Source organism: Ochotona princeps, chromosome X (assembly GCF_030435755.1).
Source record: "Ochotona princeps isolate mOchPri1 chromosome X, mOchPri1.hap1, whole genome shotgun sequence".
Classification (NCBI taxonomy): domain Eukaryota; kingdom Metazoa; phylum Chordata; class Mammalia; order Lagomorpha; family Ochotonidae; genus Ochotona; species Ochotona princeps.
Window position 1 is genome coordinate 105,553,658 of NC_080865.1, and position 66,108 is coordinate 105,619,765.

Below are 66,108 nucleotides of genomic sequence, written 5' to 3' on the forward strand. Positions count from 1 at the left end.
CAATGGAATTCAATGGGGTGTCTTCACTAAGGAGGTTCACATGTCCCTTATGAGGTCCATTCCAATTCCTCATGAGATGAGATAGATAAATTTGGGCCTCACAGGCTTTAACACCCATCTAACTATCAAATCCCTTTTATCAATGTCAATTTGCCTCTCATTGAAAAATGTCCACTGGATTTGGATAACAGTTTCTTAGGTCCTCAAACGACTGTCCTTTGTTTTGGATCATGTGTATTTTATCTGCTGGTTAGATCTGTTTTCTCCAGACTTGAAGCAATGAAATTCTAGGTGGTCATGCACATGAAATCTTGGAGGGAAACAGGTTCTGCTAGCTGGCAATGTCGCTCCCTTGAGAAGCCATGTTCTTTTTTTTTTTTTTTTTTAAGATTTTTTTTAAATTGGAAAGGCAGATATACTGAGAGGAGGAGAGACACAGAGAGGAAAATCTTCCGTCCGATGGTTCACTCCCCAAGCAGCCACAACGGCTGGAGCTGAGCCAATCCGAAGCCAGGAGCCTCCTCTGGGTCTCTAATGTGGGTGTAGGGTCCCAAGGTTCTGGGCCATCCTCGACTGCTTTCCCAGGCCACAGGCAGGGAGCTGGATGGGAAGCAGGGCCGCCAGGATTAGAACTGGCATCCATATGGGATCCCAGCGCGTGCAAGGCGAGGACTTTAACCACTACACTATCGTGCTGGGCCCAGGAGGCCACATTCTACTGGAACCCTGGCTTGACTACAAGTCCTTACTTTGCCGCTATTCAGACAGAAGAAGCCAAAACAATCACCCTAACCCCCTGAGAGCAGCCAAGGTTTTCATAAACAGAAAAAATAAGTGAGGGAACCTGGTACTAGAAGCAGGCTGGACGAGCTATCCTACAGCTCCTTGCCAATATATACACTAAACAAAACAGGAGCATTCTTTCTTTGCTGCAACCAGGCAACATCTGTCTTCCCATTAACTGGACAAGGACTTGATGTTCTTACTTTCCTATTTCCCCTTTGTCCTATACTCTAGACCAATCTCTGCTTCCCAGTCCTCTGATCCACCATGTCAAGAGAGATTTGGGACTCACCCTCTTGCTAATCTAATTAGGTGTCCTGGAAAAAATTAGGGCAGGAGTGGCCAGACCAACAGTTTTGGCAGACAAGGTAAATAGATTCAGAGATTTATCCATTACTCTCAAAAGACAGTTACTGCCAAGGGCAATGTCTATTATTTTTCTTTTATCCTCATAATCATAATGCTTCTATTCCTATCATGTACTGCTAATGAATATCAAGTTCTTATAGGAATGAGTGACTGCTACATCTCAAGCCATAACACAGGAACAATACAGACTGCTCTTTCTCAGTCAGTCCAATCCAGACTATACATAACCGACCCAGTCTGCATCCATGCCCCATACCAGCAGGAAGCAGCCAAAAAGAACCAGCATGCCATCTCCTCCCCTGCCTATACTCTGAGTCCACATTAATGGAAGAGGAATGTAAGGCTCAGGCAGCTTAGTTCTTCAGCCATTGTAGCTCCCAGCCTGTAAACAGACCCAAGTCCCCCAGGGACTCTTTCCCATACATGTCAAAAACCAGCTCAAACTCATGCCATGTATGGCTCCCTACCACACCCCCTGCATTCCTTTCAAACTACCTGACCACAAGAAAGTAAATCTCACTCATTTTGAAAAACCCAAAACAGCTGGCTTAGCTCAACACCCTCTCATAGCCCTCACATGATTACAACTGCATTCTGGCCTCAGTGTTGTGCTTGTTCCATGTACACACTGGCAGTGAGTCACATTTGCAAATTCATTTCCCTTTAATAAATTAATTCTGGCTGTGGGAAAAAATGAAAATGACTTGGTAGTCAGTGTTATGTGTAGTGGGTTAAGCTTCCCCCTACAATGCTGGCATCTGAAATGAGCATGAGTTTCAGTCCAGCTCCTTAGTAATGAATCTGAGAAAACAGCAGAAGATGATCCACCTGCTCAGGCCCCTGTCACTCACACAGAGACTTGGATGGAGTTTTTGGCTCCTGACCTCACCTCGGTCCAGATCTGGCTGCTACAACCATTTGTAGAGTGAACCAGATGAAGATATCTATCTATCTATCTATCTATCTATCTATCTATATCTATCTATCCATCTATATCTATCTATATCTATCTATCCATCTATATCTATCTATATCTATCTATATCCATCTATCTATATCCATCTATCTATATCTATCTATATCTATCTATAGCTATCTATATCTATCTATATCTATCTATATCTATCTATATCTCTCTCTCTCTCCCTGCCTTTCAAATAAATAAGTCCTTGAGATGCATTGTTAGATTATTTGAGATATTTTGATTTTTTGTAAGCACTTGATGTTATACATGTCCCTCTCAATATTGTTTTTGCTACATCTTATGGGTTTCACTGTTTTTATTTTCATTTCTTAAAAAGTTTCTTTCCTATTAATTTCTTCAGTACACACAGGTCATACAGTAGCATTGTTTTCTTAAAGTTTTTGATTTTTTTTCATTTCTTCATCAACACATTGGTCATTCAGTAACACGTTATTTAACTCCAAGTCATTGTCAGTTTTCTATTTTTCTTCCTGTTGTTGATTTTGTTATGACTTTTTAAGACAATGTATAGTAACTGTGTAATAGAGACTATCATATGCAGAAGTAAAGATACAATGCAGTATGCATCTCTACTTTCAAATCAGCAATGAACTCCCAATGAAAGTATTCGATATGTCTTTTTTTTTCATTTTTTTTTTATAATCTATTTTATTGTGTTGTCGTTGACAATCTTTTCATAGTTAATTACAGTTAAAGAAAGAAAAAGAAAAAAAAAAGGTTCAGGGGGATAGGGAAGTGGGCAATACTATTGTGTCCATATTGTTTCCATCTTGTATCTGAGGTAAAGGAGGATATTGAGGGAGAGGCCCCACCCGGTTTCCCGCCCACCCCGAGTCCCGGATGTGGGGCATGCTTTGAGATATGTGCTCGAGTGGTGTTAATAGTTCTCCAGTTATGAATCACTGCCAGTTTCGCTCGATGAGGTCGTCCACTGATTGATATGGTCCATCATAAAGTCTCCGTTTGCCCCATTTTTCGCTGCTAACATGTAGCTGAGATGAATGATTGATCTGCTCTGTCTTCTGTCTTTTCTTGATTAGAGTTCTGAGTCCAGCAGTTCGATTGGGGAGATCTCCAAAGAAACTTTGAGGTATTCCCAGACTAGTTTCTTGCATGTTCTAGCAAGCACAGGGCCCGGCACAGTCCATCACCCCGATCAGCTGGTGGTTGCAATTGCTGGGTTGGTTCTGTTTTCAGTCCCGAGTTGCACTGGAACCAATGGGTGTTGCAGTCCAGTCTGGTTCTGCCCAGCACGTACTCGGCCCTCACACAAACCAGTGGGAGCTGCAGCCTAGTCGGGGCGACCCACAATAACCCCCACCAGGCCCGCCCCCTACCCTGGTTTGCCAGTATGTGTAGCAGAAGACCAGTCTGTCCCCCATCCCATTTGGCTCTGGCACTTGTCAATGGGTATTAAAGCTTAGTTCTATCTAACCAACTCAACCATCCAGCCCTCACGGGTGTTGTTGAGTGCCTATCTAGCCATCCCAGCCCCCGTCCTAGTTTTCATGCCCTCCCACAGGACTAGTGACCCAAGAAGGGGGAACCCACTTTTTCCCTCCCAGGTCTCTCTGTCCCGGTTTATGCACTCTTTAGGTGGTTCTGTGATTTGACTTGACAGAATTAGTCCCCAGTGCCAGCTTCTGCGGCTATGCCCAAACATCCCTCACCCACTCTAATTTATGCTTGCACCAGCAGGAATAATCAGCCCAGCCTGGCTTTTCCCTGATCTATTCCACATGCATGCAGCGCACAGGTGTTGTAGCCTTGCATAGTCTAGTCTGTCTCTATCCCAGCCCACGCTCTCCGGTGGGAGTAGCTGTCCGGCGAGGGAACCAGCCCCTTAATCCCCCCGCCAGTTCTGCCCCTCCCTTCCTTCCTGGATCTCACGTGTGCTGGTTGGGTGCTGCATTCATATCCAGTACAGGCAACCACGCCCTGGCATTCCATAATGTGTACTGGTTTTGTCGCGACCAAACCCGGCTCATCCCACACTCTGATCTGGTGATCGGATTTGCCAGTGGGTGATATGGACCGATTGAGCCTGGTCTGCTCCTGACCCATGTTGAATGTGTGCCAGTGGGAACTTTCCATGGCCTATTCTGGACTGTTTCCTATCATGCTTCTTGCGCTTACCTGCAGGGACTGTGTCCTGCCAGAGGAGTTGCCCAGGCTCCTCCATCAGAACCCCTCCCAATGGCAGGTTTTGCGCATGCCAGGGGGTCCTTGAGCCAACCCAACTCAGTTCATGTCCTGTCCTAGCAGGGACAGTGGCTTTTCCTGGCTGGCTTTCACCCCATTCTGGTTCTTGTTGTTGGATGTTTCAGCCCGGCCATGGTTCGTCCATACCCACATACAGCTCACGCATGGCTCAGTAGGGGGTTGAGACCCAGCCTAGTCAGTCCCACATCTACCCCCTGGTTCTCCATGACACCAGATGGTGTTGGGGTCTGAACTGGCCTGGTGCATCCAATCCCAGCCCACACTAGTGCCTCGGGTGACTGCAACTGTTTCCTAGATAGAACGCAGCCCCAATTCTAGCACATACGCCCCTTGGTGGGAACCTCAACCTAGTTAGGGTGTCCCGTTACCTCCCCGATTGGGCTTGTTCCTAGCTGTAAATCATGCACCTGCCCGTGGTTGCTCTGAGGACCAGTAGGTGCAAGAGCCTAGCTCGGTATGACCTGTGTTCCATGCTGGTTTCTAGTTTTGCTTGTAAACAAAGGTTTGCTCAGTCCTGCCCAGTACATTACGTTCCATTACCAATTTACACATTTTCGAGCTACTATGCCCTGCTTGTCCGACCCCCAGATCTGGACGGCGTGTTCACCAGCGAGAGCTATGACTCGCCAGGGGAACTTCCCAAGTACCTCCACTTGATCCACTCCCAAACCCAGTTTACATACATGCCATTGGTTTTTAGGCCAGTACCCGGTGTACTCTGGCCTCCCATTTGGCCTTGTATGAGCTGGTGAATGTTGCAGCCCGGCCCACCCCACAACCTATTCAGGATGCACATTTGGGTGCTGCTGCCTTGCCCAGTCCAGTCTATGGCGGATCCCTTTACCTGTGATTGATGGCAGGCTCCTTGGTCACACCTAGCTTAGTCCATAACCACCTAAAATTTAGGTTTACCAGTGGGGCCAAACTTTCTACAGGGTGTGGCCCACACATCCTGCACAGAGTCCACCCCAGGATAAGGTTCTAGAGTGCTAGTTAAAATTATGGACCTGCCTAATGTGACCAGTCTCCTGAACCAACATCATGTCAGGCAAAAAAATATCCTGCTAGACAATCTGGGGGTTATCTTCTGCATTATAGGTGTTCAAAGCTCAGCATTATTGAGTGATTAGAAGTTCTCCAAAAGAAGAGCCACTGGCGTTGGGAATCTTTAGGATTGACTCAAAACCCAGAAACAGTGGGGTCACCCTAGAGCTATCTAAGCAGCAATTCGGACATCCATTACCTCAGAGCTTCCCGGCCGGGCGGCCAGCAGGCAAAGCCTGGCAGCACATGGTGCACTGGCCGCCTTGGATGAGGCCGAGGACTCGTTCACTGCCTTGCGGCAGTGTCTTTGGCGTGAGCCCCCAGCATTGGGTCCGACCCGGCAGGGGCACCCCCCACAGCTGCCACACTGTGAGGAGCGGCAGTTGCCCCCGAATCCCAAGGCCCGAACCCCTCCCAAACTCACTTAGCTGCCAGATATTAGCAGCTGGGTGGAGCTAGGAATTTTAAGCCAGTTCCCAAGTTCCCTCATGGCGCACTTACCCGAGGAATGAGCTCTCTTGGGTCCTGGATGAGGCCGAGGACTCGTTCACTGCCTTGCGGCAGTGTCTTTGGCGTGAGCCCCCAGCATTGGGTCCGACCCGGCAGGGGCACCCCCCACAGCCGCCACACTGTGAGGAGCGGCAGTTGCCCCCGAATCCCAAGGCCCGAACCGATATGTCTTGACAATAGGATGCTTGTTGTCTGCCATTGCCCATACCTACAATGTCGAGATACACTTAAATAACAAAATGATGGACTTATGACTGCTTATGAAGGACTATAATATAGTGATAAAACAGAGAAATTTGGTGCAGAGCAGGAAAGAAAATGTCGAGTTAACTAAATATAATATTAAAGTAGAAAAGACAAAAATTTTTCAGAAAATAGAAAATTTTCTGGCCAGGTAGAACTCAATTTGAGGTAGAAATAAAGAAAACTAATGATTAAAAACACAAGGTAATGGAGGTAGTATGTTCTCACCCTGTGTTATATGGTGGTCTTCTAATATAAGATTAGAACTCTGCCCTAGGGCACGTGCAATTGCTCAACTAGCTAATCCTCTCCTTGCAAGTGCCAGCATTCCGTATGGGCACCAGTATGTATCCCAGTCACTTCCCATCCAGCTCCCTGCATGTGGCCTGGGAAAGCAGTAGAGGACGGCCCAAAACCTTGGGACCCTGAACCCACGTAGGAGACCCAGAAGGAGCTCCTGGTTTCAAATCAGCTCAGCTCTGGTCATTTTGGCCATTTGGGAAGTGAACTAGTGGATGAAAGATCTCTCTCACACTCTCTCCTTTAAATCTGTAAGTCTGCCTTTACAATAAAAAGTATTTTTTTAAAAGCATACAAGTTTGTAATCATTAGAAGCCAGTTTGTGGAAATAAGACTGGAAAGAAATCAAGTACAAATACAGGAATAGGAGAGTCCAACGAGTTACATAAGAAAGGAGCCCTTGTCACAAAGGCCACAATATATGACCACAACTTATTGTGCCTGCCACAACTCCAGGAGATAACCATTCACAGTGTGTACAGGAGCACCACTTATCACCATCCTGGGAGCTGGAGTAGCAGTTCCCTATCAGAAGGCCTGCTGAAGGAAGGACAGAGTGGCTAATGACAACTAGGACCCCAGTGTAGAAAGAGATCCATCCGTTCCTTCGTGAACTGAAATGCTCCCTGTACTTGTCCTCTCTGTTTCAAAGTTTTAGAAGAAGGTTCTTTTCACACACATCAGCCTGGTTTGCCTAGATTCAAAGGGAAAATTAGATTCAGTCCTCAATTAAACCAGGAGATCTGATGCCTCCTGGTGATCGGATGTGGTAGTAGCTACAGCCCTTCCAGACCGAGTTAACAGAAACCTTATATAGGACTAACAGAATAAGAATAAGCAAGGGAAAGTTCCAGGACTAAGAAGCTGGGATTGACAGGATTCCCTTTTGTCTACATTTTTCCATTAACAAGTGGATATTACTGTCACTTCCATATTTCATATGACATAACTGAGATTCAGAGGATGAGACATCTGTATAGCCAGTGGTGAGATTCCAATCTAGACCTTCAGATAATCAAATCTCTCTAACTGGGAGAAAATCCCTACATTGAAGGAATCATTCTCTGCCCCACCATGGTAAAAGAGGAAGATATTCTTGAGAGGTACTATATATACCAAAAAGTGCAAATTCCATAGACTTGAGGTGAAAGCTTTGACTTACCTAAATTGCCAATGCCCAGAAAAAGTGAAAGGAAAATATCAACACTCAAAATCAATAAGTCATTTACGACATTTGGTCAAAGTTGTTGGTCACATACTACATGCCACCAATGAAAGCAGGTTCCGTTTTCACTGTAAGCTTTCTGATTGATTTGGATCAGACAACAGAGGAAACTTTCTTGCCCTTGCAATATCCCCTCTTAGAGAAAGGATTAGGGGTTAAATAACAACGCTTGTCCTTCTAGTAGAACAAACACATGAAGGATTTCGAGCCAAACACAGACACTGATGTAACTTCCCATGTGGTACATAAGTTTCTCTATTCCATCCCTAAGAGTAGATCATTCATTCAGTCCTTACATAAACTCATGCAGAAATTTGTTTCTCTTAAAAGACAGTGTATTGCATTTTGAGCTTTGTTACAAATACAAACTCCTGCAGGATTTTAATTCTGGTTAACATTAGGTATCCATACGTGGGTGCTATAGCAAGCTTGAAGATGTAGCAAGACCCTCTGAGGGCCACCGAATTGTTCATTTTATATAGTTTTCTTAAGAAATAGAGTGAAAGTCATGACAGAGTGGGTAAACAGAAATTTTTCCCAAACAATATTTGGTTTCCTTTTCTTATTTGTTACAAAACAACACATACACACTTACAGGTAGCCTTAGAAGTGTTTCAGCTATCATTTCCCGCTCAGAGAATACTCTCTCCTCAGTGGGCCATAAGCCGAAGGGCACATGCTTATAGGACAATGATCTTCCAAACTTTACAACTGAGAAGGGATCCTAGATGTTGTGCTGCTCTAATAAACATTTAATATATTTGCTGAACTAATGAAATACCCTTGTAAAATAACCTTTCATGATTAAATTAAACAAATTAAACAAAACCTTCAAAATTTCTGGGTCAGATTTCCAATCCCAGTGTCTCCTTCCTACCCTAGGTCAGGACCTCTAATTGGACAATTAACATAGGCATCTTTCTTAAATTTTTATTTTTGTGATTTTTAAAGAATTTATTAATACATTAGATTCTCAGGTTCACAGCAAATGTATAACACAATTCTCATGTTAATGTAATATTAATACAAATAGAACAGATTCTATGAAGTTCATAAACACAGTTATTTTTTTAAAGTTTTATTAATTACATTTCATTATGTGACAGTTTCATAGGCTCTGGGGATGCCCCAACCTCTCCCTGTACCCTCCCCCCATGGTGGATTGCTCCACCCCATTGCTGTATTACATTTTTGCATCAACACAGTTTTAAAAGTAATTTTTGCACTGTCACTGTTATGTATCTTGGAGTAGATTTCTTTTTATTTATCCTGCACAGAATGAATTGATCTTTTCATCCGTAAAATTAAAATTTTCAGCCGTCTTCTTTCTTATGTTTCCCTCCTCTCCTTCTGGAACTTCAAAGAAATGTGAAGTCAGCCTCTTCTTTCTGTTCAGATTATGTTTTATCCTTCCTTTTTAATTTTTCCAAATAATTTGTTTCTCCAGGAATAACTTTGGATAATTTTTTTTAATTCATTAATTACATTGCATTATGTGACACAGTGTCATAGGTACTTGGATTCTCCCCACCTCTCCCCAAACCCTCCCACCATGCTGGATTCCTCCACCTTGTTGCATAACCACAGTTCAAGTTCAGTTGAGATTCCCCCATTGCAAGCATATACCAAACATAGAGTCCAGCATCTTGTTGTCCAGTCAAGTTCAACGGCTTCTTAGGTATACCCTCTCTGGTCTGAAGACAGAGCCAGCAGAGTATCATCCCAGTCAATTAAAAGCTCCAACATACCAACAGCAAAAATTTACATCATTATGGAATTAATTGACATAGTAATGAGTAACCAATATGGTAAAAGTGAATGCAAGTTCTTAACCACCTTCTGTGACCACCTCATTGACATTTCAATTTTAGTTTATACACAACATATAACATACATAACATGTTATACATAACATCATATCATCTTAAATTAAGGCAAACATGTGGTACTTAACCTTTTGGGATTTGGCTCATTTCCCTTAGCATTATGGTTTCCAGTTTGGCCCATTTGGCCACAAAGAACTGCATTTTGTTTTTTTTTTAATAGCTGAGTAGTATTCCATGGAGTAGATGAACCATAGCTTTCTTATCCAATCCTCTGCTGATGGGCATTTTGGCTGCTTCCATGTTTTTGCAATTACTGATTGTGCTGCTATGAACATAGGAGTGCATGTTGGTTTCTCATAAAACAAGTGTTCTGGATATATTCCTAGGAGTGCTATTGCTGGATCGTACGGTATGTTGATTTTGAGTTGTTTGAATGTTCTCCATACTGATTTCCATAGAGGCTGTACCAATCTGCATTCCCACCAGCAGTGGAGTAGGGTTCCCTTTTCCCCGCAACCTCGCCAACAAGTGTTGTTGGTGCTTTTATTCATGTGGGCCAGTCTTACTGGAGTTAGGTGGTACCTCATTGATGTTTTAATTTGGATTTCCCTTATTGCCAGGGAACTTGAGCATTTTTCATATGTTTATTTGCCATTTGGGTTTGTTCCTTTGTGAAGTGTCTGCCCATTTCCCGTGCCCATTTCTTGAGTGGCTTGTTTGTTTTGGTGTTTTGGCTGTTTTGTAGTTCTTTGTATATTCTGGAGATTAGCCCTCTTTCTCCTATGTAGTGCGCAAAGATTTTCTCCCATTCTGTGGGTTGCTTTTTTACTTTATTGATTGTTTCCTTTGCTGTACAGAAGCTTCTTAGTTTGATAAGGTCCCATTTGTTTATTCTGGTCTTGATTTCTATTGCTTTTGGAGTCCTTTTTAGGAAGTAGGGACCTACCCCTAGATCTTGCAGAGTATTTCCAACATTTTCTTCCAAAAGTTTAAAGGTTTCTGGATGTAGGTTTAGATCTTATATTAGATAATTTTTTAAAAATATATTTTTATTTGAAAGGCAGATTTAACAGACTGAGAGAGAGACTGAGAGAAAGATCTGCCATCTGTTGGTATCTGAAGCCAGATGCCAGGAGCTTCTTCCAGGTCTCCCACACGGGTGCAGGGTCCCAAGGCTTTGGGTCATCCTCTGTTGCTTTCCCAGGCCACAAGCAGGGAGCTGGATGGGAAATGGAATACCCAAGACACAAATTGGCACCCCTATGGGATGTTGGCGCTGGAGGTGGAGGATTAGCCAGTTAAGCCAATGCACCAGGCCCAAGCTTTTCCTGAAATATGGCTTCTAGTTCAGTGCTTCTCCTTTCAATTTCATTGAACTTGCTGTTAAGTCCATCTATCTGATTCTCAATATTCACTTTTATAGTTTCTAACTGCAGAGATTCTCAATTCTTTTTCAGGTAGACTATACCAGTTTTTGATGACAACATTTCCTTCAAAATTTAGTAAATGCCCTCAGAGTAAAAATTGCTTCTAGTACTGGCCTTCCAAGTCCTAGTACTGGTTCTTGCCTTCTAGATTTCAACCCCATTGCCTATTAGCTCATGATGATGATAATTTTTCTTTCTATGTTTTATGCAAATTATGTGGTTGTCTTCACTTGGGACAGTTGATCCAAATTACACATGCTTCCATTACTAGAAGCAGAGATGTGCACCCAACTCTTTATTGCTCTCCTGCCCCTAATCCCTCTTCCAGTTTCTCCTTCACCAAATAACCAAAGGGTCTTCTGAGGTGCTACTCTGTGTCATTTCCTTGCACAAATTTGTCAAAAGTTGAATATTAAGTCTAAAGTAAAAGTCATAATCCTTGCTTTGGACAGTTAGGTGTCCAACTCTTTGTTGTATCATGTATTCACTAGGCTCCCAGTCACTGTGCAGTGTGTGCTGCTCACTCTGCCAGATTCTGCCTGATCTTTCTCTTTTTACCTCTCTCACCTCTTACATTATCTCCAAACTGATCCTTTTCTGTTGCGTGCTGTGCTCTTTCCCCACGTTATGACCCCACAACCTGGTTTAAGTTCATTCAATCTGGATGTTTACAGATATACTAATAAAACCAGGGCAAAAGTTCAACAAGTATAAATTAGAGCAATATTTGTGTATTGTGTTTTTGGACACAACAGAAATTTCAATGCTGCATTACAGAAAACAGAAGCTGTGTTGGGGGGTGCTCTGGAATGTAAGTTCTGAAAGTGAACTCATCATTACCATCAACTTTCTAACAATCATCATACTCAGAAAAGTGGCTAGGAACAAAACATCAGGCTTCAGACTTGCTTTCCCTGGTAAATGAGTAACTGACCAATTGCCAACATCCTACATCCAAATATACTCCCATCTGCTGGTGGGTGCCCAAACTTCACTGAAAACACTGTTCCGGATGTATGCAAAACTGCAAATAAGCTCTGCCACTGAGTGATTTTGGACCAACTGGGTTTTTTTCGGTGGATCTGTTTCCCCACATTACAATCCATGTGGTTGCGTGTCCTGATCCATGGGGATTCTATTTTTTTCTCTTTACAGTGACCAGCACTATGGCATAACAAGTTTAGATGCTGCCTGCAGTGCCACCATCCTGTGTGGGAACTGGCCAAGTCCCAGCTCCTCCAGTTCCAATCCAACTCCCTGCTAATGTATCTGGAAAAGCTGTGAAGAACAGCCAAAGTCCTTGGATCCCTGCATCCACGTGGGAGACTCAGAAGAAGTTCCTGGCTTCTGGCTTGGGGCTGGCCTAGACCAGCTGTTGCACTTCTCTGAGTTGTAAACCAGCAGATGGAAGATCTCTGTCATCTCCCTCTCTGTCTCTGTAATTCTGAATCTCAAATAAATACATAAATCTTTAAAAATGAAAATGAGGAAGAGTCTCTCTACAAGAGTGTCAGAGTTCAGGGACTATGAAGCTAATAACAATAGGGATGGCTTTGATCTGTCCTTGTACTTGACAGTGACATATGGGCCCCGACCTCCTTATTTTCTTCTGTGCCCACTTGGGAGGGAGAGCATTTGTAATGGCAAAGGGGAAAAAAAGAAGGAAAAAGAAGACATGAGGGTGCTGTGCTCAGCTCTGTTCATTTAACAAAGCAGGAAACCACAGGAAACATTTTTTTCAAGTTTGATTATCAGGTATTTTTGGTTTTGTTTTAAGTAAAAGGTAACAAGGCAAAGCCTTGCCTTGCAAACCAATCCATCAGCCAAGCGAGTGCGGCCTTCCCGGGCACGAGCAGTCCCAACTCACTTCGCCAGGTCCTGAGGGAGAGTGCAAGGGGGGTGTTATCTTTGTGCCTGAAGGTTCCTACTTACCCAAGAGTCATTTTGAAATCCACTTTGATTACCACTGATCTTGAAAGCATGCTTTTGGAGGAGCATTGCTGGTCATCATGACTAAGCTTTGTCTGATGATTACCAGTTTGGTGCCAGAAGCTCTAAGGAGGCCTCCCTCTGAACTTGGTGCCAACCTGGGATGAACAGGACATATGACGGCCCAGCATGGTAGCTTAGTGGCTAAATTCTTACATTGCATGCACCATGGATCCCATACCGGCACCAATTCGTGTCCTGGCAGCTCCACTTCCCATCCAGCTCCCTGCTGGTGCCCTGGGAAAGCAGTCGAGGACGGCCCAAAGCCTTGGGATCTTGTACCCACACGGGAGACCAGAAAGAGGCTCCTGGCTCCTGGCTTTGGATCAGCTCAGCTCCAGCCGTTGTGGCCACTTGGGGAGTGGACCAACAGATGGAAGATCTTTCTCTATGTCTCTCCTCTCTGTAAATTTGACTTTGAGATAAAATAAATAAATATTTTTTTAAAAAAAAAAAAGGAAAGGGGAAGAATAAATCGATCTTTGCCTGCTTTTTGCTTTCTATGGTGTCATTCCTGAACACTTGAACATTGCGTTCCGTGTCTATAGCACAGTCACATCACAGGGAGGCTCTAGCTTGTGAATCATTCCAAAATTGGAAAGAAACTGGGAAATTTAAGCATGCAAGTAACTCATGAACTCTGGTATGCCAGTTTCTGTCCTGATTCCCCTTCCCTCCGCCCAGAGACAAGACAGATGGGGTCACTAGGAGCTTCAGGGTACTTCTTGGTCTGTAAAAATGTGTGGATCTTTAAGAATGCAAATTCAACCATGCCAATTAAATCGCTGCATTCCCTTTACCACAAAACACCATTCTTGGGCACAAGTTTTTCTAAGATGAGTATATACTTTGTCTTTTGCAGTTAACAGGCAACAGAGCAGGTTCCCCCATTCATAGCCCTAGGGCTCTGGCAGTCAGTCACCTCCCTCCCCGCGTGTACGGCCCTGGCCCTGGCAGTGGCAGGAGCTGGACCTGGCAGGACTGCAGAAGCCTGAAGGGGCGGAGGGCCGGTGACGTGCAGACTGCGGGTGGAGACAGAGCGCGCGCCTTTTTGTGTGGCTCCTGGCACCTGCTGGATTGGCCGGGCCAGTGCTGTCGTTGAAATGGGCGGAGCCAGCCGGGCACCACACAGAGCGGCAGCCACTGAGCACTCTTGCAGCTGCTGGGCGCGTCCCAGGGGACGCTGCTTCAGACAGAGCTGCCCTGCGGCTGCTTCTGGGCTTTGGGCTTCGAGGTTCCTTAAGACTTTTTGCTGAAGAGCTGGGGATCCTCTCCCTCGCATCTCACTCACTGCTTCCCGCCTACCTTAGTTCCTCTTCTAGCAGGTCCGCAGCCATCTCCCACACCCTCCTGCCCCCAGAGTATCGCAGCCATGGGTATCCGAGCCATGCTGCGAGCCGCTGTGCTCCTGCTGCTCATCAAGACCTGGCTCGCAGAGAGCAATGGCCCTAGTCCGACAGCGAAATTCCACTCGGAAATCCCCTCCACCATGCCCCAAGTCGTCCTGGACCTCTTCAATTGGTAAGCCAGAACTGGGACAGTGACAGTGGGACAGTGACAGTGGGGAGGGAGCGGGTCGGTGGCGCAGCAGAAGAAGACCCAGACCCAGGCTACCTGAGCGCAAGCTCCTAGTCCCTGCCTGTTTGCCCCCGGAGGGGATGAGGTGAAAGTGGGGGTGGCTAGTTGAGATGGAACCCTGTGATTCTGCCCACCTGTTACTGCGCCGCCTAAATGCGAGGGAGTGGGTGGGGGCGTTGAGGAGACCCCTACCCCAGGATCTGACCAGCCATCTCCAATAACTAAGGCCCTGTGCACCTTTGTCACATAACGTCTTTGGCGCCTGTGAAATGGGGGGTGGGGACGGGTAGATACACAGTGGTGAGCAGTTCACTAAACAGACATGAGAGACACCTGTTTGAGTCCGGATTTTACTCTCTTCCCTAAGGAAGGCCCATGCATGCCTATGTGCCTGTTTGTGTTGACGGGTGAGAGCCTTCCATTGTGGCAAATAGAAATTGTTAACTCAACGTAATCAGAGACCAGACAGTGCAACTGGTGGTCATATTACCCTACACCCTGGGATGGGTACACTTTTGTTGTTATGCCTTTGAAAACACTAGAAGATTCAAGTATTTTGTGGTTTGATTTCAAGTTTGTTTGGGGCTACAAATATCTGGAGAAGTGTCAAACAGCCAGCCTTTACGTACATGTAGATTATACAGACACATGTATTTGTGCTGACCACAGATGCTTTGTGCTGGCACATGGGGACTGTGTGGTCAGAAACAGGTGGGAATGCATTTAATTCAGGAACAATTCATGTGTATGTTATGGAATGTTTAAAAATGAACTGTTATTAAAATAGGAATCATTTTAAATGTAAAATCAGAAATGAGCATGTATTCATATGAAAGAGGTGGTTGCTTGGGAAGGTTCCAGCAGACTGCTCTGCAATGCCTTCAACCTAACATACAGACTGCGCCAGTGAACACACACGAGTGTACACACAGACGAATGCACACATACACATTCCAGGGGCTGCAGGGTCACAATAATGTCAAGGGCCTGTTCTTATTTACAAACCCTTTTAGGGGAAAGAGCCCCACTGAAGGTCCAGGAAAATTGAGTGAGCAGCTCAGAGGCCGCTGGAAAGGCCAGCTCTCTGCAGAACTGATCTAGGTCCACTCACATGTCCACACCTTAGACATGTCCAGACCAAAAGCATATGCTTAGTCAGAGAAATGCCTGATCCCAGAGAGGATGTCTTTTTGAGCTTTAAGTCCCAAGGATCTGAAATGGCTCAATTCGAGGAGGGCTATGAATCTCTGCTACACAAACAAACCCTCCTATGGTGTGTGTCACATACCATTTGCCAAGTCTTAAAAATGAAGACATGCAAAATCAAGGTTGACATAAATGTCACAAGAAACTGTGCAACTCAGGTAGAGGGAATACGACGTTGAGGTGTAGGGCATTGACTCAGGCTGAGAGGACACTGAAAGTAGAAGATGGCTTTTCCTGGGGCGGGCAGATATCCCTGGCAGGAAGAGCCCCACCCACCTGGAAAGCTGTATCCAGACTGATCTCAATGTGGGGTTCTTTAGGTGACTGAAGCCATGCCATGTTCCAAGGGTTCTGACTCGCCACCTCTCTCCCTTCTCCTCTCCTCCTCCTCCACCCCAGTTTTGCCTGGTAACAAGGGTCCAGCCCTGTGTCCTACCCTCTGCGTAAGAGCTGGCAAGAGGGAGGGAAAGAGAAGCCTGCGTCATCGCTGTGCTTCTGGATGACTCACCAGGGGGAAGGGAGAAGGGGGACAGTGTGTATACGTATGACTGGACATGTCTGCATATATGCTGAAGGTAAGGCCCTGGCAAGTGGGCCACTGGTGAATCAGGTATGTGTCAACCAGGATTCACTGGTAACTTCTCTATTTCAGCAAAAATTGTGCAAATGAAGCTGTGGTTCGAAAGATTTTGGACAGAGTGCTGTCAAAATATGATGTCCGTCTGAGACCCAATTTCGGAGGTAAGCCATATCTGGACACTAGAGGCCTTTGTGTTAGGTGGAAAAGAGCCGAGGCACAGCAAAGCAGCCACACGCTGTGCATGGATCTGTGGACCACCTCCAGGTTCAGCACTGCTGCCCTGCACATTGCAACTTGTGGACCCCGTCAAGACCCCAAGGCTCCCATCCCCCATTCTGCTCTACCCCTGGAATTTCAAACCACTTCTGCCCTCTGCATACTTCATTCACTGGCACCACTGCAGAAGAACTAAACACAGGCTGGGGTGTACTGTGCATCTCAGGCTAGAATTATCTGCTCCAACAATGGGGAGGACACTCATGGTTCTCCTTGAAAACGTTCTTGGCACCCTGATCCACTCAACTAGCTCAAAATTAAGGGCATGGCATTTGCCTTTTTTAACCTGCCCATGCCCCAGGCCCTTTCACCTGGGCTCCCACCAAGTTCAGTTCATTCAAATCAATGCATTCAGTGTGATCTTTAGAAAACCCATCTAGATCACTTCAGGAACTCAAATGGCCTTATCTAACTGCCTAGTAAAAATTCAAACTCCTCAGTCCAGCACTAAGCTCTCTAGGGCATGGATACAAAATAACAAGGATACTGGCATACATACCTCCAGGAAGTCCATATGCCAGTTCTATCCCAATTGGAATCAGTGAATGACCTGAATCACACAACGTTTAGTAACAGGCAGCGTACTCCAACCCCACACAACTGGAGTTTTATTCATTGGGTCATGGAATCCCCCACAAATCTAGACCAAGGATTCAAAATAAATGGTATGGTCAGTAGAAATTAGTCAAAGCAAGCTGAATAAACTAAAGAACATAGAGCCTAAACCAAAGCACCCAGTTTCCTGTTGGAGCTTGAGCTAGATACCCACCTTAAGGTGTTAATGAATGCTAATAGTCCACATTTATGCATATGAATATCAGTATTTTGAATATACTTTGACTCCTCTAACTGAGCACAAAGCTGGGAAGATCTAGCCTCCAGTGAGGTCTCCCCAATGAGACAAAGTTGCTGGGCCCTAAGACAGAGAAGTGAATCCCTTAACTGGAGCATGTGCTTCACTTCCTGCTCCCTCTGGAGTGAATGAAAGGGCAGAAGTCACTTTCCAAGGTATCCAAGGTGGATGTGCCCTTAAAAGCTGAAGTAGAGGGCCCAGCGAGGTGGCCTAGTGGCTAATGTCCCCACTAGGGACATATGGGCACTAGTTCTAATCCTGGCAGCCCTGCTTCCCATCCAGCTCCCTGCTTGTGGCCTTGGAAAGCAGTAAAGTACAGCCCAAAGCCTTGGGACCCTGCACCCATGTGGGAGACCTGGAAGAGCTCCTGGCTCCTGGTTTTGGATAGGCTCAGCTCCGATCATTGCAGTCACTTGAGTAGTGAATCATTGGACAGAGGATCTTCCTCTCTGTCTCTCTTCCTCTCTGTATATCTGACTTTGCAATAAAAATGAATGTTTTTTTAAAAAGCCGAAGTAGAAAAAGCAGAATGCAGGTTCATTCAATAACCCTGTACTACAAGGGCAGCAGCAGCTCTGCTTGGCTGGTCTGACTGGGAGAGAGATCTGGATATGTAGGAATCCTGGGGTTAGAGTACAAGGAGCATGCCCTTGCAGACACCGGCTTTAAAATCAGTTGCACTGAGCACTAGTAAGTGATTAGTAGTCACTATATCTTGTTGCCTAGTTCTTCATTTCTCAGCAAACTGGCCAATAACCAATTGAGTAAAACAAGCACATCTTCCTCACTGTTTTCAGGGCCATGTTGCCTTCTTTGCAGGCAATCAGGGCCAGGGAAAGGGAGGAAGGGCAAGAATCAGCCTTTGAGAACTGTCAAGTGTGCTTGATCTAGCATAACTCTGAGGTCCCTAATTACCATCTTGGAGATGGAGGGAGGTGTCTATACTAAGTTTTGTGGACATGAAGATCTGCACTATATGGGAGAGGATGGGCCTCTGGCCTGATTTGGTCAAAGTTAATTCCACTCTGTCTGAGGTGATGCAGTTTCAGGGCTTAACCCTCACCCTACAATACACAGGTACACATCCCATATGCAGATGCCTCGCCTAATTATGGCCCAGTTGGAAACACAGCCTTATTACTTCATAAAGGGAACAGTGCCCTACAAATAGCATTCAGACTCCTTCTCTGTACCTTCGTTCCTCTCCATTGCCCTTAAAGGCATGCAGGATACCATGGCCCACCTCTCATCCTGAGCACTGCTAGCACTCCTTCATTAGGGTGGGTACATTAGGAAAATGCCCCCTTTCCTCTGGGCTGCATCACTGTGTTGGTGAGGTGATTGGGCACTGCATTTCAGTGTCCACTTGCCCTTTTCAGCTGGGATCCCTTGGATGGGGTCCCCAGCATTCCTCCACAAGAGATGGAACTGAGTGGTGTAAAATGGTCCAAAAGAGACTTGTAAAACTCAGGCAGTAGGGGTTGGGAGCTGGCCAGCCCGACCCCTGCGGGACTTGTTGCCTACCTAACACAGCTTCCATCCTGTAAAGGCATGTGGGGTGCCTGCAAAGCTACAATCAAGAACTGTGTTTCCCTGTCACTACATACATTTTCCTGGGGCTTCTTCACAATAGTCATGAATGCAGGAATCTGGGCTTCCCCTAACACAGAAGCCCATTTACTTCTCAGTTGCTGTTCAGTTGCTTATTCCCAATAGCACCTTGCCTTTTGAAGTATTGTACTTAAAATGGCACAGATCCCTCATTGTAGCCCAGTCTCTGGGTAATCAGCCTGCAGTGAAATCAGCAGGCTGAGCAGCAAGCACCACATGTTTCCCTAGCAGTGATGTGATGTAATACGCAGAAATTGATAGCTTAGCTCTAGGAATTGGTGTATAGAGCTTTGAGGTGATAAGGAAAAAATGAAAATACATTTGTGCACAATGCCTTGTGGTTTGCTCTACATTTTCATATCCATAATTATATTTGAGCCCTGCCTCTGAACAGTGCTAACACTCAGGTCTGAAAAAAATCTAGCAGGCAGAAATATGCTAATACAGTCACACAGTCACACTTTCACATTAACACACAGTCACCCTCAGATATGCAGTCCCATGAACACAATGATAAATTCACACATGTAGATGTGCCCACATAGTATGATCACATATTCACTTATATTCACACATTTGCAAACATACACAAATGTTTTCACTGACACAATCACACAAATTAAGTCACATACTATGCACTTTAACATATGTATGTGAATAAAAACATGTATTCATACAGTAACATATACATATAAGCATACACAGACATCCACTCATACTCAAGAACTTACACACATTGACACAAACACAGTCATGTACAAAAACACTCAAATTCAGTCCTACACATGAACATGCAAATGCATAGTCACGTTAGTGTGCTCATATATGCACCCACATACAAACATGTTCATTTGCAAATTTACTCACACATGTGAGTACACAGTAACATGCACACACAGTCACATATCTACATACCTGCATAAATGGACTCATGTGTTCACCCACACCCAAACATGTAAACACTTTCAAATTCATTCACAAATCTTAACATGCAGACACACAAACATGTTCACACATATACATGTGAATATGCTTACATATTCATTCAAAAACATGCTCACATAAGGACAGCATTCAAATTCTTTCATATATTTACACACTCATTAGCTCACACATTCATATTTGTATGTACATGCTCACATACTCACTCACACAAAAACATACCAATACACATTAATATACCAGTCTTCTCAAAACATGAATATAAATTAAAGGTGTCACTCACATACGCAAACATGCATGTTCACACTATCATTCAAGGATGATCATATTCACATACATGAAAATATACCTTAACATGTTCATATTTATTTACAGATCCACTAGGACACTAAAAATGTGCATATATACACTGATAGGCATATGCACATTACTATGGATTCATGCACTGACACATGAATATTCTAACATGTGAAAACATATTAAATATATGAACACATCGACAAAACATACTGCACATACCCATGTAACTGTATATCAGCACATGTTCACATAAACATGACTTTCCATGTATTCACTTACACATAAGCATGCTCACAAATATAATAACACAAGAACATATATACACTCAGTTTAACACACATACACAATTCACTGACATACACAAACATGCTCACATATTCATTTACCCAAACCATGCTCATACCTTCTCTCCAACAAAAACAAATCCAAGCATTTACATATCAACTTGTGTGCATGCTTACAAATTCGCTCAGACACTCACAAATTTGCTCACCCACTCAGATAAGCTCACATGCACACACCTACTCACATTCACTTGTACATGAACACATATACGCACACAGCCATCTCACATGTCATACACTGACATATGCACACAAACGTGTGCAAGTGTCCTCAAACATTTACTCCTATAGAACACAGAGAAGCACACAAATTCACATGAAAATATGAAAAATCACTCATGCATAGACGATATGCTCACATACACATGTGCTCACACATTCATACATATATACAAACTCCAAAATCATTTACTCAGTCATTTACATATAAATGTACACATAGTCACACATTCATTCCCTCACATTTGTCATCCTGTGTTAATCTGTACTTGACCATATGCCTATACTCACTCCCACACAGACACATTGACTCCATACTACAGATTCAATCACATAAACAAGCTCACATATATTGACACATTCATCTGCACATGAATGCTCACAAATTTATGGGAACACATGAACATGCTCACATATACTCATACATACAGTTCACAAAGTCACACACAGATGAGTTCATGAACTTGCACAAACATGCTTACACATTCACTCACATCCCCACACAATCTCCCACACATTCATGATCTAAACCTTTGCTTGTAGAATCACTGCATTATGATTTTTATCAGGAAAACAGTATTTTAGCCCCCCCCCCTTTTTATCATTGGATATAAGTACTTAATCTGCATTATTGTGAGATTAGTATTATTATGATTCCGATTTTTCCCATTAGAATCCAAGGCTCAAAGAGGATGGTAACTTAGTTAAGATCACGCTACTAGGAACTATCAAAGCAAATTCAAATCCGGACAGTCTGGCTCTGGAGTCTGTGCTCTTAATCTTTCTCCATTCCTTCATGTGATAATGTCTACTTGTACTATAGGTGACCCTGTGCCCGTGAGAATATCTGTCTATGTCTCCAGCATTGAACAGATCTCAGAAATAAACATGGTAAGTGTGCCAGTTCTAGCCATGGTGCTGGGGACAGAGGATATGGTACAAGGAGCAGTGTCATAAAGCACCCCAATAGTTCTGACCTTTGGCAGACAAACAGGGGAATGGGGCAGGTTTTGGAAACTAGAGTCCCTTGGGAACAAGAAAAAAATCAATTGAAGTCTTAGATGAAATAAAAAAAACTAATTTCTGTTTTGCAAAACAAACAAAACCATATAACAAGTGTATAAGAGTCAGTCATAGTACACTAAGATATTTTCAGCATAAAGTACTGACACCAATATAAATACATAATTCCTATGAATTAATATTTTCATAAACAGAAAATAGCAAACAAACACATGAAAAGATGCTTGATCGTGTTAGTAATCAGTTAAATATACCTTGACAGCAAGATACTAGTCTGTTTACCATTGCTTTTACCTACGACGTCATGACACACACACGTCAAGAGCAGAAAGCTCTGATTGTGACTACAGCTGAAGGACTGCATCCTTGTAAAATACAGGGGACAATGAAGAGGGGAGAAGGGGAAGGGAGGAAGCAGAGGGAAAGAGGAAAGCGCTCTATCTACAAATGTATAATGAAAAATAAACTTTTTAAAACTTTATTTTGAAATTTTGAATTTTGTGGTACAAAAATACATTTTAAATAATTTTTTTAAAAAATCATTCTTAAAAAGTAAAACCATAGTTTTTAATTTTTAATTTTTTTACTTATTTTTATTTAATTTTATTTTTATGTTAAATTTTATTTCATTTCAATGAATTTTATTTTTTAAATTTTATTTCGAATTTTTGAACTTTGTGGTTTAAAAATAAATTTTGAAATATTTTTTAATTTTTTTATTTTTAATTTTTATTCAATTTTATTTTTAAATTTTATTTTGAATTTTTGAATTTTGTGGTACAAAAATAAATTTTTTAAATAAACTTTTTTTAAAAAAATCTATCTAAAAAAATTTGAAGTAAAACCATAGTGGGAATTGACACTTCCAATGTTACAGAATCAGAAATTCTGGGAAACCTCAACTGCTCTTGGCTCTTTAAACTTAGTTCTTTTTGTTTCATCGATGTTGTATGTATGGTACATTCGTACGATAATATACATAGCACATTCTATATGTGAATATTATCCATCAACGTAAGTGAATAAATCACCATTACTCAATCAGTCCAAATAAACCCACTAATACAATGTGGAATAAAAGAAAATTATAGATAAATTCAGTATGATTGCATGCAGATAAACTTAAAAATATGTTAAACAAAGCAATATGTTTTCTAGAAAAGTATACAGAGACCTTTAAAAAAAGGATTATTATATTTAGGATAATAGTTAATCCTGGGGGTGATAAGTATAAGTTCTGGAAATGACACGTGACAACTCAAAGTTATCAGTAACTTTCTATTTTTTTAAGGATTATGTTTATTTGAAAGGCAGGAATACAGGAGCGATTGGAGGGAGAGAGGTCTTCTGTCCACTGGTTCCCTCCCCAAATATCCATAATGGCTGCAGCTGGGCTGGTCCGAAGTAAGGAGCCAGGAACCTTCTTCATGTTTTCCATATAGGTACAAGGGCCTAAGCACTTGGGCCATGCTCTGCTGCTTTCTTAGGCCATAAGAAGGGAGATGGATTTGAAGTGGAGTGCCCATATGGGATGCTGGCACTGCAGACAGTGACTTTACATGCTACAGAAAAGTGCCAACCCCACCCAACTTTGTTTCTTAACCTAGATTTTAATTACACTAAGTTCATTTTATTCTTTCTTCAGCATGTGTTTTGTACTCATCCATATTTATGATATATTCCATATACTTGCATACACACATACACACACACACACACACACACACACAGAGGATGGAGAACCGGACAGCCTAACATACAAATGGTATTTGCCTTTCTCTCTCCAGGACTACACTATCACAATGTTTTTTCATCAGACCTGGAAAGATTCACGTTTAGCATACTATGAAACCAACCTGAACCTGACCCTGGACTATCAGATGCACAAGAAATTATGGGTCCCTGACTGCTACTTTCTGAATAGCAAGGATGCTTTTGTTCATGATGTGACTGTGGAAAATCGTGTGTTTCGGCTTCACCCAGATGGAACAGTGCGGTATGGCATCCGGTGAGTGCCCTAGGGTCCTGGGGTTCTCCTGGCTGACTTCCTCTTTCCTACTGAGTACCCCACAGATACACTAAGGGAAACACAAAGCAACTCCCCCTTGCTTTACAAATTTCCCCCAGATGCCCTTGGCTGGCATGTTCCTATGCCTTGGATTCTCCTTTTCCTTCTGTTTGGGACTCCTTTAATATAATCACTTACAGAGCATCTCTAGACAGAAGCCTGAGAGATATGCTTATCTCTGAGAGAGACCTGCTAGGGCTCACATCCCAGTTTTACAGCCCTAATCATTCTTTTTCTCTACTAAGTGCTCTTGCTTAATTCTTTCCTTTCTCTCTTGTTTCTTCTCATGGCCCAATTTTCCCATGGGCCAAAACTATGGAGTCAGAGAAAACCAAAGCTTGAATATCACTGATCATACGTGTTTCATTTAAAGATGCACACTTAAATAGCAGAATATTGGACTTGCAATTGTTGTAATAATATGGGGAAAAACAATGGAGGAGGGAAAAGGGAGTAGAGGGGGAAATCCCTGTGCCTATGGAATTGTATCATGGAAATAATATAAATTTTAAAGTAAGAAAGTCGAAAGTTTCTAATTGTACATGCCCAGTGCTCCCAGAGGTCTGTACCTCTGACATTTATGCAGACGCATGTCATAGCTGGACCTCAGAGACTTCACTGTAGCACAGCTGTTTATCTTCATGCTGCCTCTGTCCCTGGATTTGGTTTGCTCAAGGCCTCTCCCCATTCTGAAAGACCATACATCTGTTCTTTGTCTCAGTCTTGGCAGGTCTCCTGATTTCTTTGTCACATTGCAATGCCCTCTCATTTCCCTACACAAGTCCTTGAGGTAATCATTCCCATCTTCTTCAGGAATTATTACTTGTCCAGGCTAACTTGACTTTTCCTTTTCGTGTTCCTTTACAGACTCAATACCACAGCAGCCTGTTCCATGAATCTGCATAAATTCCCAATGGACAAGCAGGCCTGCAAGCTGGAGGTGGAGAGCTGTATGTATTTCCCTTGCAGCCCTATGGTGATCCAGGGGCTGTGATGACACATAAACAATAAGTAGAATTGACAGTGAGTGGAATAGCATGTCTCCTGTACTCCCACCCTCTACCCACGCTGTTTGTGATCAATAGATAGATACAGACAATCAGGAAACGTGGTCTTTCGAGTATGAATAATCCTATGGCAAAGTGGTACCTATGGTACCTTTCTACTGGGAAATTGTGCACAAGCTAATGAGTGGAAGCTCACAGCTACACTTGCCTTCCTGGTTAAATAACACAGAAGTGAGAATTTTTTTTCCAAATACCCTTTCTCTTCTGTTACCACACCTGAAAAATCATAAAAGAGATCCCAAAGTTAGAAGTTCTGAGCATCCACACTGCCTTTCAGGCTGTTTTGTATAAAATCCACCTATGTTCATCTCCTGAGACTCTCTGCTTCTCTCCCCTTCCAAGATGGCTATACAGTTGAAGATGTTGTATTATCCTGGGAAGACAATGAGAATGCCATCTACATGACTGAAGAGCTAACAATACCTCAGTTCAGTTTCCTGGCAAGGACAATTACTAGCAAGGAGGTGTATTTCTATACAGGTGAGTCTAACTCCTTCCTTCTCCTGTACCACCACAAACTCCTGGGGCCTCTCTCTATCTTTGATCCATACTATCTTTGTTACCTCACTTCCCATTTCCCTCTGGTGCTGTGCACCTTCCAAGTCCCCTTGGTAAAGTCAAATTGCTTGACACTGAGGAACAGATGGGCAAGCGCTTGCCAGGTTTAAACATTCTATACATATAAAGGAGCCATGCTCCTCCCAGGACTGGCCTCTTACCACCCCAACCCCTGCACTGACTTGCAGCTTACAAATATTTGTTGTCTGTCCCGTTTCAAAGTTTCAGCTATTATGAATCCAGTGAGGAAAGAAGGTGATGAGAACATGCTCACTGTGCCAAATGAGCCTACTGAACCATGTCACTGACCTGTTGACGTACAAACAGAGCCAGACCTGTAGCCTGGCCAGGCTGGATGCCTGTGGATGGAATGCTATGGATCAACCTGCCCATCAGTCCTTTTTTATTGTCTTTGCCTCCATCCTGTACCTCTCCACCTTGCAAATCCCTTTAGCAATGCCTTCCTGATATGACACCAGTGTGTCTCATTGCAGGTTCCTACATGCGCCTCATCCTGAAGTTCCAGGTGCAGAGGGAAGTCAACAGCTACCTGGTTCAGGTTTATTGGCCTACTGTCCTCACCACCATTCTCTCCTGGATATCATTTTGGATGAACTTTGACTCTTCTGCTGCCAGAGTGACAATTGGTAGGTCTTAACTCACACTAGGGAGGAACTTGGATAATTTAACTCAGAAAAAAAGTTGAGAGTAAGAAAGGAGCACCCAGAACTTTGCATACACACACAAGGCAATCAGTATTCAGCCAATCCCTAGTAGTAAGATCAACCTTGAAGGCAGGTGTGAAAAATAAATCAGGGTTTGAATCTTAGCATATTGGACCCAAAGTATCAGGGTTCAGTATTTCCACAACATGTAAGTTAAATGTATAAGTCATCTACTTAGATTCAACATGCAAAACAATAAGCACTGAATAGGGAGATATGAAAACTCCCTGTTAGACAACAGGGGGCTTCCAAAAGAGCTGCCCTTGACAAAGGTCTAAGTGGAATGCAGACATGCAAGCTGTCAGAGTCCAGAGTCTCGGTGGCTAAAGCTGCACCAAGAAAGTATTGTTCCAAAATGGGTTTTGAGAACTTACAGGAGGCAGAGACATAGACTTATCATTTTCCAGAGGAAGAAATATCTGGATTAAAAACAGAGTCCCTAAAAAGAAACTAAATTAACAGGGTACTTGGGACAAGAGCTGGAGCGATGATGAGAACAGCAGAAAATACACTGGACAGACTTGGAAAGACCAAGTCACGTTTGGGAAGCCATGAAAGGTTTTTGAACATCATCAGAGTGGGAAGTGTGGCCTAAGATATTGACTATCTTGTTTATTTGGCCTCACAAAGCAGAAAACCATAGTGTCCCAGATTTAACTCTAGTTTTCTCTTCTGCCATCTTGATAGACTTTTCAGCCTCATTCTGTAAGGGTTCATCCTGAACTAAACCTTATATGTGTGCACTATTTTAGGGTTTGTGAAACTTTCCCAGTGATTAAAGGGCATTATGGGGGCAGTGTGGGAATGCAGGTATAAATAATCACCAGGGTATGGCTAGAGATTTGACGCTTGACCTTCAGAGCAATGGCAATGCACTGAACCCCTGAAGCATAGGTTGAGTTTCATAATGGTAAAGGGAAAACTTTAGCAAAGTCCTTGAGCCTAGAATGCTGAAGGCCTTAGCTGAGGGCCCTCCCTACCTGAGAGATGACCTCTGCTCCCTTCTTGTGGAATGTGGGCCCAATGCCTTGTCATGAACTTCAGCCACCAGAGGAGACAAAACTTGTGTTTTATCATTCATAGGCCTAACTTCAATCCTTGTCCTGACTACCATTGACTCACATATGCGGGATCAACTCCCCAACATTTCCTGTATCAAAGCCATTGATATCTACATCCTTGTATGCTTGTTCTTCGTGTTCCTGTCCTTGCTGGAGTACGTCTATATCAACTACCTTTTCTTCACCCGAGGACCTCAGCACCAGCGTAGGCGACACAGGAGACCCCGCAGAATGATTGCCCGCTACCTCTACCAGGAAGTGGCGGTGGGAAATGTGCAGGTTTGACTTTTTGACTGACAATCAGCTTTCCCTGAACACCTCTTGAGCACAGGCATAGCATTTGATCCTCGCCTATTTCTTAGTTGCTTTAATCCTCATGAAACACACAAACGTGCATGCATAACACACAAGCACACAACAGCTAACAAGGAAGTGGACTATCATCACTCCTTTATAAGTGATCACTGTCCAAGTTTACAAGGCAAGTAAGTGGCAGAGCTAGATTTCTCCAGACCTTTGGGCTAAATCTGGCCCACTGTGCATGCTTCCAGAGCAGGCAATAAAGCTGGAAGGAAGAGTGGGCTGAATGGAAGATAGAACCAGAAAGGCTGACCTGCCTCCCCCTCCTTCCTTGGCACCTCAGATTCCCAAGGCCACATTGAGGCTTTGCTGCTGGCAGTATGTTAACATCTATCAGCCTCCCTCCTTTGCGGGAACCCAGACCCACCTGCTAATCAGGCCTGTATCTACCACACAGCAGTCCAGAGGGAGCAGCTGTCCCCAGGGAAATCACAACCTGGCAGCCAACAAAACCTTCCCTTGCATGCTCACAGCCTCTTGGTCCTGTTCCTCAGCCCCCGGAGCACCAGGGACTCCAAGAGGAGATGGCTCTGTCAGAGCCCACCAATACCATGATGGGAAAACCCCTCCCACATCCCACCCCTTCATGCATATCCATCTAGGCAATAGGAAACTGATGAGCCTATCCATTATCTCCTCAAAGGATGGCCTGATTAACATGGAAGACGGAGCCTGCTCTCTTCCCACCAGCCCTGCACTGGCCTGCCTGGCGAGCCCAGAAAGCCTTGGCTCTTTGGCTTCAACCTCAGAGCAGGCCCAGCTGGCCACCTTGGAAAGCCTCAGCCCACTGTCTTCTCTCTCAGGCTCGGCCCAGCTGGCCACTGGTGAAAGCCTGAGTGACCTCCGCTCCACCTCAGAACAGACCTGGGACAGCTATAGCATTCACTTTAATGACTCCCACACTGATGGTTGTGCTATTCCTACCAAAATCTGCAACCGTGCTGAGGCCCATGGCTATGCTGAAACCCAGGAAGATCAAGATTCTGAAGAGAGCTGGAGCTCAGATGAGAGCCATGGCCAAGGCCTCAGAGGGAGACCCATTGCACGCCATAGCCAGATGCGTGCCCAAGAGGCAAGCTTGGGCCTTGAGGATTTGGACAACTTATGTGTCAACATCGATATCGAGAGCAACCTCCATGGTCTTGAGGAACAGCTGAAGTACAATGCTGATGGTGTCTGGAGCCTTAATGATGATGAGCTCATGACCTATGGCCAGGAGAAAGACAGCAGCTCGGATAATGAGGACAGTCGTCCCCCAAGCCCTGGGTGTTCCTTCATTGAAGTCTTCTCTTTCCACCTCTTTAAACCTGACTATGTCCCTAAGGTCGACAGGTGGTCCCGATTCCTCTTCCCTCTCTCCTTTGGGTTGTTCAATGTCATTTACTGGTTATACCATATCTATTAGTCCTCCAGGGTCCCAGGGCAACTGTGCTGCTCTCCTTTTAAAAATGGTTTCATGTTTTTTTCTGTTTTTCCCCTTCTCTTTTGTTCATTTACTTTGTTATTTGGGTAATTCAGGTAGCTCAATACTTCTCTCATAAACATGAGATGTGTAGTAGTTGGAAAGAACATTGGCAGGAAGGAAAGAGGTTGAGGAGGAGTTGGGAGGCATTATTTATTAATAACTTTTAATAATAATTTATTAATTGGTTGGGGGGCACCGATTTCCTTTCTTGTCTTTTCAAAGTCTGAGCATAGAGAAGCTTCTGGGAACGTGCAAGAGACAGAGGAGCTTGAGGGGCAGAGGAGAGTGTGAGTCTTACCCCAAACAGTGCTGGGAGCTTTTCTGTGCCCTGAAGTTGTCTGAATTTCTTTTCATGACTTTGTTTTCTTGTTTTGTTCCCTCCTAGGGGTTATGGATGTTGTTTACCTTCTGCTTAGAGCTTTATAGGAGAAAGTCAAGCTGGGTTGAGTTGGGGTGCCTAAAGGAAGGGCTACCACGGCTTGGAAGTACAGTGTGCACTCCATAAAAAGTTGGGAAGCATTTATAAGTGCCTTTTCCCTATAATCTGTGTTGTATTATAAAGTGTGGTGTGATGGTACAGGACTGGGTGGGGAGTTAGGGTGCATGGGTACAAAGAGGGATGAGAGCATTCTCTAGCAGAAGCTTACAGAGATTGGGGCAGGGAACGGTGGCATCAGATTGGAAACTATGCAGGCTGAGCTAGCATCTTTGAAGAGATTAAAGTGTGTCTTAACTGTATTTCTGCTTTAAAATGCTTGATAATAGGAGCTCAGTACTTCTAAGTCAGAGTTAGCTTTCTATCAGTTGCTGAGTTGATCCTTAGAGAAAAGCACTTGAATAAACACTAGCTTAAGAAAGTTCAGAATAGCCATTTCACCATCTGATCTAGAATGGCAGGTGAACAATTGCTGTAAATCTGTATACTAATCCTTTCTCTTTGTCTAGTGCACAGTATCAACGAGCTTACCAGCCCCTCACCTCATTGAACTCTTACAGGAGCTCTGTGAGCCAGTGGGGAAAAAAATGGAAAGCATGCGCCAGGCTTGAGGACATGCGGCCAGTGAGTGGTAAAACCATCCCACTTGCTCTTCCTCCTCCCTGTCCTAATTCTGTCCACCAAGGCATTTCTCTTTCTTTTGTCCCCTTGATGAAGGGGATGCTCCAGCAGAGTCTGCCTAGCTGTCATACACCCAACCTCATTCCATAACACCAGGAGCAGCTCTGAAGACCAGTAGCCAGGCAAGAGGTATGAACTAAGCAAATGGAGAATGTGGGCACTGCCACTCACCAGGGCTCCTGATGGAAGTAGGATTGGCCTACACTCCAACTTGCTAAGCAGCTCCACCTTATTAACAGAGCCCGTGCCAGAATGACCTTTGCCAAGCACTCAACCCATGTTCCCCATGCCTCCTAAGGCAGCCTTTCCTGCAGGGCCTCAGCGCTCTAGCCACCCACTCTTTTAACTGTATTAACATGTTTGTGTTTCTGTGTGCAAAATCTGGTGGTGGTGGTGATGGTGGTGTGTATATGCCCATTGAGTTAGGTCTATGTGCAGATACACCAATAGATATAGCATTTCAAATAGCTATAAGTCCATAACAGTATATATAGAAGTGCATCTACAATGTGAGGATTTGTGTGCACTCCTGTAAAAACATATGTGTGCACACATGAATGTATGCGTGTGCATGTGTATAATAAGTGCATTTCTGCATATCTGTTTCTCTGATTTGAATGGGTATAAAAGGAAATACTCCCAAAAGCGTGTATGTATGTGTGTGTATATATGTTGGTGGCCCTTCAAGAACTGCCAGAATTTCCTTGGCCTGTTCCCATATAAGAGAGGCTCTATTAGGCTCTATTTGGCCAGGCTGGTTAACTGACTGCTTCTTTCCAATTCCCTGTACTAGGAAGCAACATCTCCTGATGGCCTCCATCTATTCTTCATCCCCTCTTTCCACCCATTTGTGCTTTCTCCTGGACAGAAAACCGAGAAGTTAATGTAACCCTAACAAGAGGTAATGTAGAGCCTTGAGGGATAAATTGTGAGCAAAGACTATTTTACTTGGTCCTGAAGAGACATATTTCAGAGTAAGGGCTAGAAAGAAAGCCTGCAAGATGCATTAGGAATAGAAATATAACACAGACAATAGGGCAGAAAGGCTATAAAACTTGAATAGGAGTGGCTTATGACTATATCTCCTCCATTTATTCCAATCACCTGGTGAACCTGACACACATGTGAGGGTGCTGGCAGCTGCAGACAGGTGGGTGATGCAAGTGAGAGAATGCTCAGGGGACTAGCTGCTAGCAGCTGAATGGTAAGAACCAAAGAAAAGTGTTGGGTAGTTGTGGGTATGGACTGTGTTCCCACTCAGTGACAGGAAGCACTTTGGTATACCATCCTGGGATGGTTGTTGGCTCCTGGATTCCAACAATAAGCCTCAAGTTCCATCTTGGATTTGGAGTTTTAGAACTCTTTCTTTGCTAGCAGGAAAAAAAAGAGGAGAGGGAATTACAGAGAAACCCCAAAGACTGGCTACCTAGATAAATCCAGTTTGTCTCTTTGACATGCACAACATACAGATAGACTCTCTTACATCCACGTTCATATAGACTCACACTGTCACATGTAGACACACAGGGGGCATGTCCCCTCATCAACTAGACACACCCAGACATGCAACACACTGACATATGGCCACACATAGTCTCAGGCACAAGTGCACACACACACACACACACACACACACACACATCTTTTAAAATAGTTAAAAACAAGAACGTTACCACTGAAAATGTCTATGATTGTTTACATCTGGACACCCCAAACAAAGATCCAACACAAAGAGAAAGAAGTAACTACATATCTGAAGCTCCCAGCCTTGCTATTGAGAGCCAGGCTGCCTGGAGACTTAATGTCCTTGGATTGATTTGGATTTGGGTCTTGGAAGGGCTTTAATTCCAATATGGGCTGAAATCATACAGGGAGATCAAGCACTGTGAACAAAAACAGGGTTTTTAGATGTGTGGTAGCAGTGCATGGGAAGACATCTCAGCACAGAGGAAGGATAGAGAGGCCAGTTGTAAATATCTCTACAGCTCTACATAGCTAGATATAATACCATAAAAGACTATCTTGCCCTAATGACTGCAGTGAGAGCAGTTGACATCTGTTGTAACTCATACTCTGTGTTAAGGTGAAGAGGAGGTTTGGCAATTTCACCTTTTCAGGAACTTGAGTCTTCTGAGTTTCCCATGGGCTTGGGCATTTTAACTTGAGAATTGCCCGATCTTCCTCTGTCATGTTCTCAGTGCAGTCTGTGTGTTTGGTATTGTCGAGCCCCATTTTCAGCCATCCAGCCCCTCTCCAGTCTTGCAAGCATACTCCCTCCACCTGGATGATTACATCTTTCCTAACGCTTCGCACTTCACATGGAGTACCTGGAAGTGCAGAAAACCCAATCGGGTGATCCTGGGGTTCAGCCAATGAAAAAGCACTTAATTTGGAGCTTGGACAGAAAAAAAGACCATACTAAGTCTGGAATGGAGCGTTCCACTTTATCCCGCCACCTACCTTCTCTTTCTCTCCAGCCCCACACTCCCACTCACTTTTCCCTAGAATTTCTACCATTGGAAAGATTCCACCAGTCTGTCATTCCAGAGTTCATTTTGTTGTGAGAATGTGTGATATGTTTCCTATGAATTTCTTGCTCATTCCCCATCTGCCACTGTGGCTTGCCTTTGCAAATGTAACAATATATTCAATCTAAATGGAGTTTCAGAGATATATTCTTACAATTTGTGCCATTTTGTTAATAGCAAAGCTAAAATATTTCTTTCATATTGGGGCTGTCTTTTGCTGAGACTGGCCATTCCTAATGGGTGTTCCTTGTTCTGTTTATACAAACCCTTTGGGTTATTAACTATCAAATGCATTTACTAAGCTTTCCACCTACATGGCACCCTATCATGGTTCTGAGCAATGACTTCTAGCTGTTCCACAGCTCAGCATAAAAGGAAATCGTGACTTGTCCTCTGAAAGTGTAGTTAGGTTTGTGTTTGTTGTATAGTATCCTGTGATCAATGTAAACTGTTTAATAGTGTTGGGTTTTCAGGGGAGGGAGCGGCGGAGGAGGCGGGAGACCTTACATTACTTAAGTAAACCAATTGGTCAGGGTCACTGTTGTTGATAAAATTTTTGTGAATCTTGGCTCCTACCATCTTGCCAGACTTCATCCCCAGGGTCAGTAGTTGTCAGTAGGGGTGAAGATACTTACTTTTAGGGCACCTAAACTTCCTGACCTTGCACAGCAACAAGGGATGCTTTCAAGGGCAGCTAAGTGAATGACATTCTGAAAGCACTTGAAATGAAGTGAAGTCACACACATGGGTCTTTGAGAATGGTTCTGACTCACACAGTAAAAAGCGAGAAAAGAGGACCAAGATCAGGTGTCCTGGATTGCCTGACCCACAGGAAGGCACAGAGCAGCAAACCTCATGAGAGGACCTGGAGCTGTCTTTTGTCCTCATTAAATGTACATTTTTGCATGAATATGTACTAGACTGGCCCTGACTTCAAGAACATAAAACATGGAAAACAAAATTATAGTTCTTAAAAATATACTGAAATAGAATGTTGTAAATAGTCAACAGGGGAAATAAAGGCATATAATGACAAGTACTTTGATGGGTCACTGTGCTTCCTCTCTGTGGTACTGGGAGGGGCTATACATGGGAGACATCTGGGCCCAGGAAGCCCCTGGCTTCTGTGGCTCCCTGGGCCTACCAATGGTTTTGCACATGAATTTCATCATACTCTAGGACATTTAAAAGTAATGATTTTCAACCACAGGGGAGTTCACAATATCATGTTGAGATTTACTTACATTTTTCCATGAACTATTCTTAATCATCACATACAATTTTTTTTAAAGTAAGCCAATGTGGTGCCAAAATCCAAAGTGAATATTTAGTTCCAATTTACGGGACAGGGAACTAGGGAAAGTGATCTTTATATAAAGAACAATAATTTTTTCAATCTTCTTTGTCAATGTAGATGTGCAGAACAAGAAAGCCCTGTGGGGGTGGGAAGAAAATGTGCAGAGCCAAAGTCAAAGCTGATGGTATAGAGGGTCCTGCTGCAGCCCGCATCTCACAGCACATCTCCAAGCACATTTTGATGAAAGCCTCAGAGTTGCAACCCTGACCCTAAACTAATGACACTTTGTACCAGGTCCATTCTGTGTCTGCCCACAACTCCAAGCTGAAACATACAGAGTAGGACAGTTTCCTAGATAGTCTTCCCCTAGTGTACTAGCCCTTTTCTGCAGTCCCAAAGTACCGTACTTTGGCCCTCACTGGTCTCCCTCATTGGATTCAGGTTCGAAATGCTACTTTCCTGTTTATACCCCAGCAATACCTTACTAGCTGCACAAGCATTGTCCTTTACCAACCATTTGACTGCTAGCTCTTGCTGGACCAGCCTTTGCAGTGTGGTCAGCTCCATACAATATTCCTCCAGATTCCATGGGGACTTGCTAAGAGGCAAAAGTCTCCCTTTCAACTCTAAGCAGTCTTCCTATATGCCAGAGGTTCATGCAAAGGAAGGAAATGCAGATGAGGAAGGAAGACAGGGAGACAGGGAGGAGTTTTTCCAGTACAGCCAGAGCCTGTCTTGAGCTGATGTATATTCTTCCACTGGCTAAATACTCACTGATAATCCAGTTCCCGAAAGGGACCCAGAAGCACAACGAGAGCTCCTTGGATGGGCCTGACACTACCAACTGTACAGTCACTAGCTGTCCTAAGGAATAGAGGGAGAGGAAAGGTAGGTGATAGCCCTGTTTCTTCCAAGTTTCACAAGCTGCAGGATGAAAGAGCCAGTTTTAGCTTATTTCATGTTACTATGACAGAATACCTGGCTGGGTAACATGTAAAGGACAGAAATGTATTGAATTCAACTTTCTTGAGCTTGGAAGCTCAGAATCAAGCAGCCACATATGGTAAGGACTTTCTACTGCTTCATAACATGTTGAAACAGCAGACGGGCGAGAGGCAGTGTGAGGAAAAGACAAAACATGAGGACTGTCCTCTTTGGAACAACTCAGTCATTAACCCAGTCCCTCTGGAGCAAGAACTCATTCCTATGAGAAACACGTTAATTTGGGCCTGGCACGATGGCTCAATTGGCAAGCACCAGCATCCCTGTCACCTATTTGTGTCCCAGCAACTCTCTATTTGTGGCCTGGGTGGACAATAGAGAATGGCCCAAGGCCTTAGGACCCTGCACCCACATGGGAGATACAAAAGTAGCTCCTGACTCCTGGTTTCAGATTGGCCAAACTTTAGTCATTGGAGTCATGTGGGGAGTAAACCAGCACATTAAAGATCTCTCCATCCATCCCTGCATCTCTCTGTAAATCTGATCTGCCCCTCCAATAAAAATAAATAAATATTTTTTTAAAAAATTTATTCATTTTTATTACAGTCAGATATACAGAGAGGAGGAGAGACAGAGAGGAAGATCTTCCGTCCAATGATTCACTCCCCAAGTGAGCCGCAACAGCCGGTGCGCACCGATCCAAAGCCAGGAACCTGGAACCTCCTCCAGGTCTCCCACGTGGATGCAGGGTCCCAAGGCTTTGGGCCGTCCTCGACTGCTTTCCCAGGCCACAAGCATGGAGCTGGATGGGAAGTGGAGCTGCCGGGTTTGAACCAGTGCCCATATGGGATCCCGGGGCGTTCAAGGCGAGGACTTTAGCTGCTAGGCCATGTCGCCGGGCCCAATAAATCTTTTTTTCTAAAAGGCATTAATTCCCCTTTAATAACCTAATTATCCCCCTTGAAAGCCCCACATCCCAGAGCTACTACAATGGCAATGAAATTTCAATGTTTTAACTGTCATGGAACATACCATATTCAAACCACAGCAAAGGTCTCAGCAAGGCCTCCCTTCATAGCCTCTCATCTTAGCCAAGCTGCCAAACTCCTTCTGAGACCTAGCATGGTCACCTGGGAGAGGCTGGATTAAAAAAAATATATTGATTGATTTGGATGGCAGAGTGAAAAGTGGTGAGGGTAACATAAAAATATCTTCCATGTGCTGGTACACTCCCCGAATGGCTGCTGAGGCTGCTGAGGTTCAGACAGAGGCCAGGAGCCAGTGTTCCTATCTGGATCTCCCACAAAGGTAACAGGAGCTCAAATACTTGGTGTGTCCTCTGTTGCCTTCCCAGGTAGATTAGCAGGGATCTGGATCAGAAGCAGAGCAGCTGAGATACAAACCAGTGCTCCAATATGGGATGCTAGCATTGCAGGTGGAATCTTGGCTTCCTGCATCACAATGTTTGCCACATTGGAGTCACTTGCTACTACTACAGTGCTCCTTACCCAATTTAGGTCTCTCTAAGCTCTCATCTCAACCACAGAATCTCAAGGGTAAGACAGCATATGAATCAGTAAAGTATGCAGGACTGAAGTAACTTTAGTAACTTTGAGCAAGTTCTTTAAAATTTGTGTTTATGTAGTAATTATTTGGAAGGCAAAAAAAGAGATTTCCCATCTATTGATCCACTCCTCAAATGCGTACAACATCTGGGACTGTGACAGATAAAAGCCAGGGGCCTGAAACTCAGGACGTATCTCCTGTTTGACTGGCAAGGAACTATTTGGACTGTCATCTGATGCCTCTTTGGTTATGCATTAGTGGGAAACTGGAATCAGAGGCAGAGCCAGGATTTGAACCCAGGCCTTCAGATTTGGAATGTGGGTGTCCCAGCAGCATCTCAACTGCTGCATCAAACACCTACCATGAGATCATTTTTACAATGATACTTTTTAAAGTGCTAGGAGGAACAGGTATTTAGCATAGCAGTAAAAATGCCAGTTAAAACGTTCATGTTGGGACCAGCACTAGAGTATAGTGAGTTAAGCTGCTGCTTGTGGCAACAGCATCATATATAGGCACTGCTTCAAGATTTGGCTGCTCCACTTCTGATTTAGCTCCCTGCTAATGTGCCCGGGAAAGCAGCAGAAGATGGCCCAGGTTCTAACCCTTGCACCCACATGGGGGACCAGGAGGAAGCTTCTGGCTCCTGCTTTCCATCTGGCCCAGCCCTAGTCATTGTGGCCATTTGGGGAGTGAATCGGTGGAAGAAAGATCTCTCTCTCTCTCTCTCTGTCCTTCTCTGTAACCCTACCTTTCAAATAAGTAAAATCTTCCACAAAAAAAGCATGTCCCTAGTTTGAGATGGTTTAATACCCATCTCTAGTTCCTGACTCCACCTTCTAGTTATTGCAAGCCTTGGGATGTAATAGTGATGTCGAGTAATTGAGCTCTTACCACTGATACAGGAGACAGCAATTTCTGACTCCTGACTGGCGTGCACTGTTTGTGCTGGACATTTGGGGAGTGAAGCAGTTGTTACGGGGTGCGAGCGAGATCACACCAGACATGTCTAAGGTTTTATTGAGGAGTCTTTATTAACCAAGCTTGGTGATAACAGAGCATACTAGAAATAGCAGATCAGAAGTCCATATGGCAATCCAACCAATCATAATCCAACCAAATACAATCCAAAGGGGAACAAATGGTCATTACTGTTGGGATCTGTGCAGTGGGTATGTAAGACAGGAAGGTGTGAAGGGTATTGTTCCATTGCAGGCAGGGCTGCAAGGAACCTCCTGCTGTGCAGCTGGGCTCCGGCAGGAATATCTCTACGATCACCTGAATGCAGCTCCACTTCCCTTTACATGGACACCGGACTTTCCCACTGAGTTTCCTGTAACCTATCTAGGCATTGTCTGCCCCTGTGGAGTTAATGTATAGTATCTGTGCGAGCTTGAAAGTTTATGTTGCTGATATTCGCTTTTAGCAAAAAGGTTTTTATCAATTGCTGTCACAGCTGCCTTCATTGGCAATATACTGATCAGGGTGTTAACTCCCCCTTTGATCCTATGCTAACCAGAGGCATAGCAGTTACCTTTGCTCAGAATCCTCTTCCCCTATTGACCATATGCTAATCAAGGGTATTCTGTCCCCAGGTGGTGGGAACCTGTGCTTAGGGCCTTTTCTCTTCCGTTGATCTTATGCTAATCAAGGGTGCTAACCCTCCAATGTAGAGGAAACCCTTTCTTTCCCTCTTTCTTTGATCATTGGGTCCTGCCTCCGGACACATTCCTCCCTTAGCTGATTCAAGTGGAATGTGTTACTGATTGAGCTTGCTTTAGGTGATACATACAGCAGAATTAGCTGTAGTAACACCCACTTGATCATGACGTAACAAGTCTGAGCCAGAGTTTGACTGATTCTGTATAAATAAAGCGGACGGCTTTATTGCATGGTCCACGATCATCAAGGAATTCTGGTGGTCCATCTCTTTCTTTATTCTCTCTTTGCACCGACTCCACGCACCCTTCAAGAGTTCCGAACCTCGGCCGGAGCTGGACTCCCGCACATTACCGTTAAGTCTATCCATTAAGCTGAAGACCTATGTCCCAGCTTCCCGAACAACGTAAGTTATCCTAAGAGACATGCAACGAATAACCTGGACACACTTACAAAACCTGGACACACCTATTAAGCTGCAGACATTCACCTTTCTCTGCCCACATTCCACTACTGCTAGGCCTCACCTCCCCTGAAACTCCTGACACCACACAAACCAGAAACAACATTATTATATCCATTATCCCATCTAAGCAGTACACAGGGACCATGCTCAGGGGATTACCTGTTCTGGGTCAGCCAAGAGTCGAGGTGCCAGAGGAACAGAAGCACCTGGCCAGGTAGAGAGTGAGAACTCCCGCTTCACCGACCTTTTAAAGGGACTTGTGAGGGGCGTGGTTACACAACAATGCAATACCATCCCCTCTCAGTTGATAGGTGAGTCACAGGTGGGCAGGAGCGAATAGCGAAGTGTTGTGAGTTAAGGAGTTAATTAGTGCTCATTGGGTTGGGCAGGAACAGGAACTGGGCTTCTAGCTAAAAAGACTAATTGGACTCATCTGTATCCAACATCCCAGCTGAATTAGGACAAGAGGAGGGGGGGGAAGAGTATACGAGGAGAGGTGAAGGAGCAATCACTGGCTGCACTCCATAACACAGTGGATGGGAGTCAGCCTCTCTCTCTCTCTTTCTCTCTCTCCCTCTCTCTCCCTCTCTCTCCCTCTCTCTCCCTCTCTCCCTCTCTCCCTCTCTCCCTCTCTCTCCCTCCCTCCCTCTGTCCCTCTCTCCCTCTCTCTCTCCCTCCCTCCCTCTTTCTCCCTCTCTCCCTCCCTCCCCCCTTCCCCCCTCCCTCTCAATCTCTCAGGTCTCTTCTCTCTCTGTTCCCTTCCCTCCCTTTCAAATTGAAAGTAGATATGAGAGGTAAAGACATACTTGCCTTGAGACTCCAAGTCTCTGCCTGTTGGTCTGGAAATACCCTGAGCAATTAATCGCATGGAGTGTCAGTTTCTGAATCTGAACATGAATTGTCCCAATGGCAAAACTAAAACTTCTTGCAACACGATTCAGTTCTGCATCCTCACCTCTATGTTCCTTAATTTCTTCCCCTATATTGCCCTCTCCTGGCATTTATCTCTACTTTGCTTCAAACAAAATTCTAAATGAAACAAAAAAGAAGCAGGGCCAGGCGTGATGACCTAGCAGCTAGGGTCCTCACCTTGAATGAGCCCAGATCCCATATGGGCACCAGTTCATGTCCCAGCTGCTCCACTTCCCATCCAACTCCCTGTTTGTGGCCTAGGAAAGCAGTCGAGGACAGCCCAAGGCCTTGGGATCCTGCACTTGTGTGGAAGACCTGGAGGAAGTTCCTGGCTCCTGGCTTCTGATCAGCACAGCCCCCAGCCATTGCGGTCACTTGGGGAGTGAATCATCAGACAGAAGATCTTCCTCTCTGTCTCTCCTCTCTGTATATCTAACTTTGAAATAAAAATAAATAAATCTTAAAAAAAAAAGGAGGAAAATATTTAACGAAGAAATACTACTTCTAATGGAGCAGGTGTTGTGTTGTTTTTATGAGGAATAAATAGGTATCTTATTATGTATGGGATATAATTCAGTAAAGACACCAATCATAAATATTTATATGCCAAATTCTATAGCATCTACAGTTTTTAAACTACACACATATGCAGGGAGAAACAAGAGGGCAAAATAGGATAAGGACACAGATGGAGAATCATTAGCTACAGTGAAGCATAGAGGCCATGATCCTAGGAAATAGGAGAGGACAGGCCAAAGGCAGATGGACACCTGGAAATCCATGGACACTTGGAAGCAGTAGAGATAGCAGAGCAGAGTTGCAGTGACCAGAAACCCCAGCGGTGGTCAGTGATTAGAGTTCTATCAGCAGCCAGGTGGAAAAGGGAGTTGATTAGGAGTTCAGGAGGTGACTCCAGGCATAGAAGTGCCCGTGCTGCTGATTTGCTTGACTGGACCCTTAGCATAAACAGAGCAGCAGAGCCCAAGCAGGCAGGTGAGGGAACAGGGTAGATTTCGTGACTTGGACCTCCACCAGTGCTCCATTGGATGTCATTTTAAGTACTGAAGAAAAGGCTGTGGAGCTAAAAGAACAACAGTGAACTGTGCAGGTGCTGAGCCAAGAGAGAAGTCACTTCTGGCTCAGTGCATTGCACTGGTCTGACAGGTAACTAGTACCAACTTGGCGTCCTGCAGGTTCCACCCAAGATAAAGCCAAGTGGCCCCCAGAACTAAAGGTCAGCAGTTCCAGACCCCACCAGTGCCACATCAGGTGCCATCTTCTATACTGAGGAAAAGGAGTGGGTGGAGTGGCTAGAGAAACAACAATAAGCTCCACATATGCTGAGCTGGGAGAGAACCCAAGTCCGGCACAACGCATTGCACTGGTACCACAGGGAAAGAGTACCAACTTGGTATCCTTATAGATTCCACTCAAAAAAAAAAAAAAAAAAAAAAAAAAAAAAAAAAAAAAAAAACAAGCAGTTCCAGCAAGACCAGCACCACTAACAACACAGTGATTTAGGACAGCTGGCGTCTCCCTAATCCCAGGCACTGCTCGAACCTGGAGTGAAAAAAAAAAAAAAAGGCTGTACAGGCAATGGTGTGGCCGTGACAGAGGATCACAGGGGATGAAAAGTGGTGAGCCAGAAGCTGAGATTACAGAAGCCGTGGTGGAAGTCTAACAAGAGAGCCCAAGACTAAAACTCCCTGCAGGGAGTGGCACAAGTGACTGCAAATGAAGAAGTGGATACTGGATACTAAATACAATCAGTAAAATTGACCTATAGACCAGTGGGCAACACAGCTTGGAAACTGGCCCAAAGGAGAAGACTGTGCTCACCAGAATAGCCAGGACCAAGAGCAAAGAAGCAACAGAAACACGATGAATATTAGTGAAGAATCCCCTGCAAAGCAGCAAAAACCTTTGCCAACCTCAGAGTTAACTGAGGAATATATTGAGGAAATGGGGGATAAAGAACTTTAAAAACTTGTTATAAAGCCTCTTGTCAACAAGAAGCACATGCAGGAATTTAAGGGATATGTCACACAGGAAATGGCAATAAACACTGAAACAAAATCAAGCTGAATTATTAGAGATGAAGCACACAATGAAGCAAATTAAAAATTCAGTGGAAAACCTTAATAATAGAATGGGCAATGCAGAAGAAAGAGTCTCAGAATTTCCTTCAACAATGGAGGAAAAATCAAAAACCTGGAAATGGAACTGAGTCAAACAAAGAAAAGTTTTCAAGAATTAAGGAACACTATGAAAACGCTAAATGTATGAGTTATAGGAGTTAAATAAGGCGAAGAAAGAGAAGCTTGGCTTAAAAATGTACTCAGTAGGGCCTGGCACAGATAGCTTAGTGGCTAAATCCTTGCCTCATATGCACCTGGATCCCATATGGGCGCCGGTTCTAATCCCGGCAGCTCCACTTCCCATCCAGCTCCCTGCCTGTGGCCTGGGAAAGCAGTCGAGGACAGCCCAAAGCCTTGGGACCCTGCACCCGCATGGGAGACCTGGAAGAGGCTCTTGGCCCCTGGCTTTGGATTGGCTCAGCTCAAGCCATTGCAGCCGTTTGGGGAATGAATCACCGGACAGAAGATCTTCCTCTCTGTCTCTCCTTCTCTCTGTATATCTGACTGTCCAATGAAATAAGTCTTTAAAACAATGTATTCAATAAAATAATAAAGGAAAACTTACCTAATTTGGAGAAAGAACTGAGAAATAAAATACAGGAGGGGCACAGAACTCCCAACAGTGCTGGCCAAAAACAATCTTCACCACAACACATGAAAATCAAGCTCTCTTCAGTTGAATACAGGGAAAAGATCCTTAAATATGCATGTAAAAATATCAATTGACCTCTAGAGTAACTCTAATCAGACTCATAGCTGACCTCTCAGAGGAAACTCTACAGGCCAGAAGAGAATGGAGTGACATATTCCAGATTCTAAGAGGAAAAAGTGGTCAGCCCAGAATAACTTACCCAGCAAAGATTTTCTTTGCCTTTAAAAATGAAAGAAAATTCTTCCACAGTAAAGAAAAGCTCAAAGAATACGCCTCTCTTCCAGACCTGGCCTACAAGGGATACTTACAAATATTCTATTGACAGAGAAAAGGAATAGCACCCACCACAACCAAAGGCAAACGTGGAAAACACCCCAATGAAAAAAAAAAAAAAAGGAAGAGTAAATCAAACAATAAATAGCCCACTGCTAAAATGACAGAACCAAATTACTACTTATCAATACTATCCCTGAATGTAAATGTCTTAAATTCATCCATCAATCATTATAGATTAGCCAACTGATTCAAAAAACAAAACCCACCTATCTGTTGCCTGCAAGAGATACATCTCACCAACAAAGATATGCAGAAACTGAACATGAAAGGATGGAAAAAAATATTCCATGTTAGTGGAAGAAGATATTTCCTGTCACCAGGGGAAACAAACAACAAGCTGGAAGCAGAGCTGGATCAGGCCAAAAAAATACTCAAGAATTGAAAGACACTATTAAAAGACCAAATATGAGAGTTATGGGAGTCCCACAAGGTGCAGAAAGAGAAGCTGGGATTAAAGGTGTATTCAATAAATATTAAGGGAAATTTTCCCTAACCTAGAGAAAGAATTGGGAAACAAGATCCAGGAGGGGCACAGAACTCCCAACAGGGTTGACCAGAGGCAATCTTCACCAAGACACATGATAATCAAGCTCTCTTCAATCGAACATAAGGAAAAGATCCTTAAATATGCACTTGAAAAAAATTCATTGACATATAAAGGAATGCCAATTAAACTCACAGGAGACCTCTCAGAGGAAACTCTACAGGCCAGAAGAGAACGGAGTGACATATTCCAGATTCTAAAAGCAAAAAATTGTCGGCCCACGATAACCTACCCAGCAAAACTTTCCTTTGTCTTTGTTACCATGTTTTCTTTCTTATATAAGGAATACCATATGTTCTCTGTTATATAAGCAACCCAGCATGGAAAGTATAACTTCAATAATCCGATCCATAATGTTTTTTGGTTGGTTGTTTGCTTTTTTGGCTGTATCCTATGTGTTTTGATATTTTTTATCTCAGTTTTGTTTATTCCAAATAATTCCTTTTCTCTTGTCGAATTCATCACTGGCTCATAGATTACACGGTGGCATCATTTTTCCCAAGAGACTTTTGTGTTTCCTTTTTGTCACTCATGTTATTCAGTGGTGTGTTTTTTTCATGGTGCTGTAATTTGTTGTTGATGTTGTTATTGTTGTTGTTGTGGATGTTCTAACTCATACCAGTTGTTGACCTTGTTTCATGGCTTCTCAATTATGGAAATGTATAGTGATGGAGTACTGGGGTCTATCACATACAGATGTGGGGGAATAATGGAACATACATCCCTGCTTCCAGATGAAATATGGATTCCCAATGAAACTGTTGGGCATGTGCAGACAATGGGATGCTGGACTGCCTGACATTGTCTGTACCAACAATGTCTGGGTACACTTAAATAAGAGACTGATAGAATGATGATTCCTTAAGCAGGACTACATCATTGTAGTAAAATGGGGAAAATCTGTTGGGAGTAGGAGTTTGGGAGGGAATCCCAGCTTGTACGAAATTGTACCACATAATTCAAAATTCAAAATAAAATATATTTTTAAAAAAAGAAAATGAAATAAAAGTATTCCACAGTAAAGTTAAAAGACTATGCCTCTTCCAGACCTGCCCTACAAAGGATATTTAAAGATGTTCTCTTGACAGAGAAGAGGAATAGCAGTCACCAACACCAAAAGTAAATGTGAAAAACATCCCAGTAAAATAACAACAGAAGACTAAATCAATGAACAACCCATTGCTAAAATGCATGTAAATGGCTTAAACTCATCAATCAAGCTTCATAGGTTAGTAGAAAGGATTAAAAACAAAACCCGTCTACTTGTTGCCTAAAGGAGACACATTTCACTAACAAATATCAGCGGAAACTATCTTATGGATTTTGACTTTTTTTGTTAGTTTCATCTCTGCAAAACACTTTCTTCTGATTAAATTCTTCAATGACTCATAGATCATACAGTAGCAGCATTTTCTTCAAGAAGGTTCTTGATTTTCTTTTACATTTCTTCAGCGACACATTAGTCATTCAGCAGCATGTTATTTAACTTCATGGTGTTGTTACTTTCTGTTTTTTTTCTTCCTACTGTTGATTTTGTATTGTGACTTTTCATTTAAGGGGATGTATAGTAACTGTGTAATGGAGACTATCATATCCAGATGTGAAGATACAATGCAGTATGCATCTCTACTTCCAGATCAAAGATGGACTCCCAGTGAAACTGTTAACTCTTTTTTTTTAAAAGATTTTTTTATTATTATTATTGGAAAGCAGGATATATAGAGAGGAGGAGAGACAGAGAGGAAGATCTTCCATCCGATGATTCACTCCCCAAGTGAGCCGCAACGGGCCGGTACTGCACCAATCCGATGCCGGGACCAGGAACCTCTTCCAGGTCTCCCACGTGGATGCAGGGTCCCAAGGCTTTGGGCCGTCCTCGACTGCTTTCCCAGGCCACAAGCAGGGAGCTGGATGGGAAGTGGAGCTGCCAGGGTTAGAACCGGCGCCCATATGGGATCCCGGTGCTTTCAAGGCGAGGACTTTAGCCACTAGGTCACGCCGCTGGGCCCAGTTAACTCTATCTTGACAATAGGCTGCTGGTCTGTCTGTCATTATCCACACCTACAATGTCGGGATACATTTACATGGGAAAATGATGGACTTATGACTACTCATGAAGGACTATACTATAGTAATAATATAGATAAAATCAGTGAGGGGGAATGATTTTGAGGAGGGTGTGTGAATTTGAGGAGGGTGAGGGGAAATCTCAGAGCCTACGAAATTGTATCATAAAATAATAAAATAAATAAATTTTAAAAAATAAAGCAGGGCCCAGCACAGTAGCCTAGTGGCTAAAGCCCTCACCTTATATGCGCCTGGATCCTATATGAGCACTAGTTCATATCCCGGCTGCTCCACTTCCCATTCAGCTTTTGCATATGGCCTGGGAAAGCAGTAGAGGATAGCCAAAAGCCTTGGGACCCTGTACCCTCGTGGGAGACCCGGAAGAGGCTCCTGGCTCCTGGCTCCTGGCTCCTGCCTTCAGATCGGCTCAGCTGCAGCCATTTGGGCCACTTGAGGAGTGAACCAGCAGATGAAAGATCTTTGTCTCTCCTCTCTGTAAGTGTGCCTTTTCGGTAAAAATAAATAAATCTTAAAAAATAAAATAAAGCAAAGAAATTCAGAAGAAAAACTATACACACATGGATATACACACAGAGACACACAGTCTCCATATATAAAAACAGAATATGTGTAGCTATTTGTAGTTTTTTCAAGGTGGAACAAAGGTAGTAGAAATGAATTAGCATCTTAGAAATTCCCCCACATGGGAATTTGCCACATGGGAAGACTACAGTTATTAGAAACCTGCTTCCCACCCTCTGACTTTTGTCTGGAATACACTTTGTATTCTTGGTCAATATCATGTTCATTGGGGAGTATTTTCCAGATCTCTCCTTGCTGACTCTGAGCAGCTAATCAGTCCATTATGACTCCAACCCAGGCACACTGCTCAAGATTGCTTATTACAGAAGGTGCTTTCTTGAAACTCTCTATCAAAACACCCTTGAGTGTGAGAACCAGCTGTTCCACTTCATATTCTACTTTCTTTGGATGGAAGTCATCATACACAACCCACATTTAAGCAATAGAAAATATCTACAAAATGATTAGTCATTATTCCACAAATATAACTGTCTACCACTCGTCATGAGCACCGCAGCTCCCCTTTCAAGCTTGTGGAGTCATATTCCACAATGGTTTTGGTTGGAAAAAATTCTCAGATACCTCAAAGAGGGGCCATGTCCAAGGAGCACTTAATAAAGGAGCCAACAGCCAAGATGAGAGTCCTCAGAAGTAAGGGTTAAGGGATCCATTGACTCAGAAAGCAGTGCCCCTCAAGAATGCATCTCTAACCCTGCAGTCAGCTGCGGGTTAGTTCAAGCTACATTATCCATCTGACAACTCCTCCACCTCCTGGTGTTATGGGAGCTAACCTGTGTATGCCTAATTCTGCCTCAAAGGACACCAAGGCAGTGGGGAGCTTGGTATGCCAGAAGCATAATGTGGTAGGACCAGGAAGGTGTTAAATTAAAAGTCAGAGTCTCAACAGGGTCACGCCAAGGATCCTGAGACATCAGAACAGAAGATGCCACAACTGCTGTCAGCTGCATGGACAGAAGTAATGTTTCCTAGCTGCTGATAAAGGGGCAGCTAAGAGAGGCCATGTGTCCACAGGTTGCCCTAGGAAGCTGTCCCTTGTCCTGCTAGGAGTCAAGGTGAAACACCTAGGGAGAACTGAATGGATCCCAGATCCCAGGACAGATGCTTCCTCTCCATGCTTTGTAAATCCCTGGGGGCCTGATACAAGATGTTCAGATGCAGCATGTCCTGACATTTGTATCCAGATGTGAGAGCTTACAGGCATAGCAGAACCAACAGAGTGTCACATTAGCAGAGGAAGGGGCTCAGGTCATGCCCAGTGTCACAGTAACAACTAAGAGGATAGAAACATAAGACCCCAGAGTCCAAGGATAGAGGAAACTTGGTCACATCAGTCCTGGAAAGTCCGGGACACAGCAGTAGGATGTGATGGCATCTAACTTCCACTTGGGAGTTGGAAAGATGTCTGAGGTTTTTCTTTAAGTTGAAGAAGTTTACATCCCAGATAGAGGGCTGATTGAGACCGGCAGAGGCTGAGGTCCACACCTTGACAGATGTTAAGATTAGGACTCACAGAATCCATTTTTATCCCTGCTATCAGGCATAGAACGCCAAGGGCATTGTATACTGGCCAAATGTGATATCATCGGAATACCGCTTCTTCAGTTAAGAAGTGTAGAAGGTTCTCACTTGAGATCTACCACAGAATCAGGCCAGAGTACCATTAAAATTCAAGGTGAGAACATAAGGGTGTACTGAGGGTGCTGAGCAATCCTGTTGTGCCCCTCTTTTCAGCCTAGTACCTCTGTAGGAACAGACGTGTCTCTTATGTGGCAACCCTGGGAGCTGGAGTTGTGAGAGGAGGGCACGTATCTTTTGGAGACTGGGGTCAGGTTCTGGCAGACCCCAAGATGAGTAAGACCTGTGGAGAATGCAGTCTTTCCCCTGTTGTCAGCCATGGTAAGCCCCAGGCACTGGGATGTGCCCAGATGTGATGTTCCCTGACTTTCACCTCTGTAGTTAGAGAACCATTTTTGAGGTCCATATTTCAGGTCACCCAAGGGATTGGGGAGAGGCACCCAGGTTCTGTTAGAATAGAAACTGAGATACTCTGAAGTAGACTGAGATAACTTCCACCACAGAGCCCTGAGATCTTAGACATGGGTGCTGAGAATTACTTTTGTCTCCAAGATTTCAGAGTGATCCAAGTCGTGGTTGATAGGATCAATAGAGAGCCACACCTCATCCCTGGTATCAAAGGAATAATCATCATAGGCTCATTGCGGACACAAGATGAGGTCCTTTGGTGAACATTGAAGGTACCCACCACCCCAGAAATGGATTCCACAGAATCCAGCCATCCTGCTACCTCTTGGAGGCCCCAGAGAGAATAGGCACCCCAGGATGGTACATCTCACTCCTTACTTGTAAAACTTAGGAAACTGAGGGCCGGGTTTGTAAGGGTGAGATCAGATCACCAGAGGAAGAAACTTCTGAAAGTACAGGGAGGCATTCCAGGATCTGCAAGGAGGAAAGCTAAGGTTTTTGTTGAGAACTGAAGGTCATCAACCAGAACACAAAGAAGGCCTGGAGATATCCACTATAGCCCTACTCTCATTCCAGGTAGCTTTGGAAAGAGCTATTAGGTTGAACCTTATAGCTGGGGAGGCTACAGAGAGGATAGGACTTTAGAGTACACCACACTCAGGTTATCAGAGGAATTTATTCTAAGCCCTATCAAGAGTCAAGATAAGGACTGAGAGGTCTCCATTAAACTGAACATAGAGGACAGCAACCCATTCTGTCGGCCAGAGGAAGATTCAGGAAACTTTGAGTTGATTGGCTTCCCCTAGCTTCCCTTTCTGGTATCTCATGGAGAAAAGGCCTCAGATTGAGTGGGACTGAGTCATCAGGGGTTGTCCCAGGCCCTGCCAGGCAGGAAGGTGAGGGTGGATCAGGCTCCTCACTCCAGGATAGACATACCCCTATTGAATTTGGCCATCTGTTTGGCAGGTATAACCAGATGTTGAGGTCCTCTCACTGCCTTTCATTTCCTCTCAAGAAAGCAAACACATTTTTGGGTGTTTTTTTATTAATGTATTTTTATTTGAAAGATTTTACAAAGAGAGAAGAAAAACAAAATAGAAAGATCTTCCATCCACTTGTTCACTCCCCAAATGACCGCAATTACCAAAGCTGGGAGCCAGGAGCTTCTTCCAGGTCTCCCACATGAATGCAGGGTCCAACGACTTGGGTCTTTCTCCACTGCTTTCCCAGGCCATGAACAGGGAGCCAGATCATAAGTTGAACAGCCAGGACACTAGCTGGTACCCATATGAGATGCTAGTACTAACAGGCAGATTATCCTGCTATGTCACCATACTTGTCCCAGAGAATCAAACTCCTGTTTTGAGACTTTGCTTTCAACCAGCAGAGGGTTACAGTCCAGGCCCTGCTAGGAGAAAGTGAGGCCCTTCTGTGACCACAGATAGGACCTTCATCCCTGCTCAGTAAGTTCTGCTCAAGAATCTGGAGAGCAAGGCTGCTATTTTTGGTCTGCAAACTGAGTATTCCCTCAGTTCATCTCACAGGTGCTGTGGTAACCAACTACTGAAGGTCTTTATCTGAGGCAGTGATTTCAGATCACAAAGCAGACAAGATCCCAGTAGTGCCAAGAAGCAAGGTGAAGTGCACCCTCTGAATACGAATCCAGAGCACCACCTACCCCCAAACAGAAGGAATCACCATGCTTGGCCCCTTCCCACCCCCACTGTCTGCTCTGGGGCCTCACACCTTGATGATCAATTGCACCCTGGGGAACTCCTCCCCACACACACCTACTTCCTCTTGGTTCTCAGGGGACAGTCTGTCCCATCAGCAGGACTGGAGCTCTATGAGGTCTGCATTCAGCACCCAGAGGGAAGAACTACCGGTGTGAATTTTCCAACTTCCAGCTGACATCATTCATGCCTCCTCTCTCCCCAGACCTGTTGGTCCTCATCACCCAACTTCTGCCCAGTCTCTTGGCAGCTGCCACCAAAGAAAGCAGTGATGCCTTGTTTTCAGAACGGTAAGTTCTTCAGGCATGAGGGAGGCCTGTAAGACCAAGGAGAAGAGCCAGATGTGCATGAAGAGATTTTTGAGTCTGACAAGGAAGAGGACAAGGAGTTCTTCACCACCTATTCCTCCTTCACCTCCTCCTGCTCCCCTTCCTCCTCCTCCCCCTCTCTGATTATGAGCACTACAGATGAGTTCTTTCATGTTGAGACACCAAGCCCTGCCCAGGGTCCTCCTCAGAGTGCTCCCCCTGAGTCCTCTTAGCACTTCTTCCCCTTATGCCTTTCCATGGAGCCAATCTGATGACAGCTGCAGTACCCTGGAAGGGGAGACCCCAACCACCTGCCAGGACCCAGCAGATGCAGAATCCTTGCTGCAAGATGCACTGGATGGACATTGTACCGACAATGTTGGTTAAATAAGAGACTGATAGAATGATGATTCCTTATGAAGGACTACACCATTGTATTAAAATGGGGAAAATCTGTCAGAGGGTAGGAGTTTGGGGGGGGGGAATCCCAGCCTTTATGAAATTGTACCACATAATTCAAAATTCAAAATAAAAATATATTATTAAAAAAAAGATGCATTGGATGCGAAGATGGAGGAGTTGGCGCAGCTCCTGCTCCTCAGGTACCGGATGGAGGAGCCAGTTACCAAGACTGAAATGCTGTCTTGTGTCATTGCAGATTATGAAGATTACTACCCTGTGATCTTCAGTAAAGTCTCTCAGTGCTTGCTGATGGTTTTTGGCATTGATGTGAAGGACGCAGACTCCATCAGTCACTGCTATGTGCTCGAAACCGCCCTGGGCCTCACCTACAATGGGATGCAGGATCATGACAGGAGCATGCCCAAGACTAGCTTCCTGATCATGGTCCTGGGCCTGATCTTCTCGAACGGCAACCGTGTCTCTGAGGAGGAGCTGTGGGAAGCACTGAGTGCGTTAGAAGTATATGATGGTAGGGAGCACTACATCTACGGGGAGCCCCGGCGGCTCCTCACTGAAGAGTGGGTGCGGGAAAGGTACATTGAGTACCGACAGGTGCCCTGCAGTGATCCTGCTCGCTATGAGTTCCTGTGGGGTCCCAGGCTGTGGGACCTGTCCTATGGTTCATGCTGAAACCACTAAGATGAGAGTCCTAGACTTTTTAGCCAGATTCAGTGGAGGTGATACCACACACTTCCCACTGTGCTATGAGGAGGCTTTGAGAGATGAGGAAGAGAAAGCCCAGGCCAGAATTGACACCTCAAGAGGCACAAGTCCCATGGCCAAAACAAGTCCCAGTGCTACACAGACATTTTCCCTACTGTTAACAAAATCTGAGGCAATTTTTAAGACATTTTACTAAAGTATAAAACACTTTAAGGCACTTCAATAAATTTACTGAATTTTGAGTTGGAGATCACTGTTTTAAGTAGAAGAAAGGTGGGACCGGGCTAGGTAAATTTAAGTGAATAATATCTCTATCTTGCTATTTTATAATGGTAACTTGAAACTGTCTTCTTTCTGATATTTTTTTAAAAGATTTATTTATTTATTTTTATTACAAAGTCAGATATACAGAGAGGAGGAGAGACAGAGAGGAAGATCTTCCGTCCAATGATTCACTCCCCAAGTGAGCCTCAACGGGCGATGCTGCACCAATCTGAACCCGGGAATCAGGAACCTCTTCCGGGTCTCCCAAGCGGGTGCGGGGTCCCAAGGCTTTGGGCCATCCTTGACTGCTTTCCCAGGCCACAAGCAGGAAGCTGGATGGGAAGTGGAGCTGCCGGGATTAGAACCGGCACCCATATGGGATCCCAGCGCATTCAAGGCGAAGACTTTAGCCGCTAGGCCATGCTGCCGGGCCCTGATATTTTTCAAATATCACTTTTAACCAGAAGATTAATTAGCCTCAGAACCAAACATTATGAATGATAAAGATTTATTTGTTATACCATCAAATAGTAAAATTTTGCTGTTTTGTAAAGTAAATTGGGATGTTTCCCATCTTGGCATTTTGCAAGACTACAACATGACACGAGAATAGGAATTTACTCGTGTTTGCTTGACTTACATGAAAATGTAAAATAATTAAACCTTCATAGCTCAGTTTCACTCCTCACTGACTCATTTGTTGTCCACCAATCCACTGAACATCTGCTCCATGAAAGAGTCCGTATTAGGAATGGAGTTGAGGGACAGATCACACCCATTCAGTCCGAGAAGAGGAGAATCCAGCAACAGCCATCAGAGAAGATAGCAAGTTGTTCTTTCAGATACACTTGAACAGGGAAACAGAACTGAGCAGGTGGGGCTCCAGGGTAGGACAGGAAAGTGCAACCACCTTCAGCAAAGGCATTGTGGAGTTTGACATATGCAAACCAACAGATGCTGTGCGCAAACCCAACCCTGTCCACCGCACACTCAACCCTCACATACACCAACAGTAACTGTATCATAGTCGGAGAGACCCCCAGTAACCCCTACCAGGCCCACCTAGAGTCTCAGTTCCTGTGCATGCCGGTATGAACAGCAGACTGGTCCAGGCTGTCCTGCATTCCATTCGACTCTCATAAACATCAATGGGCATTGTAGCCTAGCTCAGCCCAACTGACCCCACTGAACAGGCCACATTCATACTGGCGGGTGCTACTGCCTGTCCAGACAGGCCCACTCCCAGCCCTGGTTCTCATGCTCACCAGTGGGAGCTGCAGCGCATAAGAGAGGTGCTCACAGTTTCCCTGTTACAAGGCCCACTCCCAGGCCCGGATCTTGCACTTTCCAGGTGGTGCTACAGTCTAGCTTGACAGAACTTGCCCCCAATCCCAGCACTTGCCAGCTGATGCTATAGCAAAGCCAACCCAGCCTGACCTTACTCTGATTCATGCATGCACCAGAGTGGATATAATCACTTAGCCCAGCCTGGCTCTCCCTGTGAACCAGCTCACAATACAGGCCAACAGGTGTTGTAGCCCTGCCTAGCCTGGTCTGCCCCAGCCCCAGTTCTCATGCTCATCAGCAGGAGCAGTGGCCAGCAGGGGAACCCCCCATGGCTCCCCTTTTAGGCTTGCAACCCATCCCAGGTCTTACTTGTGTAGGTGGGAGCTGCGGCTAAGTCTGGCATGGCTTGTCTCACCTTGGTGTTCACCAGCAGGTGCTGCATCCCGGTCTGGCCTAGCCTGCCCCCAGTTCCATCTCACGCTGGTGGGTGCTACAGTTCAGCCCAACCCAGCCCAGCCCTGCCCAGCCCAGCCTGCCCCCAGTCCTGGCCCTAAAGTGAACTGGCTGGTGTTTTGGCCCAACCCAGCCTGTCCTGGATCCCATCCTGGTTCTCAGATCTGCCAGTGGGTGCTGTGAACTGGCCTGGTCTGGTCTACTCCCAGATTCTTGGGCTCACCTTGCAGGGACTGTGTCCTGACAGGAGCTCCCAAAGCCCTTCTGTCAGGTCACCTCCCATAGCAGATCTTGCGTACCCAACCTGACTTAGCCTACCTCCTGTCCCGGCAGGAACAGCGGCCTTGTCTGACCAGCCTACACCCATTCCGGCTCTGATTGTTGGGTAGTATAGCACAGTCCTGGTCCGTCCCCAGACCCAGCGCTGGCATGGCTCAGCAGGTGCCAAGACCTGACCCAGCCTGTCCTACATCCACTCTGCTCTTGCGAGCACCAGTGGGTGCTGAAGCCTAGCCCATTCTGTCACATCACAGACCCAGTTCCCACCCATGCGAAGGGATGCTGTAGTCATGTCCAGCCCAGTTCACCACTCCCATTCTGGCTCTCATGCTCACCAACGGGAACCACAGTGCAATTGGGGTGTTCCCTTAGCACCCTGACCAGGCTTGCTCCCAGCCACAGATTTTGTGCGTGCTGGTGGTTGCTCTGACCCAGCCTGGCATAGCCCATCCCCCATCTTGAACATTACCATCAGATGCTGTGGCCTGACCTAGCTTGATCTTCCCCACTCCCAACTCTCCCTGGTGGGTGCTACAGTCTGGCCCTGGCAATCCTGCCCCCATCCCTGCCTTTCATGAAAACCAGTACGTGTGATAGCCTAGCCTGGATGGTCTGCACTCCATCCTTGCTCCTGTGCATGTCAGTGTGCTACAATTTGGCCTGGCCTTGCCCAGTCTGTCCTCCCATCCAGAGCCAACAAAACACACCTGCTGGCAAGTGAAGCAACCCTGCCAGGCCTGACCAACACCCAGCATTGATTCATGTGCTCACCAGCAGAGCAACAGCCCTTCAGGGGAGTTCCCTACGTTCCCCCACCAGACCCTGATCTCACACATGGCAGCAGGTGCATAGTCTGCCCTTCAGTGTCGGCTGTTATGTGTGCTGATAGATGTTGTGGTCTGGCCCACCACACACCCTATTCCTTGGTGTGCCTATAAGTGCTACAGCCTGTACCAGCCTAACCTTTTCCCAACCTAAGTGCCTATCAATGTTGGTGAGTTCCATGATTGTGCCTAGCTCAGTGCATCACCACCCCAACCCTTGAGCAAATCAGCTGGTATGGCAGTAGCACAGGTATGAGTCCACAATCCCTCATAGAAGCTGTTCCCAGGTCCAGTTCTCTCATGAGCTGATTAACCTCATGGCTCACCCTAACATGGTTCACACTCCACCCTGACACTCACTGGCAGGTACTGTGATAGAACTCTGCCAGGCAGACACCTCAGCTATGTCTGTCTTATATATTGGTAATCAATATCAACCAGCTCAGCTCAGGTCTCCTATGTGGGCAGGTGTATCGGTTTGACCTCTGAATGTCCTCTGGTTTCCCTCCTCTAAACCACCTGCTCTCAGCCCCTGCATTCACCTCCAAATGTAGTAGCCTGGTTGGTGGAAGTTCCCCAGAAGTCACTCGTTCCCTGTCGCATTCTCCCTCAGCCATCCTCCCTCTCATCGATTACCAGACCTGAGTCCCTAAGCAATCCACAGCCTCTCATGCCAGCTAGCTCACAAATCCCCAAGCCTGGTCCTCTGGCAGTGTTCTGCGGCAGCCTGGGACCCTGCCTGCCTACCCAGGGCACATCCATGCTCGCATGTGGGTTCCCAGACTCTCTCTGCTGATGTGCCAGCTTCTGCCCCCATATGTATTAAAATTAAAAAAATAGAATAGAATAGGCAACCACACTGGCATGCTGGTATAGTTAACACAAAATTGGAACCGGCCCAGGATGCCCAGCAGCTATTAGCTGCTTTTCTCTCAGCAATGTAACACTTACCTAGGTATAATGCAACCTAGGCAGTTGCCTACAGATGGGGGGAATTAAGAATATTTCAAGGCAAAGCTGGATTTGATGGAAACTCTTCCTAGGAATGAACAGGCTAATCATCATAACAAACGATAGCAGGTGCTATTTGTTAAGCACCTTCTGTGTAATGGTTTGAGGGGAGGACTGCAAATGCTCACTGACAGCTTGTTCTCCTCCCCTCCTGGGCATATGAAAACAGGATTGTCCACTCATAGTAAGAAAGGAGCCTGTGATTTTTCCATCCACCCATCCATAAGAAGAAGATACTTGTCATTCCATGCTTTCTCCCTTCTTGCCACCACGAATGTGGTGGCCCCTTGTGGAGACGGTGGGACCACAGGATGGGAGCACCATCTAGATCCCTGGGGCACCTGAGTACAGAGAGGCTCTGCCTAACAGAGTAAGTGCAGAAGTAGTAAACCTTCATATTCCGATGTTTTTCTGTTGTATCATCTAGAAGTTTCTGCAACTGCTATGGGTCATATTTCTGTTGTGAGGCATATTTAAAGTTAATTGTTAACATCAGTAATACTTATACTCTTGTTGCAAAAAAAATGAGAATATGTAATTCCCCCCTTGGCAAAGTTTCTCCAAAATTCAGCCTTCTACTATAAAGTAACCGCAATTAGCATATTAACATATTTACTTGTTTATAATTCCAGTGGTGTGGGGCAGCAGGTTAAGCTATTGCTTAAAATGCCCAAATTCCATAAAAGAATGTACCATATGTGCCGGTTCAAGTTCTGATTGCATGTTTCTGATCCAACTTCCCACTAATGCATCTAGGAGACAGTAGATGATGGTCCAAGTGCATGGGTCCCTGATATCCACATAGGAGTCGTGGATAGAGGGACTCCCAATGAAACTGTTGGATATATCTTGACAATATGATGCTAGACCCTGCCATTGTCCATGCCCACAATGTCAGGATACACTTAAATAGCAGAATAATGTATTTATGACTGATTATAACAGATTACACTATTGTAATGATATAGGGGAAATCAATGGGGGCCTGGGGATTGGGGGAGATGTAAAGGGAAATCACAGAGCTTATGGAACTATATCATAAAATAATAAAACAAAGAAATTTAATTTTAAAAACATCTTAAAATCTTAAAAAGTAAGTTTACATGTTATTCATTCTCAAAAATATATTTTATTATTATTTTGCATTTGATCACATATATGGGTGAAAAGTATTACCTCAAGGATGTTTCAATTTGTGTCTCCCAATCTTCTAGTTAGGTTAAATGTAACTTTATTCCTCACTTATATGAAGTTGGGTTTACATAACACTATCCTGAGCAACACTAAGCCTCTGGACATTACTGAAAGTTTTGAAGTGTCAACAGAACATTTCTCCTTTGCTTTGAAAAGGATTTGGTCAGATGGGCCTGCAGTATAGGTGGGGAGCAGACAGGACACTCTGAGTAAGTGAGGGGCATCTGGAGGGTACGGTGAGAGCAATGGCCAGCATCCCTGAGAGACCACATACATGAGACATGAAGCATGCAGTGTTCTAGCATGCCCGGTGCTTGAAGCTCTGAATCCCAAATTCTGCACAGTAGGGAAGGGAGGAAGGGAAGTGGAGCAGAAGGGACAAAACACAGGAACGAGCTTAGGAAACCTGGGAGTCTTTCTCACCAGCTGGAAGCTGCAGTGCAATTGGAGTGTCCTTAGATCCTAAGAGGTAGAGATTAGAATCCTGATAGGTTCTCTTTCTTTTCAGTATCCAAAATATTTTTTGTTTATTTGAGAGAAAGAGAGAGATTTCCTGTTCACTGGTTCACTCCCTGAATCTCTTGAATGGCCAGAGCTGGGCCAGGCAAAGCCAGGGCTCAGTGACTCAACTTAGAGACCCAGTTATTGAAGGACATCATTTGCTGCTACCCAGGGTCTGCTTTGTGAGAAGCTAGAATCAGAAAGGGGACCACAGTAATTTTGTAAGCCATACTTGGCCTCTTGACCTCTGACATATTCAAACCTTTGGCTCTTGGAGTGGACATAGGGTTTTGTGTGGCTCTGCAAAGTTCCCAGGGCCTTGTGAAAATGTCAGTAATCCTCTTGGGCCTGGGAAAGATCAGAGAGCAGGATATAACCACACCCCTTGAAGGAATGTAGGGCCAAGCTGTGAAAGGTAAAGATCATACTCCTGGCCTTGAAGATGTGTCTGAGGACAACTGAGCACATATTTTCCTTGGGTACCTCCTGAACCCAACACCATCTCTCACAGTCCCCACAACCACTACTGTTTTGTTTACTCAGCCACAACACTTCATTTTCCAGATCTTTTAGAAAAGAGATGTGACTATTTGGTCAATCTGAAAAGCAACCTGTTCACACAACTTTACCAAAGGCAGCTTGGTTTCTCTGGACAATCCTTTAGGGAAATAACCTTGCTCTTGGACTCCTTGTTCCCAACCTTACAGTCTTTATGGCATACATCAAGTCCCAAGGTGATGTCTCCTGCTCAACCAAGTCTGGAAAGTCTGACAGATTGGAGACTGAGAACATTGTGTTCAGCGCCTTCTGTGTGCCAGATTCACTGTGTTCAGCCTCCAAGTGAAAAAGCTGGGAGAGAAGGAAAGATCGATCTCTACCCTGTCCATCAAGACAGCAGAAGTAGAGAAGCATTGGGAAAATAGAAAAGAGAAGCAATCCCATGGTTTATGAGAGTTCTCAGATTTGTTGGTCTCTCCTGAGATTGTATTTCAAATATTGAAACCTGATTCAGTAGTATTCTGGAAGTGCACTGAAAAGGAAAATGAGATCTCACACAAGCAGAAAGACAGCATGAAAGTCCGAAGCTGACAGCTAACCTAAGCCTGGTTTTCTGAAGAGGCTACACAAATCCAAAACTATGGAAACTGCTACTGTTGGAGAACTACCTTTCTGAAGACGTTTTACCCCTATCTGAGGCATTTGCCTCCCTGGAACAGTCAGTACAAATGGGGAGATATCATTCAGGCATTGATGAGGGTGTTTCTCTACTCCCTCAACCCACATTGGATATCCAGTACCCTTCTGTTCCTCATTCAAATAGGTAGATGTGTTTTACCTTCTAAATAATCAGAAACAAGGGCTGCAAATGCAAGATAGGTTATTAAAAAGGAAAAAAATTCACAGTCCTTGGTCCAAGAATCAGACAGAATTGATGTAAACACATAAAGACACTCAGTGACACTGAGGAGATGAGAAAAAGTGAATATTAAAAAGCCCAGAAAGTCAGCTGGAAGATGCACAGCCAGGGCCTCAGGCCTGTGTGGAGTAACAGTTCCCTCAACCCACTCTCATATGCGCACCTGTGTGTCAACCTTCCCCCTCCTCTTCTACATCTATGTTGCTGACAGCGTGAAACATGCTTAAAGCAATTCCCATAGGATGAGTCTGACATTGTGGATAATGATGGTGGATTGAAGGAAAAGACTGACCCTTATTACAGTCTGCTAGTTAAATATATATATATATATTTATATATACATATAAATATATATAGCAGAACGTGAGACAGAGAGGGAGGAAAGAGGAAAGGAAGACAATTTAAGAAAAGAAAAAGAACAACAACCACCATGGAGCAATTCAATGCGAAGAAATTGCCTGATTTTGATAAGATGAAAAGGGAATAAGGGGGAAAGAGGAGGTCATAAGGATGTGAGTCAACACACGCAAGAGACTTCCATGGACAAGGGGTTAGAAGATTCACACTGTAATTCCTGCTCCGTCACCAACTTCCCAAGTGGTAAATGCCATTCCTTCCTTGAGTCTCAGCTTCCTGAGCGCTGGACATCCAAGGTCTCTGCATTACTATCTTGGGGAAAGGAAAATCTACTCACAGCATCAGGCTATCCATAGGGAAAAATATCATTTAATTGAATGCATATGAATGGTATCCTATCATTTAGTTTATGCTTTGACTTGAGTTTTTGAAAACACTGTTACTGAGTTTTTAGCTATACTTTTGACACAATGCGAAAGAATAGCATCTCGGATTCATGAGCCATAAAGTCTTCTTTCAGGGTGAATTTTTGACAGTTTTATTTTGTAACAGAGACAATATATTTGCACACCCTTATAAGAATTATAATAAAACTGTGTATTGTTTTTAAATCACAGTGATTCCTGGAGTTATAAAAATATTTGATTTAAAAAGTGACCTTATTAAGATATAAGTTGAATATCCATCGGAACTGTACAATACAGAGGCTTTTGTAGGTTCACATCATTGTATGACATCATCACCACCCATTTCTCATTTCTAACATCCCTATGAGAAACTAAATTCACCCTCTATTTCCTGTCCTCACTCCTGAGCTATCAAGTATCTAATTCATGTCTATCTAAGCTTGCCTATTCTAGACTTGCTGTATAACTGCAATACCATATGTGCTATTACATGAATAACTTCTTTCATTTAGCATAACACTTTCAAGCTTTATCCATACTGTAGCATGAAAAATGAATTTGTGGTGCAACTTTATTTTTAGGGCCAAATAACATTCTGTCACAGCCAGCTGAGCCGGCAACGTGGGCACGGCGAAGGTCCAGGGGTCAGGCGAAGGTCCAGGGGTCAGGCGAAGGTCCGGGGGTCCAGCACCGACACACGGAGACCAGTGATGGTGGGAGAAGTCTCTTCTCAGCCTCTCTTTATTACCCCTATATATACTCTTTCCCCCAAGCCCATTAGGGCACCACTAAGGCGCCAATGAGTCTGATTAGACCAGGTGCTGTAGCCGCAGGCCCAATTCCTGAGTGCTCCGCTTAACGAGTGTTAATCAACTCATTAGCCCACTACAGGTTCCCGCTTTTATTTTAAAGCAGACTTGAATGCGCCTGTCTTAGATTGTGGACTCTCAGGTTATCAGCCTTACCCGTCATTGGGAATCTCCGTAGCATGACGGAGCCCGTCTTAGGTTGGTCCATCAAAGCGTTGTCTGCTGCAGCTGCACAAACCATACTTGGGGAGGCTGGTAACCCGGCCATCTACTACAAAAGCTGCCTGACCATTTGACGACCCATCAGTGAAAACAGTTAAAGCTTCTGGCAATGGTTGAAGAGAGGTTACAAATGGAAAAACAACAGGATGCAAAATAAAAAAAAAACTGTACAATGGGGTCCTTGGGAAAGTGGTTGTCAAAATTAACATTTAAAGTGCTCAAAAGTATATTTTGCAACCACAAAAGCTGCCTCTGAGTGTATGGAACGATAATGGTATCTGGGACCTTCCCAAAATGTCTTAGGCTGCTCTTAGTGGCCTTCTGTATCAACTCTGCTATGGCCAAATAGTAAGGCACAATTGTCTTAGCAGGAGACACGTGCAAATGTTCCCACAAAATAGGTCCCTGCTGATAAAATACTCCTGTAGGTGTATATGAGGATGCTACAATAATAAATAAAAGAGGGGTACTGTAATCAATCCTGGTCAGATGGGATTGTTCAATGGCCATCTCAACCTTGCGTAGGACCTGACGCCCCTCCACAGTCAGAACCCTAGGGGATGTTGGAGAGGAGTCACCTTTTAAGATATCAAACAAAGGTTTTAAATCTGCATTAGTAAATTTCAAACTGGGTCTCATCCAATTTATATCCCCTAACAATTTTTGAAAGTCATTAAGAATTTGCAACTTTTCTGTGGCTATGGAAATTTTGGGGGGTTTAATACAATTCTGAAAAAGTTGAAATCCCAAATAATTAAATGGAGAAACAAGTTGTATTTTGTCTGGGGCTATAGCTAATCCTGCTTTTTCTAACTCTTGCTGTAACTTACACAAACAGGATTGCAACACCTGAGTAGATAGAGCTGCCAGCAAAATATCATCCATATAATGAATAATCATCACAGAGGGAAAGCTGGTGTGTACCGGTTTTAAGGCAGCAGCCACATAAATCTGACACATAGTAGGACTATTAGCCATTCCTTGGGGTAAAAACTTCCATTGGTACCATTCAAACGGTTCTTGCAAATTAACAGAGGGCACACTGAAAGCAAAACGAGGTGAATCCTCTGGATGAAGGGGAATGGAAAAAAACAATCCTTTAAATCAATCACAACAATGTTAAAGTCTTTTGGAATGGCAGAAGGCAGTGGTAATCCTGGCTGCTGTGATCCCATTATCTCCATGGTAGCACTCACTGCTCTGAGATCCTGTAAAAGTCTCCACTTCCCTGATTTCTTTTTAATCACAAAAACAGGTGTATTCCATGGTGACGTGGAAGGGACAATATGTCCAGCAGCTAGCTGTTCTTGAACTATTTCCTTAACGGCAGCTATTTTTCCTATAGAAAGGGGCCATTGGTCAATCCAAACGGGTTGAGAACTTTTCCATGTAATCTTCTGTGGAGTAACCTCAGCCGCCATCACAATGGCCCCTAGGGAAAATGCCCTAGCCCTTTCTTTATCCTTCTTATGTTCCACGGAGATTGGTTGAGTAATTCCTTGCAGCTTTCTCCCTATGCCTTTTCCAGGAATGTAGGCGTACCTCTCCATCTGCTGCATAGCTAATTCCTGACCAGATACTAATACTGCCCCCATCTGTAGCAAAACATCTCTCCCCCATAGATTAACTGGCAGACCTGGTACTACATAGGGAGTAACATGGCCACCATTTCCTTCCTTATCCCTCCAGGCTAGTGGTCTGGAGCTAACTAGGGGGCTTTGGGTAATCCCCAAACCTTGTAAAGTGGTCATGGTGGGCGTAACAGGCCAACCTGGGGGCCAATATTTCTGTGAAATAAGAGTGGTGTCGGCACCAGTGTCTAGAAGCCCAGTAAATTTCTTTCCTTCTATACTCAAATCCAAAATAGGGCGGCCTGCCATATCAGCGACCCAATAAACAGAGGTTTCACCACTGGAACCAAACCCTGCTTTCTTCTGTCCAGCCCTGCAAGCATTATGTGACTTCACTGTGGGGAGCAGCACTAACTGTGCTATTTGTGCCCCCTGGGGCAAAACTGCAACTCCAGCATGAACACTGGCTAAAACTTTAATTTCCCCTGTATAGTCTGCATCAATCACTCCTGGGGTAATATGAACTCCTTTCAAGGCCGTGCTGCTTCGTCCCAGCAGAAGCCCTACGGTGTCAGGGGGTAGTGGCCCATAAATTCCCTGTGGGAATAGCCTGTACCCCCATTTGGGGTGTCAATACGATGTAGGAGGTGGTGTGGAGGTCCCATCCTCCGCTGCCTGGGCTCCCTCGGACAAGGCCATGAATGGCCTTTGTCCCTGAGGGACAAACTGAATCGCTGCCCCATACATTGGTGCTTGCGGGGCCGGGGCTGGTCCCTGCTCCCGTTTCCCGGCACAGACGGCTACCTGGAGAGGTCTATCTTGGACCTGCATTCATTTGCCCAATGTTTCCCACGTTGGCATCAGGGGCAAACTCCTGGAGGCTGCCTGTTATTTTTAACCGGAGCCTGTGCACAACCCTGGAGTGGGCAGTTCCGGCGGATATGCCCTAGCTGGTCGCATTTGAAACATCCTTGTTTTGGGTGGGCCCCCAAGCCTACGGTTGTGCCACCACGCAATGCCTCTGCAATGATTGCACCCATTATCTGTCCTTTCCCGATGTCCTTACAAAGTTTAAGATACGAGTAAAGGGGCTTATGCTTCCAAGGTCTAATTGCTGATTCTGTACATTAGCAAAATTCCCCTCTCCTGTCAACATATCATGATTTCTCTCAGGAAGGCCTGCCTGGGCATTTTGCCGTGCTGTGTCAAGGCAAAGCTCATAAAACTCAGATTTCCACATTAGAAAATCGCCCCCATCCAGAGTTGCCTTACAGAGCTGTTTCCAATCGGCCGGGGTCAAATTGGTAGGTGCCAAGGCTTCAATTATGGAAACGGTGAAGGGGGCCGATGGGCCATACGTGACAACAGTGTCCCTCAGACTCTTTATGTCCTTAAAGGACAGTGCCAGGTGCTGTCTGATTCTCTGCCCTTGCTGATCCTCTACCTCAACTACCGGGAAGGCAAAACGCCTAGCGAGGGCAGCTGCCTCAGGGTCTCCCTGCTCCTGTGCTTGCTGTACCACATGTTCCACAGCTGAAAGAGAAGTTGAAAGCAGGGGTCCCCAGAGTGGAGCAGGAGGACAGGAGGAGGCTTGTATCCCAACCCTGGAGACTCCCAGATCCTCACCAAGGACTATCAGTACGAGTACTGAGGACTACATCCCTACTGTCAAGGAGACCACGGGGAAATGGAGTGCCTCCGGAGGCCAAGAACTCTGAGGTCACCCACCCCCACCTGGGTCTACCACGTGGGATGGAAGAAGCCCAAGTCCTGCCTTGCAGGATCCAAGGTAATCAGAACAACAACCAGGAACCCTGAGCAGTCCGCAGAAACAGAAGAACAGTAAACTTCCTTCAGGACTAGGGAGAGGAGCTTTCTCTGGTCCTTGCCTGCTTCCAACTTTGGGTCCCCACCCTCTCCCATAATGACCATCAGGAGGGCTCCAGAAACCCCTCAAAACAAACAAACTAGAATAAATAGAGAATAACAAGGAAAGCTTAGAAACAGACAGGAAACGGTCAGCGGGGATGCACTTATAACTCACAGGGTGGGACACAAAGATTAGTTACGCCTCACTGGGGTATGGAAGATTTCTCTGCACACCCCTCCTATAACTGTCCACCTAAACTGTTGACATATGTCTTGTTATAGAGTTAGACTACCCAAAAACAGCCAGGTTCAGAGAAACCATGCTTCAATGCTATAAACTGCTAAATACTAAAACTAGAATAGTCATGAGACAGCTGAATGGCAATCTATAGCCATTTTAAGGTGTATAGAACAGGGTTGAATATAAACCAAAATGGAAATGTCTATGAAGAGGTCACAGGTTGTGGTTGAGAACCTGCATTTTCCTATTAACATATTGGTTAATTAATACCATGTCAATCAATGCCATAATGTTGTAATCGGTTGTAAATATTATGTTGGAGCTTTTAATTGATTGGGATGATACTCTGCTGGCTCTACCTTCAGACCAGAGATGGTCGCACCAAGAAACTATTGAACTTACCAGGACAATAGATGCTGGACTGTATGCTTGGTAAATACCTCCAATGAAAGAATGTCAACTGAATTTGAACTGTGGAAATGCAATAAGGTGGAGCAATCCAATGTGGGGGGAGGGGTGAGGGAGGGGTGGGGGGGATCCCAGTGCATATAAAAATGTGCCACATAATGCAATGCAATTAATAAAGATACTAATAATAACAATAATTTTTAAAAAGAATATTAAAAAAAAGAAAGCGGGGGTCCAGTGCAAGCCCCAACAGTGCATCCACTCTGTTGCTGCCTCAACTGAAGGGAGAGGCACTGAAGTTGCTCCTGTAAACCTTTTACAGCTGTACTCAGATTTGATGGCGTCAATGGCTCAGGCGGCGCAGAGGGCTCTGTGCCTGTCCAAGAGAGATTTTTGCTTGGCACACACTCTACAGGTGGAGGATCCTCGGCAAACTCACTTCCATCCTTTTCCTCCTCAGCCTCCTCAGAAGAGGACCGCGAATCTTCTTCGCGCACTTTCTCCAGACTTTGTCTTGTCTGGGGCTCCTTCTCCTTTTTTACTCTGATTGCAGCTACCTCTAACGGACAATTTTTTAGTGCGGGGTTGCACCACTGCTTGACGGGATGACAAAGCACTTTTTGCCAAGCGCCAGAGAAAGAAGGTGACTACAATGAGAGCAGACCATGGGAATACGTCGCAGACAGTTTCAAAGAAACTCTGCGAGGCCTTAAGCTTAGTATCGGTGCCTTGTGACTGGAGCAGATCTCAGATTCCCTTAATTACCTGCATTTTAGAGAGTTCTTGCCCCATGATAAATTTTACTTATGCCCCTGCAAAAATTTTAAAACCTGCCTCTAGATTTCCAGGGTCCCTCAGATTGTCCCGCGTGCCCCAAGACAGGGAGAAGGTCTGGGGATGAAATTAATTATACCCCTGCAGAGTTCCAGGGATCCCTCAGATTATCCCTCGTTCCCTAGCACAGGGAGAGGGTCTGGGGATTAAATCAGTTATGCCCCTGCAAAATTCCTAAATTCTAAACTTACCTTTGTAGGTCCAGGGTTTCCTCAGATGTCCTTCATGCCATGTCCCACATTAGGCGTCATTTGTCGTGGCCAGCTGAGTCGGCAACGTGGGCACGGCGAAGGTCCAGGGGTCAGGCGAAGGTCCAGGGGTCAGACGAAGGTCCGGGGGTCCAGCACCGACACACGGAGACCAGTGGTGGTGGGAGAAGTCTCTTCTCAGCCTCTCTTTATTACCCCTATATATACTCTTTCCCCCAAGCCCATTAGGGCGCCACTAAGGCGCCAATGAGTCTGATTAGACCAGGTGCTGTAGCCGCAGGTCCAATTCCTGAGTGCTCCGCTTAACGAGTGTTAATTAGCTCATTAGCCCACTACAACATTCTATTATTTGAACATGCTGAACATTATTTATATTCTCATTCATTGATGGGCATTTTGGCAGTTTTCACTATTTAGTTATTAATAAACAGTGCTGATACAAATATTTATAGGCAAGTGCCTATGCAGACATGTGTTTGCATTTTTCTTGGATCTATACCTGGAATTTCTCGGTAAAATAATGACTCAATGCTTACCTTTTTGAATAGCTGTCAAACTGCTCTTATCTGTCGTTTAGATTCTAGCTGTCTTAGTGGATGTGAAGTGGTACATCACCACAATTTTTATTCATATTTCTCTAATAAATAACCAGGTTGAACTCACTTGATTGTGCCTATTGGCTATTTATATGTCGTCTTTGAGCAAATGCTGATTCAAATCTCTCTAATCTCCCATTGTATTTTCCACCTTGAGCAGACCCTAGGCATCATCTCCTGTCCTCCGTATTGCTAGAATTCATCACAATGGAAGCTTAA

The 66,108-nt window shown here is 44.6% G+C and overlaps 1 protein-coding gene and 1 pseudogene across 1 annotated transcript; both read left to right on the top strand.

Moving 5' to 3' along the window:
* Positions 1–14,296: 14,296 nt before the first annotated feature.
* On the top strand, positions 14,297–29,100 carry GABRQ (gamma-aminobutyric acid type A receptor subunit theta). The gene is made up of 9 exons (XM_004598537.2): positions 14,297–14,445; positions 16,361–16,449; positions 21,657–21,724; positions 23,644–23,864; positions 24,792–24,874; positions 25,334–25,471; positions 26,044–26,196; positions 27,358–27,614; positions 28,339–29,100. The coding sequence occupies exons 1-9, from the start codon at positions 14,297–14,299 to the stop codon at positions 29,098–29,100; spliced, it is 1,920 nt and encodes a 639-aa protein (XP_004598594.2).
* A 17,417-nt stretch (positions 29,101–46,517) lies between these two features.
* Positions 46,518–51,332, top strand: LOC101524212 (melanoma-associated antigen 10-like; annotated as a pseudogene).
* The last annotated feature ends 14,776 nt before the right edge of the window (positions 51,333–66,108 follow it).

Coding starts and splice junctions, on each gene's coding strand:
- GABRQ (XM_004598537.2), top strand. CDS start 14,297: ATGGGTATCCGAGCCATGCTGCGAGCCGCTGTGCTCCTGCTGCTCATC. Junction 24,875..25,333: donor CAAGCTGGAGGTGGAGAGCT/GTATGTATTTCC, acceptor TCCCCTTCCAAG/ATGGCTATACAGTTGAAGAT. Junction 25,472..26,043: donor GGAGGTGTATTTCTATACAG/GTGAGTCTAACT, acceptor GTCTCATTGCAG/GTTCCTACATGCGCCTCATC.